Raw genomic sequence first — 72,089 nt, forward strand, 5'->3', positions numbered from 1 at the left:
TGTTATAATTACAAAAGTTAAGATAGAATAATTCTTTACCTTACACACATCTTCACACGAACCTATAAACAACTTTTGTTTAGATTGTAGAGTTGTAAATTGAGTGTAATCTGTTTGAATTAATACAGCTATTCGTCAGCTTAAATGCGCAGTGAGAATATCTGTTCTGGTTGACTGCTCATGCCTACTTATTGAACTTTTTAGATTGCTCCTGGCTTATTTCTGACCGGTCAGATCATCTCTTCCCTGATTTTTTTGGGGAATCCATCTTGCCTGTCAATCCCATTGAATCCCATTGGTTTAGTCACAATATCGTACTCTCTTCTGTTTTTTCCTAATCAGTCTAATTCCAACCCTCAAACCATACCAACAGCAGCTTCTATAAAGATCTCAGATGGGACCTCCATACCTCTCTGATCTGCTCCTGTTCAAACTCGTGCCTCTTGACCACCGTGCGTCGCTTGATGGCCCGACAGCTCCGGTCGTAGACCATCCTCTGCTGGCCCAGCAGGTGGGACTCCTCCTCCGCCTGGGAGCGCTGCATCGTCTCTTTGTGCCGGGACAGATGCTCCAGCTTCTCCTCTTTGGGTATCCCAGAGTCTTGAGTCACCTCCTGAGGAAACAACAGACGCAATCCATATTTTAAGGAGACGTTTTTTTCATAAAACGGATCAACTCTCGAGATTTGTTTGCTGTTCTTTTGAAACCTATAGTATTACGGTGATATGTCACGCACGTCTTTGATCTTGTCTTTACAAAGCCTGTACTCCTTCTTCTGGCTCTCCAGGAAGGTGGTGAGCTCTTTCTTCTGCTGCGCGACGATCTGTTGCTGGATCCTCCTCTCCTCCGCGGCCGTCGCCTTCATCTAGGAGCGTTACACAACACCAAACACAGCGCCGTATGAACACCCTGCTCAGCCCCGGACACCACGAGCACCACTGTGGTGGTGGAACCTGCGCCCCCAACCACCCCAACCAAGCCCTGAGGTGTTCCCCCGCACCTCCTTGTCCGTCTGAGCCACGTGCCGCTTGGCCAGTCTCTCCAGCTCTATGTAAGTGTTGTTGGCGTGTGTCTCCAGCTCCTTCTGCAGCCGTAGCCGGTGCTCGTCCATCTCGGCCTTGAGCCGGTTCTCCAGGGCGATCAGCTGCTTTTGGTGCTGCCGCCGCATGCGCTTGTACCCAGACATCTGCTATCGCAGCTCAGAATCCTTCTCATGCTCCTGGATCGGCGGGATGACCTGGACACACACACGCAGTGACACAGAATGTTATGTAGGACACGGCCGTAGAAGTTTGGTACAAATGATACATTAAAAAGTGTGGTTCGGATGATCTAGACACACACAAGCATAGTGACAGAGGTGACTTATAAAGGATTGGTTCTAAGGATATGTACAAATGATGTAGTATACGTGTGGATCTGGTGACCCAGACACACACACATAGTGACAAGAGAATGTAGAATTTATAGACTACACTATAACTACTGTTTGATGAGTTGTTGTTTAGTATTTTGACAAATCAGAGGAGAGAGAGAAAGAGAGAGAGAGAGAGAGAGAGAGAGAGAGAGAGAGAGAGAGAGAGAGAGAGAGAGAGAGAGAGAGAGAGAGAGAGACATAATGACAGACATACAGACATACAGACATACAGACACACAGACATAAATACAGTGATGTTTTGTTGTCAATGAAAGACCATTTACCTGCTTAAGATATAAACCATCTTATTAATGGAGAAAATACAACATATTCGGTATGGTCTGGAGTCAATGTTTTTTTACAAATAGCGTGTTGGTTTTTTACAAATAGGTCATTATTGTCTTGTTCACACAAGGTATATCCACGGAACAGAAAGAGGTGACGTATGCGCCCCTTGGGATATTCAAGGACAGAAAATCTTATTGCAATCTCGGAAAAATTACACGGGAATAAAGAACAACTACAAATATATTTTGGATATAAAAACAAACAGTGTCAGCTGCAATGATCCATGTAAAACGCAACAGAATGCAGAGAAGGAGAAAAGAAACGGAGGTTGGCAGAAAAAAAAAATGACACCCATTAACAGGACCTGGTTGCCATGACTACAGATGTACAGCTGAAAACACAGAGCAGGAGCGTGAGAGAGGGAGAGAGCAGCCTCCGTCCCCCCACCCCCCAACCTCCTCCCCCCTTTCCTTCCCCCTCCATCCCCCCCCCCGCCCCCACACTCACACACACACTCCAACCCCCCACTTTTCTTTCTTGGTACCCATTCAAATAGCAGAAGCACGGAGGAGAACGAGCCCCCCCAGCCCCCCCTACCAAAGAAGATGCTGATGATGTGACGGTGGCAGCGTGTTCTCAACAGATCTGGTGGCGGCAGAGAGGCCGACTCTCAGGAGAAGAAGTAGGCCGCATCTCTGGCCTGGCGTCCCTGTGCACAGCCTCATCACTCACGCCAGCATGGTCCTGCAGGGGAGACGGAGAAAGAGGAGCGGAGAGGAGGAGGAGGAGAGGAGAGCGAGGGGCTGCGTGCCTCCCGGGGCGCTCCGCTGCTTCTGCCGCTACCGCCGCTGAATTAGCCTCCGTTGCGCGTCCCTTTAGCTGCCGCCGTCGCCGAATCTCCCCTGAATCCGGCATCCACTCGGCTGAAAATGCATCCTTATCCTCTCTCTCTCTCTCTGGCTCTCTCTCTCTCTCTCTCTCTCCCCCCCCCCCCCTCCCACCCCCCCCCCCCCCCCTCCCCTAGCTCCGCGGCCCCTTGCCTCGGTGCTCTCCGCTACCGCGTGCGGGTCTGCGCTGACTCGGCGCGGGGCATGGTAGACGGCTGGGTGGCGGGGGCGCTAGCGCCGGGGCAGGCAGTATATGGACGGTGAGAAACGTAGTCCCTTATTCTCCTGGCCGCTTCCACACAGCTGCTGCTCCCCCCTCCTCCTCCTCCTGCTCCTCCTCCTCCTCCTCCCTCCACTCCTCGCCTACTTCCCGAGGAGGAGGTACCAAATGTCTCCGGTGTAGTAAGACTGAATTATGCAATCCATGGAATCACAGGAGGGAGGGAAGGAAGGAAGGAAGGAAGGGAGGAAGGGAGGGAGGGAGGGAGGGAGGGATGGAGGGAGGGAGGGAGGGAGGGAGGGAGGGAGGGAGGGAGGGAGGAAGGAGGTAAAGAGTGAGGAAGGGACCTATTAGGCAGTAAAACCGCTGCTCTGCTTAGCCAGGTTGCAAGGGTGGACGGATTTGGAGGAGAAATCCTGTTCCTGTATTCCCATGATGTGTCATGTGATGCAATATTTCAAAAGAGAGCGAGCAGGAGAAAGGTACATCCACACGTCGTTCGCCGGGGAAGCCGCGTCGCGTGACAAGCCATTTACGTTCCAGTCGTATGTCGGTGGTGGATGTGGAGCTCACGGGTCCATGGTGGCGGTTTCTAGTGCCTTCTCTTCATCTCCTTCCTCTCTCCGGGCTCCACACTCCCCCTTCCTTTAAAGAGACACTACCGTGCTAAAGGAGCAGCATCAAACCACCAGTGAAGTTGTAGATGAAATACCAGGAGAGGATCAATAGAATTGAATGTATTTGGCATCACACGTCTGGCGGATGACAGACCAGCAAACAATCTTTGCAACAAAAACAGCGAAAAGGAAAGCTTTAGCAATTGCATGACCTATAGGGTCAGGTACCGGTAAAGGAATGACAAAGATGGCGTTAGATCTTTTAAATTGACAAAATTTGACACCTGAAGCTTTTGGTAACGACCAAAATATGAGTAATACTAACAAGAGGTATCTTCGGTAGGACAGGAAAGTGTCCTAGTTAACAGTGTATTGCTATTGAGAGAATGGAACTACATATTGTGCATGTGTTGTAGTTTATTCTATCTGTGGTTCTATATGTTCTATATGTCTAGGGTTGGCTTAGTTCAGGGGGTAGAGCAGGTTGACTTGTAACCGGAAGGCTTCTAGTTCAATCTCCGGCTCTTCCTATCTGAGCGTCAAGGTGGCCCTGAGCAAGAAACCTAACCCTAACCGCTTCCGGAGAGCTGGCTGTCGCCTTGCAGGGTTCACTCTGCCATCGGTGTGTGAATGTGTGCATGAAATGCCCTTATAAAAAATGTTGCATGCACCTTTTCCATACTCTACTTTATGTGACAACATAATTCTGTATAAGTAGTTATAAGCATGAGCATTGTTGATAGTACCATGCTCTATGAAACACAATGCTGGGAGATCGGTGAAAGGTTGTGTTCATTTAAAGACCTGCATGCATCAATTTACATACAATTGACCATGAAATAACAAGTATTAAGAATGGATAGTGGACCAAGGAGATATGAGGAACAGAAGGTGACCAGCTGCTGTCCTGGACTGGGTCGGACTGAAGAAGGTCCTGGTCCTGTCTTGCTGGGGGCCGGCCAGGGTTCAGATGGGGTGGCCAGGGAAGAGGTCGGAGGTCGATGTATTTTGGCCCCGGGCCCCTCATTGGTGGAGGCCTGATGTTGTGGTGGGTCTTGGTGTAATGGAGGTGTTGAGGTTGAGTGGTGTCACAGTGGGCGGTTGAGGAGCGTCTGAGGAGTGAGAGGTCTTCCTCTCTCCAGATGTGTACAGATGGCTCTGGGGATCCTGATGATGGGCGGATGGGCTTTACATTTTGCGTCCCGGTGGTCGCTCCATCCTGTGGTGTGGAGTGCTGATAGGTTCTGTGGTGGAGTGCTGATAGGTCCTGTGGTGTGATGACGCTGGTTCTGATAGCAGTGGTTCTGATGGCGGTGGTTCTGATAGCAGTGGTTCTGATGGCGGTGGTTCTGATAGCAGTGGTTCTGATTGCGGTGGTTCTGATAGCGATGGTTCTGATGGCGATGGTTCTGATGGTGGTGGTTTTGATGGCGATGGTTCTGATAGCGATGTTTCTGATAGTGATGGTTCTGATGGTGGTGGTTCTGATGGCAGTTGTTCTGATGGCGATGTGTAACAGGTGATTGGTGGCACGTCCTGATATTCTGGCTGACTTGCTGCTGCTTCTACACCATTTTGCATCTGGATGATAGGTGGGTTTCTGGTGGGTCTCTGCACGTGTCCGGGCGGGTGGTAGTGAGTTAAGGTGTCCTTTGAGGGGTCTCCATTCCTTATGGTTGGACTGAGACAAAGACTAGGATGGGAGAGGGGATTTGAGGGTCTGGGATTCTGGGGTTACAGGAAGCTTCGGGAGGAGGGTGACGCCAAGCTGGGTGGGTATGAGGGCGGGGGTTGTGCAGCCAGAATGAGGTTAGACCAACTTCTCACGCACATGCGGTTAGGGCCCGCTGAGGACGTATCAGAGGTGCAGGATTTGGGTTAAGGATTCCTACACACCTAAGGACTGTTTGCCAGGGTGTTATTTAGTTTAGTTTATTGATATAGGTAATTTTATTTTAAGGATTCCTACAAACCTCAGGATTATTTGGCAGGGAGCGATTTATTTTTATTTTACTGTTATTTATTTTTGTATTATTTCTTCTTCTATTTTCTCTTAAATAATTGTACCGTCCAAACCTCTGGGTGGCAGCGGTGTTCTGCTTAGGCTAGACTAGAGTGTCTTATCAGGAAAGCTTTTGCAGAGTGTTGCTGTGTTGTTAAACATTGATTTTGTTTAGTTCATTGTAAGACATTCTTTTATTTGAAGGATTCCTACAAACCTCAGTACTATTTGCCAGGGAGTGATTTCTTTGTATTTTATTTTAAGTACTTTTTAAAATTAATACTGCTCGTATTTTCGCTTAAATAATTGTACCGTCCAAACCTCTGGGTGGCAGCAGTGTTCCACTGAGGTTAGAGTGTCTTATCGGGAAAGCTTTTGCAGAAGGTTGCTGTGTTGTTTAACATTGAAAAGGCCCCTGACAGCTGAAGGAGGGTGGGGTTAATATAGGCCTGAGTTTAAGCGAGGCCGAATTAAGAGACATATGCTGGATTACATTAGAAGTTATTATACAGTACGATACATTGGAGTTGGAAGTGCTTGGTCAGTGTCGGTGAGGTTAGATTATGACGCGCCACAGTTTGTGTGATAAATCCAGTAGGCCTACTGTTTAACATATGATAAATTGTACATCTCATTCAGTAGGACAGGGATTGGGCAAATCCCTGTTTGCTTAGGACTGGACAATTTGGGAAAGAGGGAACACCTAGATTATATTTTAAAACAGCTACAGGGAGCATTACAATGAGGGGAGGTGGTTGGATGAACAGGATTTCATGATGACTTCATGAGATAAAATGTGTTGTGTTTGCAAGGGCAAGAATAGGGAGGAGGTTGTTCTTATATAGATGTCAACCAAAAAGAGTGGCAGTGTATATGTTCCTGGTGGTTAGAGGAGATAATGAGTTTGATTGGCATGGCACACTACGTTAAATTAGTAGAAAAGTGTGCTATAGTCATTAACCTCATGAGATGTTGAACGGGGGGGGGGGGGGGGGGGACGCTCCCTGCAGATGATTTATCAGAGCATGATCAAATCAATCATTGATTAAGCACGTCTGGGCCTACGTAGCGGCAGCCAGTACGAATCTGAAAAGGTTAAATGGTGTTCATGAAGCTGCATTAAGGGTGTGTGGCGGAGTTTTCAGAACAAGCCCAATAGCCTACCCCAGTGGCGTAACTATCAGTAAGCAGGGTATGCGGGTGCGTACGGGCCCGGGGCCAATCAGGGGCCCCAAAAAAAAAAAAAAAAAAAAAAAATAAAATCGCCCCCCCCCGCTGAACACAACATTTTTTGTGTTGGCTTTTAGCTGTTGTGTTCTTTTTATTGTGTCTTATACAAGCTAAGTGAGATTCATATTTTCTTGTTCAACAATAGGTGGCAACAATGCACGTCTAGTGTTCCGAGAAAAAAAGGAATACATAACTATTCAAAATGTCGTAAGTGGCGACAATATGACGTGCACTATTCGAGAGGGTGTGCTATTATGTGCGATTACGTCCTTATTGGCACGACAGTGTTGCAAGTGATCCCATAAACAACTGTTCATGTCTCTGGAAGTGAGCCAATAAAACGGGTTCTGCCAGCTTTATGGTCTAGGTTTTGTCCTGCCACTAGAGGGCATTGTTTCGGTAGTTTGGGGTTAGTCATTTTCTTAATGCACCTTTGTTTATTGGCTCATTCTCCTGTGTAGTTTGAATAACAGTTCTCAGTTTGGCTTGTTTTCCCACTGATTCTTCCCCATGTATTTGCTACCGGTTTTCCTGAAGTTACTGTTTAATGTTTGGGCAAGAAGTGAAGTTTATTTAGTTTTAATCAAAGGCCTGTTTTGTGTCTTTGAGTACTTATTTCTGATTTGGGTCTTAGTACAGTGTGATACTATAAATCTTTTTGTATAATGACATTTATTATTACTTTATAAGTTGTGCTCTCTCTTCCCCACAGTGCGGCTGCCACTAATCTTTGGTTATATCTCTTTAGGTATCCACATAATAATCCTCTTTTTTTGAAGAACACTTTTGTTTCAATAAAATCCTTTGATTTTCAATTGTAAGCATGCAGGGTCTGCTCTTTTAATTGAAGGCCGCGGTCCTGGACCTAACAATAAAAACATTTTATTTTGAATAACATTCAATACATATAATGTTTGCATAAAATAAAATAAAAATGAATAATAATACATTAATCCCCTTGAATGTTAAAGCGCAATGTCTACCCCTGAATGATAATGGATAGCCTAGATGTTTGGCAATGGATCCAATGAATACAAGTTCAACCGTCCCGTAGGGAGTGCTCAGTGTTAAAATCTGAAGGCATGAAGTGAATCAGACCTTCAAAGCCCTGGGAGAGGGGTTATATTGGATACATGGCTGATTAAACATTGATGTTAATTAATCAGTTATCAACGTTAACTCATAGATTTTTTTCTGCAGTTTTCTCCGCAAAAGAGTCTCTGTCTTATCTGTATTGTGTTAACTCGATCAGGGTTTTTCAAACTGTGGGGCGTGCCTCCCCTAGGGGACGCCAGAGTTCATCAGGGGGGGCGCGACGTGAAAAAAAAGAGCCAAAAAGGAGGCTAAACTTTTAATAGGTCCATGGGCTAATCAGGCAGTTTACAGAAAGATTTTTACACACATAAAGATGTTAGAATGATCGATGGATTGATAGACAGATGGATAGATGCTATAGGCCTACACGATAAATTGATAGATAGAACACACACAAACACGCACACACGCACACACACACACACACACACACACACACACACACACACACACACACACACACACACACACACACACACACACACACACACACACACACACACACACACACACACACCATTAAACAGATGCCAATAAGGGAGCAACCGCCGTGACTTCAGGAATGCAGGGCCATGAAATATTACCAGCCTCGGCGTCAGACGGCTATGGGAACTCCGTAGCCACGACCTCCCAGCCAATCAGAACGCAGATTCGGCACCGCCCACAACCAACTGGCCATCGTCCATTCCCGACCATGGTATTAACGGAGACATGTGTGCGTGTCAGGCACTCCCTAGTCGTGTCGGAAAATGTGTCTCTGAATAGGCAGCTAAATTAACATCCAGTAGGCCTATATCGTTTCAATATTTATTTAAACAAAATAAAGATATAAATTAAGTATTTTTTAAATACTATGAAATAACCTTTTCCATAATAGTATTAAAAATAGTATCATTGTTTTTTCTATAAAAAATTTGCTGATTCAGTTTCCCACAGTTTTTGCCCCTTATGTGTGCTTCTTTTAATTAATCATCGCTCAGTCGCGTTATATCGTTGAATTGCCTATCATGTTGTACACATTTCGACCAGCAGGCGTCAGTAGAGACGAGACCACAGCGTTGACACGGTTCTGAATAGCAAGCGTTTTCTAATCCCCCACCTGCTTTCCTGGCAGCCATAAAATCCGACCGTCTCAACTTCCCAAAAACACTTGCTCTGCGTCATAGCGGCAGCTGTCGGACCGGTGGATTTTTCATACGTTATTAATTCAACCAAGCAAGTTCTTTCATACAAATGTGTTACAATTGTGATTTGCAAAGTAGCGATAATAGGCCTAATGTCCAACTACGATTGAATGAAAAGTAAAAATGCAAATTAGTATTTCTAAGAAGCAACCGGAGATGTCACTTCAGCTGACGTGTTGGTGGAAGGAGGAATCTATTTGAAGAGGAACGGGATCCTCGACACGAATTCCAATTCCAGGAAGACAAATTGTTACATGTCTCTTGATTAAACTTAGAGTTGCTGAATTAATCATTACTCCCAACTAAATATTGATTCAAATGCAAGCTTTCAAAAAAGGCCTAGATAATTGCCTCACTTGACTAATTAATAACAGTGTCTTTGTAAAGGCCTACAAATGTATCAATCTTTAAAAGCTTTTGAATCAATCTAATATAATTATTCAATTCAATACAGAGCATTTGATCAACTATTACACTTAAAAGTGTTTTATGTCCAGGACTTTAGGAGTTCATACAACATTAAACAAAAATCATATACATATATAAACTTGACATGGTGAGGCGACAATGTCAAAAAATAAACGTGGCTATCACGTCTTTGAACACGTAAGTGTCATATTCAAGGCGTGTGAATATGAAACCTGACCTTATGCCTTTGGATACACCTGCTCCTACTGTGGTCTTTTATGGTAGTGTTTATCAATAGTTCAATGGGAACCAGTTGGACATAAACCCTTTGGTCGACAGTCCCCGATCGGTCATATCTATGCCATTGGCATTCCCATCCATCACACAACATTAACACATTTTACAAGTTACTTTTTTTCATTTTATTTCATTTTAATAGTACATTTCACTTTTGAATGCAAATGAATATTGGGTTCAACAGCATAAACCAAAAACCACAGTAATGAAGGCTTGCTGTGTAGGTCTTGCAGGTCAGATCTAAACTTGACTGAAGCTAATCTTGGGGCTATGTTAGCTCACTTTAATGGGAACCTTTTACGCTCCACATTTGATCCATAAGAATAATGATAGGCCTATGTGTGTGCGATGTAATATGTGTTTTAGTTATATTCAACTTCATGCAGTTCTTATGCAGTTATTTGAATCAATGAAGAACCACAGTGCAGAGGGTTTGTTTTTTATTCTTCAGGAACTTCTGGTGCACTTGGCTTCTTTGCTGTTCTCTTTTGTTTCTCATTTAGATTAAATTTGTACAAGAAACACATACGCACAAATAACCGTTTACAAAATATATAAAAAGAGCAAATTACATTGATGTTGTTTATCAACTGTTTGGATGAGCTTATCAAATAAGTGCTGTGTAGACGGATAGCATGTTCCACATCACAAACCATGTGTTCTATAATCGTATAACACTAATTGTGTAGCAGTGGCTCATATCGTTGGAGGGAATTGTACTTATGTGTCAAAGTGGTACATGATGGTAACAAAACTCAATTAGGTTGTACTGTGATTTAAGTGCTGAGATTGCATAACTCTTTAGTGTGGTATGATCGTACGGGCTCTAAATGAAGTGCTGACAGAAGCTTCAAACATATCCAATAAACACTTGGCAATATCACATGAGACAAATGCTTGTTGTAAACAGATGTAATCAGACGCCGCCCTTGAGACCATTCTATTCATGTAAATGAACATCCCTTTATCCCCCGTGGCATGTGGAGTCAGCGCTGACTGTCTGTAATGAAAAACATGTAAGCCCAAGTAATGCAAAACATTAATGACTTGATGTTCCTATAAGCTTATAGTGCGCGTGCCAAAATAAGTAAATAGCCTGCCATAGGCCTACTGCAGTGTCTTCAGTAACAATTTTGAATGGATGTGTAGACCTATACGGTGAACAGAGTAAACTGTTAAAACCAGATCATCTTTTTAAATTTACTTTTATTCATTTACTTTATCTTAAAATTGCCTAGGCCTAGATTCACATATATATTTTTTTCAGAAATACAACATACATCAAGAACATCCTAGTAATGGCAAATTAATAATGGCAAACATCTATAAATATGATTAATTTATCATCCGATCATTAAACAGGAAGTGAGAGGTACCGTTACTGATCATCTGCAGTAGAGAGTTAGCAGCCAAGTGTAGCTGCAGAGTTTGGGCCAGGATCGCAAACTCAAGGCTCCGCCCGCTCCAACTTGATTGGCTCACTTAAGCCCTTGCAAAACCTTCTTCTACCACAGTCACCAAAATGCGCCTAGCAGATCACTTCGCCTTTGCCGGTCTTCAAGTATCAGTTAACATTGCATTCCCATATAAACATAAATACAGTTATGAAGACAGCTTCAAATCTTGGTCTAAATCATCAAACCCAGCCCAAAGTGCACACTGATGAATGTGCTTTGCACAATCTGTGTTTGTATTACATGTATATAATGTATTACACCAAGCCATAGGGAGAGGTAATAAGTCTGTGATCTTCTTCAGATCTGAAAGAAGCAGCCAGTGTATCACTTAGTCAGAAGTTATTTGAATGGGGATGTGGGTTCATCCCCACACTTCAAAATCATCAGAAGACCAGGACAATAGCCTCTGCTTTATGTACGCATGACTCGAGAGCCAGAGTTCTTTATTGTTCCCTTTATTTTTGTGTACCAATTAAGCATTTTTATTTGTTTGTAGCCTAGTGTTGTTTGTTGTGTTGTTTGTACTCATAAGGCCTTACGCACACTATTTCAGGCAATAGCACATGTTAGTGATCCAACCTGGCACTAACTTCACACTTAATTCTTTCATTTACATTTAGATTGCAGCTGTTAGGTACGAACCAAATAAGGAAATATCTTCCACTTGACGTATCAGGTGACAGACTATCAGTTACTTTTTATCCGGCAACCCTCATGCTTAAAATCTGACCCTGAGTTTTGTTTTCTGCTGCGACAGCCATGTGTATTTCTGACTCTCATGCTCTGACCTAAAACAAGTTCGGAACTAGTTTGGGCTTTTTAATAAGGATGGCTAATAAGTTAATGCCAACATAAGCTTCAACATAAATGGCAATCTATCTTTTGAAGTTTATATATATATATATAAATATCCCTTCTTTTGTCCTTTTGATGTAATCAAAATAATTACATTTATACTAGCCCTGCTCAGCATCTTATCAATATAGACATGCATTTAATACACCTAGCTTAGAGAGAGAACATCTTGTACCGTCTTGATGTCCTCTGAATGCGTCAGTTCATCAGACGTCCTTTAATGGATATTCACCTTAGCAGCTGAGCATTTTTTGAATCTCTGCCACCAACACAGAACATATAGGCCTATTTCGTTTCGTGTCCGGAATTAGATTAAGGCACATTGCAAGAGTGGATTACTGAGTAATGCAGTATCAGCAGATATTATATAATATATAATTATTGAGATAAACTCCTAGCACTTTCATATAACAAAGAAATGTTTTTACTGAAACAATTATGACATATTCAGAAAAATATATATTATATTAAATAGTAATATAACACTATGGAACACTAGCAATATCCTTATCAACATGCAAAACATAAATAAGTCACTGATAAATAATGCAACACAAATGTTGGACTCATCTCGCTGAAATATAAAAAAGATTGCCTGCCAACAGTACAGTAATGGCTTCAATCAAGTATTGCACTATTATGAGTAAATAATAATGCATGGTTGTATAATTCTAAAGTAAAAAATGAACATTCTGCTAAGAATAATAATACTTTTTAAGCAATACATCTAAGGATAATAACTGAAAAATAAGCATTTGTTAACTCTCATATGGACCATTTTTATGTGTTTCCAAAACCTAAAATCCAAAATAACATTCAATGGCCAGATCTTAAGCAGGTTGAAGAAAACAGCTTTAGAGTTCAACCTCAAGTTTAAGCTCAAGTTCAACCTCAACCTCAAGGTTCTTTCCCTGTCTTGACTGAGCTTGTTATTCAACAGAATGCAGACCGGCCAGTGTCTGTTTTAACCCTGATCATGAGGAGGTTTGCAGTTGGAAAATGTAGGGAATGAACAATCACACGACTGGATGTGGAGCATTATTGTTTGTGGGCCCTCACCGGAGTCAAGGTTTACAGATCAGCCTTTACAGCATTAATAAATGCTCAGAAAGGATAGTCCTCACTTTTGAGCTAACACAAGACCTGATTAGGTGCTTTCTAACTACCGTGACTAATCATGAATTGCATTGTTTGTAAGGGTTTATTACGCATAATTACATATTGTAAACAGTTTGTGAATAAATAAATAATCGCATTAGGGGTGACTATTTGAAGGTTCAACCATTCGAATCTTGCATAGAAAGACATGACTCTATCTTTGATAGCGGAACGGTCGGGGACATGGCGCGTGTCTGACAGCGGGACATCTCATTGGGAGGAGCGGGGGGGGGGGGGGGGGGGGGGGGCTTAATGAGTGATACCACAGCTTTTCTCGGCTAGGTGAAGGAAAAGCCGATTGCAAAACCAATGTTCTTTTGTGGGCGTGGGGGATTGACTCCGTCTTCTTCATTTCTAAACTAATTTGACATTATGAATTAGTAACTGTGCCAAAAGCAGCTGCCATATCATACCACTCATGCTTGTGGAAATGCTTCACACCTGGTGGTGCATTTCCGCGGTTCTGATCTATAGAATGGTAGCCTACATTCCATCTTTAATTAGTAATCGGTTTACCGCTTCTACATTGTCTTTATCTATGTTTTTCTGCATGATTGGAGGCGAATACAGTGCGTATTCAGAGATAATGGGTCTGGGGTTTAGGTCTGACAGCAAGTTACGATTGGCGGAGGTGGGGGACGGCTTGTGCGGCTTGCTGCGCCACTAATGCCTGCTTTATTTTTTCTTCAAATGATTTTCGGCCCTTGCTATACATGAAATTTTCCTGTCCATGGCATTCGTTGATTAGTTGGCTGAGAGCAACATTTGCATGAGTAGAACGTTAACGCACATTAGTTTTGATTGGCCAGTGAGCCAAACACGCAGGATTATCTCATGCGCACCCCGAATGATAGAGGGAGAGCTGGCAAGAGACAGACAGGGACAGTCCTTTTTTTGGATGCCACCACTGCGGTAGCCCACCGGGAATGCTCGATGACCATTACACCACTGGTCGACGAGGGGGCTGGCCTAATGCATTGGAATAGACAACAAGACAAAATCTTACTTGAGGAAATCAGTGTCTCATTATCTTATTTATAATTTATTAATTATTATGCATTGGGATTCATAATAGGTTGCATAAAGGAACATCATGACAACTTGATAAATTATGAATTCACTATTTATTACTACTTTATTGAATGCTTCAAATTTGCAGATATTCCAAAGTGCTGCCTAAAAACACACTACAAAACATTGCCCGTATACATACAGGATTTCAGTATGTTCTCGAATGGCAGTCAATAGATTATCAATGCCAGATGCCAAGCCATTCCAGTAGAGGCAAATATTTAAGTAGTAATTTGCTTAAGTTGGTAATGGATGAGATAACCTTATCTGACATAATAATTAAATAGTTGCTGCTTTGCTAATCCTTTGTATAAGTTAAACACTGCTGAACTTTGGGGTGCCCCGGTCGAGCGTGTACCATAACTGCAGCGACCGGGGTTCCATTCCTCCCCATGCCCTTTGCTGTCCTTTGCTGCTTGTCCTCCGCTCTATCTCCCATACCTTCCTTTCTTAATAACTGCAATAAAAAAAATCTTTAAACTCTGCTGAACTTCTTTTAGTTTGATAACAGCTGGACTGATCATTCTTGGTCACTTCTAGTGACTTCTCTACCAAATGGCCCCCAAACGAACCAAGAGACTGCTCAGTAGAAGATCTAACATTGTGTTGCATGCACGTCTCTGAGGCAATTGTATTACCCCTTTCCTTTCCACCGTTGTAGAGGGGCAGCTTGCCCTGTCTGCCTTGGTCGGTTGCATTTGTGCAGTGGGGGAGCAAATCATGAACAGGCTCAGACAGCCTCACACGCTACCAGTGTTAGGAACGTTACTTTAAAAAAGTAATTAGTTATAGTTATAGTGACTCATTACTTGTTCCAAAAAGTAACTGAGTTAGTAACTGAATTACTCTATAGTAAATGTAACTAGTTACCATGGAAAGTAGAGATGTCCGATATTATCGGCCCACCGATATTATCGGCCCGATATTAGCATAAAAATGTAATATCGGTCAATATCGGTATCGGATTTTTTTTGCCTTAAAACCGTTTTTTTTTTTTTTATTATTTTTTTTTATAGCTCAAATAAATGTTTTCAAAATTGTGCAGTACAGTGCACATTGTAATTGACTCATATTTGTGCATTTATTCAATTAAGGTTATTGAGTTTTAGTTAAAGAAACATACTGCTATGTTGCACATAGTTGTTCAGGTACAATGTTTTATCATTTGTGAAGTCAAGTTTGCCCTATTTGTTGTGGGCATTGTCAAGATTATCTCAGGGAGAGTGTAATCCAAACTGTTGTCTGAGACCATTAAAAAAATAAAAATAAACATGGCACTTTTCCCTTAAATTAAGTTGAAGTATTTTTCTTATTTTGCACAGACAATGTTAACATTTGGAAAGCCTTGTTACATTCAAGAATGCATCCAGTGGGGCATCACAATAACATTAAGCATGTTGTGTTAATTCCACAACAAGAGATATGTAATGTTACCTAAATTAGGTTTGAGGAAAAATAAATAACCCAAATATCGACATCGGTATCGGCTGATATCGGAATCGGAAATTTAGAGTTGGACAATATCGCATATCGGATATCGGCAAAAAAGCCAATATCGGACATCCCTAATGGAAAGTAATTATTTGCATTTCTATGTGTCAAAGAATTGGGATTTTTCTGAGCAGTTTTCCCTTGGCCTTAATCTGTTAAATAGTTGAACTGCCCATTCAAGGCCCTGATATACTTCCAACAGAATTTTAATTAGCTTGGTTGCGAAAGCTGTGGAACATCTGCCGAATACTACAGAAAATGCCAACTTTTCATCGGATTGCTCCGGACTTGCCACTTCTGCTGCTTTTCGAATCTGTTTGGTGTGCGCGTGTGTGTGTGTGTGTGTGTGTGTGTGTGTGTGTGTGTGTGTGTGTGTGTGTGTGTGTGTGTGTGTGCGTGTGTGTGTGTGTGTGTGTGTGTGGCGCGCGTGTCCTGATAAAAACACTGGCTCCGATTGGCTACCATGAAACATGACTCTGCCTTAGCCAATCATAATCGCTTATCTCGTTTTTAACCCACCCGGTCTCCTCAGTAGCAGTTTATGTTAGGAGCCAGGGGTGCGTTCGGATTACGCAGTTTATTCAATCAATTCATGGTAACGCACCGCATTTAACGTACAGTAACGGTAACGGCGTTGTAACGGCGGAAACAGTAATTAGTTAGAGTACACCGTTACTGAAAAAATAACGGCGTTACCTAACGCCGTTCTTTTAAACGGCGTTATTACAAACACTGCACGCTACAAAAGTATCACATTTATCCTAGCCCTGCTCAACTCTTCTGTTGCTGGCCAAAGCTGGAAATGAATGATACCCTGTTTCCTTGTGGATAATCGCTCAACAGCTGTTGGAGCGTACTGCTTCTTGGTGGATTTGAATTAAACGACAAAAGCCACAGAGGAAGGGTCGAGTATATTGAGCACAGAGAGTGGAAGTACAAACCTGTCTTACACACTTTTACTCTGTACACTCCTTTATTAATCAGGCAGATGTTTGCTTTCCATCTGAGGTTTAAGCACTGAAATAGTCATCAACAGACATTCACTGAAAACTGGTTATCTTATGATGCCTTGTAAGGTAACCGTAGGGGGCCGGAATGACAGAAGAATATATGGGTTTTCATTACACAAATTGATAGATATCAATGGATAAAAGTGTCAAAACAAGAGGGCCTATGCTGACCAGTTGTTACCAAATGCCATGCTAGTGTCTGAAGGATCTAAGGCCTGCAGTACTTATCTCCCACAGAACTTTCATAATCTTCGCTCGGTGAATGTGAAGGATGTTTGGTCGGATAGTTATGACGAAGAATCATAATGTGAATCGGAATATTCTATTCTCACGAACATATGTCTTGATATCATCTTTCGTCTCAACACTTCTGCTGCAGCCGCTTAAAGTCTCACTCCGAGAACCTTAAAATATGAATCAATCCATTAGAAGTATGAAAATATCTTCCCGGTGGCGTAACGGGGCAAACAAGGTGTCCTTTGTCATCTACGTTTCGAGGCGATTGCAACAGTGCCACACATGATCATATTTGAATATGTTTCGGGGTAGTATTTAGCTGTCGATTTTGGAGACCTTTATCAATAATGACCAGCTATAGATTTGCTTCCCGATGGAGATTTTTGACAAATTACATGTTATTTAGCATCTTCACGTTAAGCTGAGTCCAATGAGATCAAGCTCGCCCTCTTGCCACACCGAGATCATGTCCTAGACCATATGTACCATGTCAAATACATGTTACCATTTTCTAGAGTGTCATGCTTGGTGTCATTGGACTCAGCTCAACGTGTAGATTCTAAATAACATGTCATTTGTCACAAATTTCTATCGGGAAGCAAATCAATAGCTGCTCATTATTGATTAAGGCCTCCAATTTCGACAGCTAATTACTACCATTAAACATGTTCGAATATGCTCATGTGTGGCACCGTTGCAATCGCCTGGAAGCGTAGATGTTGAAGGACACCTTGTTCGCCCTCTTACGCCACCGGGACGATATTTACATACTTCTGATTGACTAATGAATTGATTCAGCTATTCCCTCAGAAGTCTGGGGTCAAAAGGTCAAAAGGAGCCGGCACCACGCCGCTTATGAGACAACAAAAGTTTATGTGTATTTCTCTCATAACTTTTTGTCATTATTAAAGAGAGGGCTGATTCTCAGATATGCAGGTTGGATGGCTACGGTGTAGGTCTGGGAAGAACTTCAGGCCAAAATCTTGCAAGCGAGCCGCTGGGTGAGGTGCAACGAGATGGAGCACTTGCCGAGTCATTTCCTGTATGGCTGGAGCCACAGGTTGAAGCGTATATGCGTCCTTTGAGACCCCCTTTGATATATAAGAGACCCCAAGGCTTACTTAAATGTTGTCGACTCAGTCACCTATTGCATCACTTCCTTTAGGGCTTCGGCCTCCTAATTGATCACTGTAGTATAATTGAATGCCCTCTTTCATTTATATGATACCTCCACCACTGGGACATGGCAGCAATTCTCCAAATCCATATGGGGAGGGGGGGGGGGGGGGGGATGCTTGTGGACAGTAGGGTTGTACACTAGACATAAATAGGAAGCAAACTCAGGAGAAGGAATGACCTCTCATAAATATTTATTTAATAAATTGTTTCAAATAACCCCGTTAAATCAATGAGCTTGGTGTTTTGCTTTCAAAAATAGGTTATAGAAGAAGTCTAAACTGCAGAAAATAAAAACATCCAAGCTGCCTTTTAAGGATACCACCTAGTTTACGACAAAAACAACACAATTGAGGGCAGCTCCTTTGCCGCGTGGTTTTTAGAACCAAAGGATTAGAGGGGGCGGTCGATAGCAACCACCATAGCAACCATGACGGTCAAGTGACTGGATGCAGCCCTGTTGAAAAAAATAGAATACCACTCTACACACTCAGGAGATTAATGATATTTAAATTATTATGAACATGAAGTCTTTATTTGCATGGGTTTACATTTCGTTCTCTGTAGCATGGAAAAATAGGAGAAACACTCCCATTCAGAATGCATTGGTTTACATTTCGTTCTTAGGAGCACAGATATTTTTATTTATTTATTTATTTTCAGTTTTTGAGGAGGTGCTTCAAAGATGCTAATTTTTCTGCAATAATCCAAAATCCAATGGAAAAACCTGTTGGCTTTTTGTCAAGGGAAACCAGGGCGACGCTCACTTCCGGGTTGGCCCACATACGTCACCCCTCCACCACGCTATACTGTAAAAACACATGTTCAAGTGGAATGATAATGCATGAATTTATTCTTTATTCTGCCAAAGTATTTATTTAAGGTGGTGGTGGGGGGGGGGGGGGGGCATACAAGTCTTTTGGCCATAGTGGATCCAGATCTGTTCCGGAGCATTTCAGCACCTCGGGCAACAGCGCAGGGTTGCCAGGTCCTGCAAAAATCGTCCTGCCCACATACCGTTCAAAATCCACCCAAAATGTCCTAGAAGCATCCCAAATAAAAAAGATATTCCACCTTGGCCAACGTTTTGAAAGTAATAATAATTTAGGGAATATCTGTTGTTGTTGTTTTAGCAGCGAAATGCAGTGTGTGTGTGTGTGTGTGTGTGTGTGTGTGTGTGTGTGTGTGTGTGTGTGTGTGTGTGTGTGTGTGTGTGTGTGTGTGTGTGTGTGTCACGCTATTTTATGTTGAAATGCGACGTAATCCAGTGTTCACGAAAACGTACACTGTCAACGTATGCTTTTGCCGACTGGGTTGGCTCTCAGAAATACGTGTTTCTAACAAGATGATATCATTAAAAGTTAGGCTACATAAAGTAACGGTTTAATAACACAAACGCAGGAAACACGTGAGCTGCTAGTTAAGCGAAAGCAGCGTCCCTAGCAACCTGACGTCGTTGAAACATGCGAGCGAGCCGATAAAATCTTCCTAATAACTATAAAACTAAAGATCAGACGTATTACACGGCTACTGCTAAAACGAAAAAATAACTTCACATGCTGTGTCTTTTTTTAACAATTTATTCGTTACCAGCATTCGTAGTGTTGATCAGCAGAGGGGTTGACAAGTCACCGGACCCATGCAAGTGAATTGGGCATTGAGAAGACCCGTGTAATAAAGACCCATAATATTTCTGTTTATGGCATAGATTTCTCCTCAGATTAGGCCAATAAACCAATGATAAAATAAAATAAAAACGCTCGATCAAAGGCCCGGCCCGAGGATAGTGGTGGGAAATATCGGCCCGACCCGGCCCGCGGGTCGGGTCGGGTCGGGCTCGGGCTCGGGCAGAGAATCTAAACACTGACTGGAACTACTTAGCAGGTGTCTGTAGGCCTGGTGAAATTGAAATATCAGGAGATAATACACACCCTGCAGCCAATCAGAATATGAGTATTCCCTCAGACTGTGGTATAAACAATATTATTCACGAGTTATAATCAACCCCTACACATCAATATTAATGATAACCCATTATTATACGGTATGATTTCTGGATGTCACGTCCGCTCGCGACACTGGACTTGCGAGGCATCGACGCGGACTTCCATTCACATAGCCAAAAACAAGACAATAGATCTATGGCTAGATCAAAACATCAAGACATACAATTCTAAAAAGAACAGATGAAGCAGCTACCCTTTTTTCCTTCGCGGTTTGCCTACAGAGCAGCGCACCTGCATTTAATATATCCGTGAATTGTCACAATTTCTCTGAATCAAAGGTGAAAGTAGAAACGGGTGGCCTAAAGCTGTCATATTGTTCACAGACAAGTTTAGGTAGAAACGGGTGGCCAAAAGCTGTCATATTGTAAGTTATCACAGACAATTTTTAACAATAAATGTTCTGTACGGAGCTCCTTAAGGGACATTAGGGAGAACGCTCCCGGACAGAACCTTAGTTTGGAAGTCGTGCTTAGTGACACGACAAATACTTCCAATTGAAATAGATGGGTTTGAAATTTGTGCTTTTTGACACGAACAATTTGAAAATACGTGATATCGGGTTGGTCCACGGGTTGGTCCACCTACCTACCTACCCAGAGACCTGTACGAACTCTGCCTGTGAAATCATTGTGCGAGACCAAAATCTTCAACAAGGCTAGACAGACATATTGCTAAAGTTTGCAAGCTATTCATATGTTTTGGGGGAGTAGCTTTGGAGGGAGGTTTGAAGGGAGATGTGGGATGCTTTTTGCTGGATACGTTCAAAATTAATTCGTTTTGAATGTGATTTTTGCCTTTTGTAAATCAATAGTAATGGCGTTGCGCTTGAACTGTGCCTATATATATATATATATATATATATATATATATATATATATATATATATAAACTCAGTTTGGATTAATGATCACATAATTTACATGTGAGCCTCATACTCCAGAACCCCTCATACTTGTGTGGGCAGAGAAGTGCTGGCACATTTCAGGCATGTGGGAGCTATACTCTGGGCCAGGGCTGTGACTCATGGGTAGTTTTTGGTACACAAGATAACTGTTGGCTTTTGAAGGACTCTTACGGACATACATGAATGATTTATTATCATAGATGAGGTCATATTGAAAATATGATAAAACAGAATTTAGCTTAGTTTAATCAAATGTGGGAACTATGTCTGGACAGGAAAGCACTAAAGCTAATGTTCCATACCTACACTGAAAAAAATGATCTTTTGGCTCAGTAAATATTACTTTTATCATATTTTTATATTCTACAAGAAATTATTATACAGGTGCTTTTACTCAAACTACCACCTAATATTTAACTGTTAAGTAGAGTTTGTATGTAACCTCTGAGTCAAAATGTTATAGATAAAAAAGTTAGTCAACTCTTTTTTTTCATACCGGTTAGCTTGTCAGCAGTCAGATGAAGTTAGTGTTATTGAAAATTTAACATTAGTTGTGAAGCTTAGCTGGCTAACGTTAGCTTATTTTCAGTGGCTTAAGCTTCAAATTTACGATGGGCACCACAAACCATAAGCATCAAGCGAAAGTTCAAACATTTCAACTCATATGGAGTCAGTTTCCTGCCATAATTCAAACCTGAAAAAAAAAGTTTCAAAGGCTTGTAAGTCTGGGTTTGAAAACTCAACACCTTGTAAAAAAGGTTTTGCAACACTGAAAAAAGAGATTATAACCTGAAAAAAAATAAAACTAAAATTCAAACATCTGTAAACATGATTTTGTGTTCTATTTTATCTTCTTCATCATTTTCAAAGTTCACACAATTTCACCAGCGCATTTGCAGAGTTTCATATCTGGCACTGTTCTAACGGTGTATTTCATTGTTGCCCGGTTTTGAAACCTTGTAAATGGGATTCTGAAAACAGGTGTTCATACATTGAGAAATACGTTTTGAAAGGTTGAATATTTAGTTTTAAAAACTTGTAAAGGTGTACATTTACGGCATTGCAACGTATTTTTTCAGAACTGACTTTTCAGCACTGACTTTTCAGAGATTTGAGCTCAAGCTTTGAGTCACGTGAATATTGGCAGTGTTCTGACGCCACTCGTTTTGAAACTCCTGACAGTCGAATCTGAAAACGTTCCTGGGGGCGGGACCATTTAGCTCTAAACCTATTGGTTGCTCTCGGCTGACGTACATTCCAATCACATGTGCCGTTCACCTGGCTGTTTGTGATTGACAGTGCTCTGCCGATGACACGAATAACAACGGGTTGATTTTGCGGTTGATTTTGATTTCCATTTTCTGGAACCAGAGTCTCATCTCCATAGGACGCGACTAGCAAGGACGCCTCCTAGCAAGGCTGCAGCCTTCACTTTGGGAAACAGCCATGGTTCCAGAAAATGGAAATCAAAATCAACCGCGAAAGCCGCTTGTTTTTTGTGTCATCGGCAGAGCACTGTCAATCACGCACAGCCCGGTGAACGGCACATGTGATTGGAATGTACGTCAGCCGAGAGCAACCAATAGGTTTAGAGCTAAATGGTCCGGCCCCCAGGAACGTTTTCAGATTCGACTGTCAGGAGTTTCAAAACGAGTGGCGTCAGAACACTGCCAATATTCACGTGACTCAAAGCTTGCGCCTGTGTGGTCAAATCTCTGAAAAGTCGGTGCTGAAAAGTCAGTTCTGAAAAAATACGTTGTAATGTCGTTAACGTACACCTTTACAAGTTTTTAAAACTAAATATTCAACCTTTCAAAACGTATTTCTCAATGTATGAACACCTGTTTGCAGAATCCCATTTACAAGGTTTCAAAACCGGGCAACAATGAAATACACTGTAAGAACAGTGCCAGATTTGAAACTCTGCAAATGCGCTGGTGAAATTGTTTGAACTTTGAAAATGTGTTGGTGAAAATGATGAAGAAGATAAAATAGAACACAAAATCATGTTTACAGATGTTTGAATTTTAGTTTTAGTTTTTTTCAGGTTATAATCTCTTTTTTCAGTGTTGCAAAACCTTTATTACAAGGTGTTGAGTTTTCAAACCCAGACTTACAAGCCTTTGAAACTTCTTTTTTCAGGTTTGAATTATGGCAGGAAACTGACTCCATAAACTCGGGAGAATTGTTGGCGCCAGTAGAAACACAGATATTCGCGCGGAACCATTCATCAATTCACGCTGCAGGTTTTTCGGGCAGAAAATTAGCCTAATGCATCTTTGCATTGACTTTGTTTGGATTTATGCCACGCCTTATTCAAGTCAACCCTAACCCGCTCTACCTCCTCACCCTAGCATCTCACTCCAGAGAAGTATCTCATGCCAGTTTGTTGGAAAAAAATCCAACAAACCCAATACTTCCATAATTTCTTTCCTAATTTCTCTTCACATTAAAGTTGATATACTGTCCAGGGATGCACTGGCCACCAGCAGCGGCGATGGGCAGCCAGCACCAGCCCTTTTGTCCAAAAACACACTGGAGCCCAGTGGACGATTGGGGAGGGAGCCCAGCAACCACCACATGCAACTGTCTGCAGGTAGCCCACCCCTGCACTGTTTGGGGGTTGTTTTATTTTAGGTATGCTAACCCAGGTCAGACAGCAGTTTATGTATTTTCCTTTTTGGATAGGGGGGAGGGGAGTAGGCTTTGGCTGGGGGTTCTCCCCAGCCTCAGGCCCCGTTTAAACGAAGGGAAAACGCAGATATTTCCACGCGGTTTGGCCTCTCATTTACACGAAAACGCTGTTTTTGTCACAGAAAACGATCATTTCTAAAAACTTTGGCCAAAGTGGAGATTTCTGAAAACGCCGGTTATGCGTTGTCGTGTCAACAGGGAGAAACAGGGTTTTAGGTTCTGAAGCGTCACATTATGCGCCAGGAAATGCTTAACGTCAAATGTCATATATACAAGAAGACGCTTGTGTTATTCGTTGCTGTTGATTCCGAGGATTCTGATTGGCTTGCATGGCTTTATCCTTCTCCCTACTAGAGGGAAGTAGTCCAGTGACTTGTCAAGCCCAGCGACTTCCGTTACTAAGCGACGTCACCGTCTTTGCGGACAAATTATTTCTCTGCTGATCAACACTAAGAATGCTGGTAACGAATAAATTGTAAAAAGACACACCATGTGAAGTTATTTTTTCGTTTTGGCAAGTAGCCGTGTAATAAGCGGGATAATGTATAGAACGTCACCGTTCATTGTCGAAAATAAGCCCCTTCAGGGCGAAGCAAGCACCTTCGCTGCGCGTCGGTCGGTGTACTGTTCGCCCTGTCCGGGCTTATTTTCCCGATAATGACCGGCGTTCTATACATTATCCCTCACATATATATTTAGCAGAGTAGGCCTAGTAACAAATGTGTACAAAGTTACATTTAGAAATGATCGTTTTCTGTGACAAAAACAGCGTTTTCGTGTAAATGAGAGGCCAAACCGTGTGAAAATATCTGCGTTTTCCCTTTGTGTAAACGGGGCCTTACTGTCAACATCACTCTCTATATCTCTAAGGCCCAATCCCATTTCTACCCCTTACCCCTTACCCCTCCCCCTTGTTTTGAAGGGGTAATATATCAAATCAAATGCACCCCTTCACCTTACACCTTCAAAACAAGGGGGAGGGGTAAGGGAAGGGGTAAGGGGTAGAAATGGGATTGGGCCTAAAGGTGATAAAAAGGAGTGGTGACATCAAAGGGTCCACTTCCAGCTGGGTCGCAGTGGCTCAGGGGGTAAAGCAGGTTGAACGGCAACCGGAGGGTTGCTGGTTCGCCCCCCGGTTCGTGGGAAAGTGAGTTATCCCTGGGCAAGGCTCATCTGAACTACTTCCGATGTATTGGCTGTTGCTCTAGAGATGGTTGTTCCCGTCTGTGTGTGTGTGTGTGTGTGTGTGTGTGTGTGTGTGTGTGTGTGTGTGTGTGTGTGTGTGTGTGTGTGTGTGGCAACAATTGTTAAATCCTTTGGGTGGACACAGTCTGAAAAGCACTACACATAAATGTGGTCCACTTACCATTTCACTCTACATACACAACACCATAGCAATGTTTTACTCAATGCACCACCCTTAAAATCAATTGACATTTGTTCACATACATAATGAATTACCTTGAGTTCCTAGAACAAAGATTGCTCTCTGTTCAATAAATAATAAACACACACACGCGCAAGCGCCATTTTACATCATTTGATCCCTTTATGGCTTGCAAGAAAGATGCTGTGTAGAGCCATGAAGCCTTTCAACCTTATGAGTAAATCAATATTGTCATATCCTTTTTTCTAATGTAAGAAATATTAATTACATATAGAAAGTTGATGAAATAAATAAGCAGCAAAGGTAGTAGTGATGGGGGCGCACTCAAACATGTATGTATAAATAAATGCAACACTATCCCCTCTAGTATCAGAACGCTATTTAATCGTATTCCCTTACATGATGTCATAAAAACTCATTAACCATCCAAAGGATTGCTGGATCCCAAATTTGAATCAGATTAAAGCTTTGTTTGACATTCTAAAACCAATGGAATCTTAACGCAAGCAAATACGGCTTTAGGTTAAGGTTTATCATTTTTAAACCTAAATGTTTCTAAAGAGCGAAAAGTGCTGGGCACTGATGGCCATGATGACACTCATCATGTGGTGACCACTCAACTCATAAAAAGCTTAACCTGTTGAATTATTGGGATGTATTTTATTTTTAACACCGCTAGAGTCTGAGCGATTTACCTTGATCCATGTAGCCTCAAAGTTAGCACCTACATTAATGAAGGATCTTTGTCGCACATTTTAAGCAAAATAAATTGCATATTGTACCTTTAAGCCACAAAAGTAAATTTTATAAAACTATGACTTAGCCAACAGATTCAGTGCTACAGATCACGTGCATTCACTCATAAACATGAGACTTAAACTAAATAATAAGAAAGTGATAATATATTCTAATTTTTTGGACCAAGTAAACATGATGATCATTCACTTGATTATCCATGTAACACTAATATGATGTACTATTTATTACTTTCGTTGTAACATAAATATTATATGATCTAGCTTGCAAGACTGATGTAGAAGGAAAAATGAAATATAGAAAAATAGATGCTGTTTAGAGCAACAAAGAGCAATCAAAATAATAGATTAAAAGTTAGAGTAATGAGTGCACTCTAAACATGTATTAATAAATACAACACTATACACACCCATATCAGGCCGCTATAAAATCATATTCCCTGGCATTATGACATAAATGATTTTAAAGTCTTGCCCTGCCAAAAATGATTTCTGGCTCACAGTTCAAATTTTGCAAGCACTTGTAATGAACTTTAATGTGATTTATTTATAGAATCATCATTTTATTTATTTAGAGTGTGTGTGAGGATATTGCATTCAATTTGAACATCTTCGAGAACCATTATTATGTGGATTCCAGCAGAGACGGTTGGAAGTGTGTTGATGTAGCAGTTAAACTATTGCAATATACTATATAAATATTTATTTATACTATATAAATATAATGCAAATCTTAATGAATGTACTGGATAAATCCAATGCAACGCTTACTGAAAAAGCCTTTGGAAGATCTGCCCTTATATAGTTTCTGCCTGGACTCCAGATCCACCACTATAAAAGAGGCCAGAAGATGAGATGGATACACTGCAGGGGATTTCAGTTTATTACAACTGGTGGTAAGTATGACTGATGCTTCAGCTGCTGTCTTGGAGGGACCATTGCATGAGAGTAGAGATTTTACCATCTTGTCTTCATGGAGCTTTTCATTTATTAAAATGACTATTTCCTTATTTAAGCTACCCTCCTCCGATGACCTTTTTTATTTAATTGAGATAATTTAATTAGAGATATTATATATTTTTTGAGAAACCATGCATCAGAGTATAGTTAATTCAGGATTTATTAATGTATTTATTTGTATAGAATATGAATTTGTAATTCATATTTTTCATTATTTATTTTGGGAACCATTATGATGTATATTTGTATGTTGTTGGTATATTTTAGGTCAGGCTTTTTTATCATTAGCATAATTTACTTGTTTTCTGATAATGTTATGTGGATAAAAGAGAAAATGTGCGTGTGTTTGATTTGATACTCGTTTTTCCATTTTATTCAAGGGTCAGTAAAATATGTCCATAAGACTCTTACTTGTAACCGTTTAGACTGATTAAAATGAATAACTTGATTTTTTAGGTATCATTTCATCTGCGGCTGAAGGGAAGTAAACGGTAAAAAGGATTTAATGTTCTCATCACCGAACATCTCCAAACCTTCTTGAAGCTGTGTACAGGTTAAAAAAATAATTAATTTGCTTGTTTTCATGAAATAAGCCTCCATCATGAGTACGGACGCAGAGATGGCCGTTTACGGCAAGGCGGCCATTTACCTCCGGAAGCCAGAGAAGGAGAGGCTTGAGGCCCAGAGCACGCCATTCGATGCAAAGGTTGCTGCATATGTCACTGATGTGAAGGAACTTTACCTAAAGTGTACCATCATTAAGAGGGACGGTGGCAAAGTCACTGTGAAACTTTTGTCTTCATCAGAGGTACGCAGAGATTGATTGTTGCAGAGGCTAACTTGTTGGTATCAACAGAAAGTGAAAGTTGCAATAGCTGCACTGGTAAGGAAACTAAAAATGGGTTTCCATATCTCAGGAGAGGACAGTCAAGGAGGACGATGTCACACCAATGAATCCTCCCAAGTATGACAAAATTGAGGACATGGCCATGATGACCCATCTCAATGAAGCTGCTGTGCTGTATAACCTTGCAGAGCGTTATTCAGCATGGATGATCTACGTAAGATATTTTGCCTCAATGAAAATATATGATACATAAGTAATATGCATCTTTAATAGGTAACATTAATGTGAATCTCTGTGACCTCCTTCAGACCTACTCTGGGCTGTTCTGTGCCACTGTAAACCCCTACAAGTGGCTCCCAGTGTACGACCAGACGGTTGTCAATGCCTACAGAGGCAAGAAGCGTATGGAGGCTCCACCCCACATCTTCTCTGTCTCTGACAACGCCTTTCAGAACATGCTCACTGGTTTGTGAATCCAAAGTTTCAAATCTCTAAGCTTATCTTGTTTTTACTAATAAATGGCATAATCATGCAAATGTGAATGATTTTTTTTACAGATAGAGAGAACCAGTCTGTCCTGATCACGTACGTTTGATTCTGTTAATATAATATGAATTTAATAGAATGATACATACATTGGAAAACATGTCAAATTGACTTTATTCACCTTTTCATACCCAGTGGAGAATCCGGTGCTGGAAAGACTGTGAATACCAAGCGTGTCATCCAGTACTTTGCTACCATCTCAGTTGGTGGAGCAGAAAAGAAGAAGGATGAAGGCGCTGGAAAGATACAGGAATGTTTAAAAATAAACATTAAATCAATGTATCAATAAATAAAGATATCACATGATAAGAACATGACAATTTAATTGTGATTCAATAAAAATGTATTCACATTTTTACGTTTGATTATAGGGGTCACTGGAGGACCAGATTATTGCAGCCAATCCCCTGCTGGAGGCCTATGGTAATGCCAAGACTGTGAGAAATGACAACTCCTCCCGTTTTGTAAGTATGAAATGAATTCCTCCCTGAAGATACTTAGTTTTTGAGTCTTTTTTTGAGGATTATAAACACATTTTTTGCAAACAGGGTAAATTCATCAGAATTCATTTCCACGCAAACGGTAAACTGTCCAGTGCTGACATTGAGACATGTAAGTATCTTGTTCTACATGAGGATTAATCAACCAAGAGTATTAGTGGCATAGGTTTTGATTAATGAATGGGCCTTATAGATCTGCTTGAGAAGTCAAGAGTGACCTTCCAGCTTCCCGATGAGAGAGGCTATCACATCTTCTACCAGATGATGACCAATCACAAACCTGAGATCATTGGTGAGATTTTATAATAGTAAGAGAGTGAAGAATATACTTAATATCAAGATGTGTTTTCGAGAATTGCCTTCATCTGTTCTAATATGACATATGACTTCTGAAGTTGCAACTATTTGAAGGACTAGTTAGGGCTAGGTCTCTAGAATAAATATTTTTTGGTAAAGATTATATCTTCCATTGCATAATTTGGAAATGCAATTACATACATTACATTGCAAGCAAGTGCAAAGCAAGATTAATTATTTTTTAATCAGAAGTTATTGGTTAGGTAGCAGCATATCGAGTAGAAAAATTACATTTGTTTAATTCCTCAGAAATGACCCTCATCACCACCAACCCCTACGACTTCCCCATGTGCAGTCAGGGTCAGATCACTGTGGCCAGCATTGATGACAAAGAGGAGCTGGATGCTACTGATGTCAGTGGTTGATTGGAAAACACTTTATATATTTTCCTCATGGCATATACATTACAAAATGTTTTCTAAATGTTATTTGTTTTCAACACAGGCTGCTATTGATATTTTGGGCTTCACCAGTGAGGACAAGGTTGGCATCTTTAAGTTCACTGGTGCTGTGCTTCACCACGGTAACATGAAGTTCAAGCAGAAGCAGCGTGAGGAGCAGGCTGAGCCAGATGGCAATGAAGGTAATCATTAACATGTATTCATCAGTGCACTAGAAGGTATATTGGTGCATATTTGATTGTATTACATTTGGAGTCATTATTATAGAGAATAATAATGCATTCATTTTTCATGTTAACTTTGTAGAGGCCGACAAGATTTCCTATCTACTGGGTCTGAACTCTGCTGATATGCTCAAGGCTCTTTGCTACCCAAGAGTGAAGGTCGGAAATGAGTATGTCACCAAGGGACAGACTGTACCTCAGGTAAGAAAAATGCATTGTGTTTGCGTTGCAATTTCTGTGAACATGATGCATTGTCTATTGTGAGCCTAAAATGTTGTTGATTTTATATGAAAATAAATTTCAGGTCAAAAACTCAGTCAGTGCCCTGGCCAAGTCTATCTATGAGAGGATGTTCTTGTGGATGGTCATCCGTATCAACACGATGCTGGACACAAAGCAAGCAAGACAATTCTACATTGGTGTGCTGGACATTGCTGGTTTTGAGATTTTTGATGTAAGTTGTTAAATAAGTGGCAGCTTTTTTCATTGCATTTCCTTCATTTGGACACAATAGTCATTATTAATAAATTGTTGAAACCTCGTAAAAGTCGGTTAATTAAATGTCCCCTACTAGTACAACAGCATGGAGCAGCTGTGCATCAACTTCACCAATGAGAAACTGCAACAGTTCTTCAACCACCACATGTTCGTCCTGGAGCAAGAGGAGTACAAGAAGGAGGGTATCATCTGGGAGTTCATTGACTTCGGCATGGACTTGGCTGCCTGCATTGAGCTTATTGAGAAGGTACACCTGAATACTATAACTATATATCATTATTCTTTGTGTGTCTTACAAATACTTTTGATAATGTTTCATTAATCATTTTTTCTCTTAAGCCAATGGGGATCTTCTCCATCCTTGAAGAGGAGTGTATGTTCCCCAAGGCCTCAGACGTTACCTTCAAGAACAAGCTGTATGACCAGCATCTTGGCAAGACCAAAGCATTTGAGAAGCCCAAGCCTGCAAAGGGCAAGGCTGAGGCCCACTTCTCCCTGATGCACTATGCTGGTATTGTGGACTACAACATCACTGGCTGGCTGGACAAGAACAAGGATCCCCTGAATGACTCTGTTGTGCAGCTGTACCAGAAGTCCTCAAACAAACTGCTGCCTGTCCTGTACCCACCTGTAGTTGAAGGTACACATTCATAGAATATAAGCATAGTTTATAATTGTTAATCCAGTCTGTTATTATACCCATAGATTTTCAAGCCATTGATTGGCTCTGTTTTACAAATATAAACGTGAACAATTAACTGTGACTTATTACCTATAACTAATAACAGAGGTTGGGGGTTCAAGGAAGGGTGGCAAGAAGAAGGGTGGCTCGATGCAGACCGTGTCTTCACAGTTCAGGGTAAGGGTTAACACAAAAATGAAGCCTTATTTAATTTTTTTCTGAATGTGTTCCTTATAAGTAAATTGCTTTGTATTTAATGTTTAATACTGTGATGTGTCTTTAGGAGAACTTGGGCAAACTGATGACCAACTTGAGGAGCACCCATCCTCACTTTGTGCGTTGCCTGATTCCCAATGAGTCAAAGACTCCAGGTACAGTGAGCACTAACAAATGTGTGTAGTGTCTGGGTTAGGATATGAATTGTTACACCAAACTAATTATATTGACGATGTATTTATCACCCATGTCACAGGACTCATGGAGAACTTCCTGGTTATCCACCAGCTGAGGTGTAACGGTGTACTGGAGGGCATCAGAATCTGCAGAAAGGGCTTCCCCAGCAGAATCCTCTATGCTGACTTCAAGCAGAGGTATTAACTAATTGCTTTTTCAAGGACAACTTTACAAATGCCTTTGGACATTTAATGAATGTTAAAAACATTATAATGGTCTTCTTCAGGTACAAAGTACTGAACGCCAGTGTCATCCCTGACGGCCAGTTTATTGACAACAAGAAGGCTTCTGAGAAACTGCTTGGGTCCATTGACGTCCCTCACGATGAGTACAAATTTGGACACACCAAGGTCTGTTTATTGTTGTCAAAAACTATGTTTATACTTCATTGTAAGTCACTAGCTGACAAAAGTCTTTTCTTACATTAAGGTGTTCTTCAAAGCTGGTCTTCTGGGTACTCTTGAGGAGATGCGAGATGAGAAGCTGGCTGCTCTTGTCGGAATGATTCAGGCTGCATGCAGAGGTTATGTCATGAGAAAGGAGTATGTGAAGATGACAGAGAGGAGGTATGTTTTTAGACATAGGGCTCAAAACTCATAAAGCTTTTTAGCTGCCAAGTACAAGCCCAAAATAATGGTTTATTTCATTCTATAGGGAAGCCATCTACACTATTCAGTACAACATCCGCTCATTCATGAATGTCAAACACTGGCCATGGATGAAGGTGTACTACAAGATCAAGCCGCTTCTGAAGAGTGCTGAAACTGAGAAGGAGCTTGCCAATATGAAGGATAACTATGAAAAGATGAAGACTGACCTGGCAGCTGCCCTGGCCAAGAAGAAGGAACTTGAGCAGAAGATGGTTTCTCTCCTGCAGGAGAAGAATGATCTTTCACTGCAAGTGGCTTCTGTAAGTAAAGATTCTTTTTGTATCCCTGTCTGTACACAGTGAGATAAATTTGATGTAACATGTTCTACATCTCTAACTATCACACAGGAAGGAGATAATCTGAATGATGCTGAAGAAAGGTGTGAAGGACTCATCAAGAGTAAGATCCAGCTGGAGGCCAAAGTCAAAGAGACAACTGAGAGACTGGAGGATGAGGAGGAAATCAATGCTGAGCTGACTGCCAAGAAGAGGAAACTGGAAGATGAATGCTCTGAGCTCAAGAAGGACATTGATGACCTAGAGCTTACCTTGGCCAAAGTGGAGAAGGAGAAACATGCCACTGAGAACAAGGTTTATAAAGATGCTTTGAAAGAAGATTAAAAAATAATAATACTTATTAGCTTGTATTACATTTCCTTTTGTTTTCTTTAGGTGAAGAACCTGACTGAGGAGATGGCCTCTCAGGATGAGAGCGTTGCCAAGCTGACAAAGGAGAAGAAAGCCCTCCAAGAGTCACATCAGCAGACTCTTGATGACCTGCAGGCAGAGGAAGACAAAGTCAACACTCTGACCAAGGCCAAGACAAAGCTTGAACAGCAAGTGGATGATGTAAGTATATAAGAGCTCATGGGAACTTGTAATTCATATTGGTAATGGAGTTTAGTAAATATTAACCAATATTATTGTTCTTAATCATATTCAATTATTGACATCCAGCTTGAGGGTTCACTGGAACAAGAGAAGAAGCTCCGTATGGACCTTGAGAGATCCAAGAGAAAGCTTGAGGGTGATCTGAAACTGGCTCAGGAAACTGTGATGGATCTTGAGAACGACAAACAGCAGTCTGATGAGAAAATCAAGAAGTAATACATTTGTATTTTCTGAACCACAATAGGATGAACTCCATATTCCTTCTGATTCAATTTAGTTGATAAATGTTTTAATTAATTATTCACAGGAAGGACTTTGAGACCAGCCAGCTTTTGAGCAAAGTTGAGGATGAGCAGTCCCTGGGTGCACAGCTTCAGAAGAAGATCAAGGAGCTTCAGGTGGGATAATTATACAAAAGGAATATACGTTTTCTAAAATGACATACTTGGATACTTGACTCAATATTTTCATCTTTTAGGCCCGTATCGAAGAGCTGGAGGAAGAGATTGAGGCTGAGCGTGCTGCTCGTGCCAAGGTTGAGAAGCAGAGAGCTGATCTCTCCAGAGAACTTGAAGAGATCAGTGAGAGGCTTGAGGAGGCTGGTGGAGCCACTTCTGCTCAGATTGAGATGAACAAGAAGCGTGAGGCTGAGTTCCAGAAGCTGCGTCGTGACCTTGAGGAGTCCACCCTGCAGCATGAAGCCACTGCTGCTGCTCTGCGTAAGAAGCAGGCCGACAGTGTAGCAGAGCTGGGAGAGCAGATTGACAACCTCCAGCGTGTCAAGCAGAAGCTTGAGAAGGAGAAGAGCGAGTACAAGATGGAGATTGATGACCTCTCCAGCAACATGGAAGCTGTTTCGAAGGCCAAGGTAAGTTATTCTTCAATGCCTTCATTGTGTTAAGAAATAATGCAAAATAATAAGTACATCAATGACTAAAAATCAACATTGATTTCAAATTGATTAACTTTTAATCATCAGGGAAATCTGGAAAAGATTTGCCGTACCCTTGAGGACCAACTCAGTGAAATCAAGGCCAAGAGTGATGAGAATGCTCGCCAGGTCAATGACATCAGTGCCCAGAGAGCAAGACTGCTGACAGAAAATGGTTGATACTTTTTTATTCAGTCATTTGTATCATTGGAAATTCTTGGGGTACCATTTTGGGAATATAATTGAGAATACATGTTCTCTCAAATTCAACATGCATTACTTATTTGATGTACCTCCTCCGACTAGGTGAGTTTGGTCGACAGCTTGAGGAGAAGGAAGCTCTTGTCTCCCAGCTGACCAGAGGCAAGCAGGCCTATACTCAGCAGATTGAGGAGCTGAAGAGGCAAAATGAGGAGGAAGTAAAAGTAAGTATAATTTATCCATAAAGACGGTAGTGTTCAAAGATCAAGAAATGTATTGAATTTACGAAATCTGTTTCACCTTATATAGGCAAAGAATTCCCTTGCTCATGGTGTGCAATCAGCCCGCCATGACTGTGACCTTCTGAGGGAGCAGTTTGAGGAGGAGCAGGAGGCCAAGGCTGAGCTGCAGCGTGGAATGTCCAAGGCCAACGGTGAGGTGGCTCAGTGGAGGAGCAAGTATGAAACTGATGCTATCCAGCGCACTGAGGAGCTTGAGGAGTCCAAGTGAGTCAAACATTTAATACTTTCGCTAAAGAGCACATTATCTTTGATGAATGTCTACAAATGAAAACATGTGATACTTTAACAGGAAAAAGCTTGCCCAGCGCCTTCAAGATGCTGAGGAACAGATTGAGGCTGTGAACTCCAAGTGTGCCTCTCTGGAAAAGACCAAACAGAGACTCCAGGGTGAGGTGGAGGACCTCATGGTTGATGTGGAGAGGGCCAATGGACTGGCTGCCAACCTAGACAAGAAGCAGAGGAACTTTGACAAGGTGTGTTGTAATTCATTGAGATGACATTTTAAATGTTTGTATCCTACGATTCTTCTTCAACTGCTAAGCATGTCCTACTTTATTAACACTATTGTGCAGGTTTTGGCTGACTGGAAGCAGAAATATGAGGAGGGCCAGGCAGAGCTTGAAGGAAGTCTTAAAGAGGCTCGTTCTCTCAGCACTGAGCTGTTCAAGATGAAGAACTCCTATGAAGAGACTCTGGATCATCTGGAGACCATGAAGCGTGAAAACAAAAACCTCCAACGTGAGTTTTTGTTAAATAATGTTAAACGTGCTATGTTGTGGTAAAATATGTATCAAACTTATAGAAAATGTAAAATTGCTCGGCAGAGGAGATTTCTGATTTGACTGAACAAATTGGTGAGACCGGAAAGAGCATCCATGAGCTGGAGAAATCCAAGAAGCAGGTGGAGACAGAGAAGACTGAGATCCAGTCAGCCCTTGAGGAAGCTGAGGTGAGGAGGATTCATTCTGCAAAACAACATAATAAATAAAATATTAAGTGTCCACAAATTTGTCAATTTTTATTTGATACATTAGGGAACTCTGGAGCATGAGGAATCAAAGATTCTGCGTGTCCAACTGGAGCTGAACCAGATTAAGGGTGAGGTTGACAGGAAGCTGGCTGAGAAGGATGAGGAGATGGAGCAGATCAAGAGGAACAGCCAGAGGGTCATTGACTCCATGCAAGCCAATCTTGACTCTGAGGTCAGGAGCAGGAATGATGCCCTGAGAATCAAGAAGAAGATGGAAGGAGACCTGAATGAGATGGAGATCCAGCTGAGTCATGCCAACCGCCAGGCTGCTGAGGCCCAGAAGCAGCTGAGGAATGTTCAAGGACAACTGAAGGTAAAACACAGATGTAATGTACTGCACATATAGAATATAGTTGCATTTATATCTTGTTGTGAACTATTCAGTTCTGTTTTCATGTGAATATTAGGATGCCCAACTGCATCTTGATGATGCTGTCAGAGCTGCGGAAGACCTGAAGGAGCAGGCTGCCCTGGTGGAACGTAGGAACGGTCTCATGATGGCTGAAATTGAGGAGCTGAGGGCAGCTCTGGAACAGACAGAGAGAGGCCGCAAAGTGGCTGAGCAAGAGCTGGTGGATGCCAGCGAGCGTGTTGGACTGCTGCACTCTCAGGTAAACAAACATTTGAATCCTGTCATACGATATCAAGAACAAGTGCATGTTTTAACAGTAATTGAGTAATAATCTGTTTCAGAACACAAGCCTGTTGAACTCAAAGAAGAAGCTGGAAAGTGACCTGGTCCAAGTCCAGGGTGAGGTTGACGACAGTGTCCAGGAAGCCAGAAATGCTGAAGAGAAGGCCAAGAAAGCCATCACTGATGTAGGCCTATATTTGTTTGTTAATTGATGTTTTGAGAACTTAATGGAACTCTTGATGAATATATTACTTGTTCTTGTAGGCTGCCATGATGGCTGAGGAGCTGAAAAAAGAGCAGGATACTAGTTCTCACCTTGAGAGGATGAAGAAGAACCTGGAGATCACAGTGAAAGACCTGCAGCATCGCCTGGATGAAGCTGAGAACCTGGCCATGAAGGGTGGCAAGAAGCAGCTGCAGAAACTGGAGGCCAGAGTAAGACAATAATCAGCCAGCATTTAAAAATGTATTACTGAAGTGTAAGGACAAGATTGAGTCATTCACTTTTACTCTCAAGGTTCGCGATCTGGAGTCAGAGGTTGATAATGAACAGAGACGTGGAGCAGAAGCTATAAAAGGTGTTCGCAAATATGAGAGGAGAGTCAAGGAACTCACCTACCAGGTATGTCCAATTTACATCTCCAAATATGTTTCTACCGTTATAGCATTTTGATCATATCTAAAGGCCACATGATGTGGATTTTTTCACTTTCAAATGTGCATCAGACTGAGGAGGATAAGAAGAATGGCTGCAGACTTCAGGATCTTGTTGATAAGCTGCAACTGAAGGTGAAGGCTTACAAGAGACAGTCTGAGGAAGCGGTAAGTTACAAGGAAAAACAAGGGATACACAGTTCAACTTTGTTACATTATATTCAAACTGACAAATTATGAATGTTTCTACAGGAGGAGCAGGCCAACTCGTACCTGTCCAAGTGCAGGAAGGTTCAACATGAGCTGGAGGAGGCTGAGGAACGTGCTGATATCGCTGAGTCTCAGGTCAACAAGCTGAGGGCCAAGAGCCGTGACTCTGGAAAGGTAATTGGACCGTTAAAGTACAGTTCAGGTTTTTCCACTATTTAATAATTTCCTAGAATTCTTTACTTTAAAAATGACTTTTACACATTTAAACCCTACACTTCTTTTGATTTTCTCTTTAGGGAAAAGAGACTGCTGAATAATTCCTCATGTTTGAAACATCATTCATACAAGTCATAAAATATGGCTAAATTGTGAAGAGAATTCAATAAACTATACAGCAACCTTCCATCTTGTATTTTGTATATATTTGGTTGGCCTTACTTTCTTTGCATTGTCCTGTAATCATAGTACATTTTCACCAGAGCTGGATCCTTATCAAGAGCTAATTGGATTTGGTCGACAATTAGGTTGAACAGTCAGACACAAGCATATGGTCATTCGGCCTTTGGGAAAGAGATTTGTTGCCAACATTTCTTTTTTATCAATTTGATGATTAATAGCTTCAGTCACTGCGACTTATTGCTTTGTGATTTTATTGAAAATTAGTTGTAGATTAAAGGGAATGACTGGTCTTCCATTTCCTAGGGTCCAGTGGTCACCAACTGGTTGGCAGAGACTGGCAGAAACATACGATTGTATGATAGTTTTTTCCTGAATTTGAGTTACTAAGACAAAATCAGTTGTTTTAAACCAACATGATTCTGGCTTTCGTGCAAGATTAATGCCATACCTCATTTAATACCATATATTACATGATAAACTTTATTTTTTTCCTCTAGAACCCACCTTACAGTGAAAGTTAAGAAAACATAAAATATTGTGATCTTAATAACCGCAGGCTGCAAATTACACCAAATTTGGTCTACATGCTCTTTGGAAAATTATGATTGCATAAAAGATGGCTGACATTTGTTTTTTCAATATTCAATCAATCACAAATCCACAATTTTAGTTTTAACTTTAAAAGTTAAAATTGTGACCGATATTTTGAGTTAGACGCAAAATTGTCAGTAGCTCAAAAAATCTGTCACACTGTCAATTTCATGCTCAATAATGCTCAAAATCCCGTATAAACGGCATTTGCTCATGACCCCTAACTCTAAAAGGGCACACACTGGGGTTGGCAGGACGTGTGGGCTGTGCATTCCTATTGAGTCTGCTTGCAGATTTAATTATCATTAGGGTGCCAAGCACAAAGTGCGAAGGCAACCTATTGTAATTGTTAGTGTTTTTATTATTATTATTCCACCACGTTTGACTTACGCAGCCTAAACCGCTCGCATGCTTTTTTGTTAAACTTACTACAGCTGTAGCGGCTGACTCAGGATTAACAGACAGCAAATATTGCACTGATTGGCCCAAATGTGGCGCTATAGCAACAGTCCAAAAATGCAAAATTTGAACAAACGTATCTCATAACCACTTTGATGTAGAGTCATGGAACTTTGTTCACACATGCATATCCTCATGTTGAACAAATATGCCCGAGGAACCTAGGACTTTATTTGGATAGATTTACGACATTGAACTTTGGAAAAAACACTAAATTCCCTAAAGAATTTCAGGTATTTTCACTTAGACAAAAATCCCTTAACAAATAACAGCTTAGGACCAATGTCTTCAATCTTACAGAAAAAGAAGTCTGTACAATAAAGATTAAAGCACCCAGGAGCCATTGACTTCTAAAAAGGGTGTGGTTTAAAACACGTAAATACTTAAATGCTTATATCAACATTAAAATGGACTACTATGATCTTGACTCTGATACAAAAGTTGTTCAGAATCAAATTTTGAACAAGATAGACTCAACATATTTCCAAATAGGGCGTGGCATTGAAATGGGCGTGGCCTGTGACTAAAATCACCACAGTTCATAGACGGAATATTTGATTTGAGCGGGACAAAATTAGTGGATGTTGGGGACTAAAGGTCCAACTGCTCGAATAAAATAAAGTTGATTGACAAAACAACATGGCCCCCAGAGGCTCAAAATTAACTTAATGCCAAAAGACAAGGTTAACTTAAACTAATCATCATCAAATTGATGTAGTCAAAGGCACATGGGTCAAGATGAACCCCTCCAAATCGTATCCATATCGGGCTATAGGGAGTGGTAAAATAATAAACTGAATATGCAACCTCTCCAAATTGTACCCAGATCGGGCGATAGGGGGAGCTATATCAATTAACTGAAAACGCAGACTTTGGACAAACATATTTTCTGACCTTTTTATTTTAAAGAAATGAAATCCTGTAGACATTTGTATCTCCTCATGTTGAGCAAATGTGCCTAGGTAACCCAGAACCTGTAACAAAATGGCGGCTGGACGTCCAAAGTAGCCCAATCAATGATAGGTGTCACGGTTAGCGGGTGGCAGGCAGAGAGTTCAGGTAAAGAGAACACAGGTGAACACAGGTGACACCGAGAACACAGGTGACACCGAGAACACAGGTGACACAGGTAACACAGGTAACACCGGTAGCACACAGGACACAACTCACCACAAACCACAATGATCTGACAAGGCACAAGGAAAAGAGAAGGGCTTAAATACCAAACACAGGGTACGCAACGAGGAACAGCTGAAACACATCAGGGGAGGGAGCAGTTATCACACAGGAGGGAAACTTGACAGGTCATGGGGAGAAACAAGACAGAGATACCAAAGTAAAACAGGATACACAGGGAAACCAAAACAAGACAAGGAAACAGACAGACCATGACAGTACTGTCAGGGTTCTGGGTTTGTGTTTCATGTGTTGGACTTTTATTTTTGTTTTTCAGTGGTATCTCCTGAGGGCTATTCTACAAAGCCGGTTTTATCACATAACCGGGTAAGTTAACCTACAGTTTGCGGTAACCCTAGGTTTTCCGTTCCAAAATGAACACGGTATGTTAGTTACTATAGAATCAAATGCTATGAATCAAACCTGGTCGGAGCAGTTTTTGCGCAGGTTAAGTTTGGAACATAACCCGGTTTTGGGTATTTAAAGACGCGTTCACCGCAGATTTCATGTGTTCACAATGGCATGCCCTTTTGATGAGAGGCCTGTTGATATCGGAGCGCAAATTATTCGTGCAATCCACCGGGAGCGATTAATAAGACCACGGCTCGACATCTTGGCATATCCGGATGGCTTTTTGCTGGAGAGTTATAGATTCTCGCTTAAATCTTTAATATATTTAAATAGCCTTCTCCAGCCTTACAAAGCCAACACTACCAATTGAGGACCTAGCCTCAGTTCACTCCAGACTATTTGCGTAGCCCTCCGTTTTTTGCAAATGTAGTTTCATCTATTATGTTGGAGATGCTGAGCACATCTCAGTCCTTTCAGATGACTCATCCACGTCCGGACCAAGATTTTCATCGGCCTCCTATCATACAAAGAGCAATATTGGCTGAGTACAATGCCGAGAGGCGCTTACGAAAAAAAGTATAAAATAGTCCTAACGGACCTACATCCACTGGAGAATGTTCGATCGTAGCCGGCGGCTCCATTACAAGCAGTAATCCATCTTGACCTGTGAAGTTGATGAATTGTAATTCTTAGGTTTTCTACCCAGTTAACAAAACCACATTTGTAACACATTTGTAAAATCTCTCAATAATAATAATAATAATAATAATAAGAAGAAGAAAATAAACAAAAGTCTTTTTTGTTGCAACAAGTGGTCCCCTGTGGCACGCACCCGGTTTGCATGTGTTACTTCGAAGACAAACAACATCTAAAATACAAGAAAAACAGAAAAACCTACATTCAACCAGTGGGGTACCCTCACATGAACCCTGACTCTCTGAGGAGGTACCTCCAGGTACCCCCTCCATGCGAGGGCGCCCTGAATTTATCTCTATTGCCAGCTCCTTCACCGGGGTCAAGACAATTTGAAGGCCAGATCCAGTCTGCCGACTGGAAAAAAATATACCAATACGATGGTGGGAAAAGCTTACCAGTTTGTTTGTTTTTACACTTAAATTTTACTTGATCCGCTGACCGCTTGGGAGCCATCGGAGTAGATATTTTTTAGAAGAAAAGGGTTATGTGGTAGGAACGTTAAGAATGCTTAACTGGGATATTAATAGATTCATGGCTAAAACATTAAGGACCACGCTTTTGACATGTAACTAACGCATTTACGCGGTCAGCGATCCGCTGCCAGACTTCGGTTCTCTGGGTTGCAGAGGCTTTAGAGTTCCCTTTTCTTGTGATAATATTCTTCTCCTCGTCATGGCTCTCCAGGAGAACCTGGAGTTCCATTTCATTGAAATAAGCCGCCCGTTTCGCCATTTCGATCAGGGTTTCCATGATCGATACATTATGTCTTTATAGGTTTGGCGTGGACGCGCATAAGCCTGTGTTAACCATCCCCTTGTTGATTGAACTAATGCATAACCCGTGCGGTGGAATCGACAGCTCTGGTTAAGTTGGCACAGTGTCAATCAACCTAGATTTCAGCGTTAACTCTGTGTTTGTTAAACCTCTGTTCGTGGAATACCACTCTGGGCATGAACTTCCTGGGGCAATTGCTCTGTCGCTAGCTTAGCCACTTTTTAGAGTTTAACACGGTTTTAAACTCAAGAAGTCACGTGACGTCTTAAGCTCCATTGCTGTGTACTTGTGGTTTAACCTGCAGCCACGTTTTACCTTGATCTCAATTGCTGTTTCTTCAGAGAAATTCACATCAGACACTAGAGGGCGTATTTTGTGCACGTTAGTCTAATCTCGAAACAGACGTGGTTTTAGAGGAGACTAAACCAGTTTGCAGGATGAAACAAGACTCCGTCATAACCGACACACACACAGAATTAGTTTATGTATTATTACTAATAGGTATGATACATTTACACGTGTTACACCAGATAGGCCTTCAGTACAATACAGGCTACAATATAGGAGTTGCTTAAAGTGCCGAACTAAAACTATACAAAGAACAGATGATTTGTATGTAAAAAAATCAATGAACGCACAGAGGATCGTACCATTCAACGAATCATAAAAAGGTCAATGCTTAACTAAATTGGTTAGCAACAATGGCCTGGCGAAAAACACTTCCTGCTAGATCAGCAGTATCGGGCCCAGCAGAGGTATTAAAGTCTGCAAGTTCAAGGCCTGTTGGTTGAGGGAAACGGGGCTCATCCCAGTCGACTGCCAAGTTGTGGAGGACTGCACAGGCGACTATTATGTTGGCTATATGCAGATTATCCCAAACAGCCTTTCTTCGGAGCGTGGTGGTGGTGTCTTTCCTTGGATTTTCCACCCTGTCCACAACACCTCGAATGCAGTGCAGCAAATATAATATTTACTCCACGTTGTAGTTCTCTATCCGAGACATGTTCATCGACATGATCCTAACTCTCCTTCTCCGAGAATTGAAAGTCGTGACATTACCATAATTACTCGCATAGGCCTATTAGTTCGTCTTCAATTAATTAAGTAATCACGTTTCCATACACACAACAAGAGAAAACAATGACAAGTAATTGATTGACGTAGGTGAGGGCAGATTCCAGACTCAGATTTCCACAAAAAGTAGCCTAGACTATTTCATAATATATGTCAACATTATTAGCTTTTTTATTTATTATAGTTTTATTATATTAAAGTTCACTTTACATTCCCATTAAGTTTTTGTTGGTAATTATAGCACAAAATGCATCCATTAAGTTAAGACTGCATCTGCTGGGGTATACTAGAAATCAGAGTACTTTGGAAAACTACCGGTTTCCAAAAAGTTTAAACCGAGTCAGCTGCTGGGAATCAGCTGACCCTGTACAAGTCGTTACACAGCAATCACGTTCACCCTCGTGCGCAGCTGCGTGTTAAACTCCAAAACCTCAGTTTTAAGGAGTAGGGTTTTAAAGCGCAGCAATGCTAACTGACGGAACAATTGGCCCCCTCTGTTTGTTTGTAGTCTTCAGTTGCTATGTGTTTATGTTTACTGTCCCGTAATAGCCCTTATGTATTTCCTGGTTTGTTCTTTATTGTCCTATCCATGTGCTTCAGTTTGGTTTCCCTTGTCTTCTGATTCTGTGTCTCCGCCCCTCACTTGAGTCCTGCCTACTATCCTCATCATTACCTTGTTCCCTGCCCACCTGAGTCTGGTTATTAGTTTGAGGTTGATTGTTGTCTTGTCCAATGTTCTACCTTGTTCCCTGCCCACCTGTGTCTTGTTAGTCATGTGTATTTAAGACTACGTTTACACGATGATGGTCTGAACAGAAGACGCAAAAGTGGCTTTGCGTCTTCACTTTTTAATTCCGCGTTTAGACAAGCGTTTTCGGGAGGAAATCTGCGTGCATACGGTGACGCAAAAATGTGTGGAATTCGATTGGGTATGCATGCCAGGCTGCTAGGTGGTGCTGTGATAGACTATCACACAACACCGCCATGTCTGAGCGCATGCGTAGAATCTTCCTTCTCTTATCCGTGCCGCAAAAACCAAAAAGATCCTTCTCTGTTCAGTAATACTATCTGTAAATATCCTGTACATTTCGTGGAAATACTCCTGTATGCTTGTTAGAGCTGCCAGAGCAGCTTGAAGGTCCAACGCATGGAAATAATCTGACATGTTTGTTTATTTCATTGTACTGGCACATGTATGTGACGTAAACGCGTACGCAACGTGAGCAGATCTGAGCAGTGTTTTGCGTCTTGGCAGTTTAGAAGGAAACGCTACGGCGGAGCGTATTCAACTTTTCCACCCTGGAGGGTGGTTTCAGATTTATGCGTTTTCATGCCCCAAAAACGCTGTCACCGTCGAAACGAAAGGCACTTCCGATAAAATATTTTGTCGTTTTCACCCGCAAGCGTCCTCGTGTAAACGGGGCCATAGTCCTTGCTTTGGTTTAGTTCCGTGCACCTTGTCCCTCGTGTTTCATGTATCCTGTGGGGTAGTCCACGAACGGAGGTTTAACAAACAGAGTTAACACTGAACTCTAGGTTTATTGACCCTGTGACAACTAAACCAGAGCTGTCGGTTCCACTGCATGGGTTATGCATTAGTTCAATAAACACAGGGTTGGTTAACACAGGGTTATGCGCGTCCATGCCAAACCTATAAAGACGTGATGTATGGATCATGGAAACCCTGATCGAAATGGCGAACCGGGCCGCACCATGAATCTATAAAAATCCCAGTTAAGCATTTTTAACGTTCCTACCACATAACCCTTTTCTTCTAAAAAAAAATATGTACTCCGATGGCTCCCAAGCGGTCAGCGGATAAAGTAAAAATGTATGTGGGTAAGCTTTCCCCACAATCGTATTGGTATACATTTAAATAAGCCCTTTTTTTTTAAGCCAATCGTGAAAGGCCGACAGTCGGCAGACTGGATCTGGCCGTGGACTTGGATGGGTCATCTGAAAGGACTGAGATGTGCTCAGCATCTCCAACATTATATATAAAACTACAATTTGCAAAAAACGGAGGGCTACGCAAATAGTCTGGAGTGAACTGAGGCCAGGTCCTCGATTGGTAGTGTTGGCTATGTAAGGCTGGAGAAGGCTATTTAAATATATTAAAGATTTGCGCGAAAATCTTTATCTGTCCAGCAAGAAGTCTTCAGATATGCCAAGATGTCGAGCCGTGGTCTTATTAATCGCTCATGGTGGATTGCACGAATAATTTGCGCTCCGATATCAACAGGCCTCTCATCAAAGGGCATGGCATTGTGAACACATGAAATCTGCGGTGAACTTGGGTTTAAATACCAAAAACCTGGTAATGTTCCAAACTTAACCTGCGCAGAACCTGCACCGACCAGGTTTGATTCAGAGCATATGTTTCTATAGTAACTAACATACCGTGTTCATTTGGAACGGAAAACCTAGGGTTACCGCAAACCCTGGGTTAACTTACACGGTTATGTGATAAAACCGGCTTTGTGGTAACCCCACAGAGCTTTGTGTGACTAAAAAACCTAATCGTTGTCGTCCATTTTGGGTCATCATCCTTAGCAGCAGGCGTGACAATAGGTGACTAAAGGCGGGGTTAACTTGAGTCTATCATCACCAAACTTGCTGTATTTAAAGAAGCATATGTCAAGGATAACCAGGCTAAAGCTCATCAAAATAGGAACATAGGAGGCGCTAAAGCGATCAATTTAAATAACTCCCTAGCCTTTTGACGTACAGTCATGACATTTTGTTCGCCCATCAACAGAACCAAGCTGATGCTATTCCAGCGTTGTCAACCATGGTGGTCTCATAGGGTCTTCCTGGTCTGCGTCAGGGTTTTAATGGTCTGTCAGGGTCTTAATGGTCTGACAGGGTCTTATTGGTTGGCTTTAGGCTTGGCACCCGTAAAATGCTGCTTGCAGCTTTAATCATTACTATTTTTCTTATTCGTGGGTTTAAACTAATCAAATAAATGGGAAGTAATGATTATATTTACATACCACACATTGCAATTAAGTAATGTGTAACAAGACATAAACCATAAAGGAGACATATTATACCACCAGGTGTGAGTGTGATTAGCCTTACAAACCATTTTGAAAATCGGCCCCATCTGACATCACTTGTTGGCGTGTCCACCTAGATCTGTGCTGGATAGATCAGTCTACAAGCCTACTCAGTGGACTGAAGTAAACGTTGCTCATCTATCCAGCACAGATCTAATGTGGCCGATTGTCGAAAAAAGGGATCTTATATTAGAATATATAGATCATTCTTTATTATTTTAATTTATTTTTTTATTTATAAAACGAAAAATGCCTTAGTAAACAAAAATGATATGATCCTAAATTGAATGTGTGTAATTCTGTTTAAAAGCCCACATTTCCACACAATATTTAACTGGTATAATTAAACTCATGGATCAAATAAAAATGCTACATAAACGAAGACACTACTCTGGTCAAGTGAATTTAAAAAAAGGATCAATAATAAGTCTGAACATTGAACAAAAATATAGCAAAAAAAAATGTAATGTGCTGATCACACCCATTAACCATCATTCCATATGCATTGTATTAATCACAATTCCACAATTTTATTTTAATTTGAAAAGATAAAAATTGTGACTGATTTTTGGAGTTACTGACACAAATTGTCAGTAGCTCCAAAAATCAGTCACTATGTTTCATGCTCAATTATGCTCAAAATCCCGTATAAACGGCCTTTGCACACGATCCCTAACTTGGATTCACTCTGAATAATCTAAGCACACATGTCTTATTGCCCCGAGTGACGTGCCCCATATGAATCGCTGAAAAAGGGCACACACTGGGGTTGGCAGGGCGTGTGGGCTGTGCAGTCCTATCGAGTCTCCTTGCAGATTTAATAAGCATTATGATTCCTATTTTTCTTATTATTATTCTTGGGTTTAGACTAATCAAATTTATCGGAAGCAATAATTATATTTACATGTCCCACATTGCAATAAAGTAATGTGTAACGAGACATCAATGTGTCCTTTGCCAACCAAAAATTATGCAATGTGCCATTGGTGCCTTTTAATGAGGTCAAGCACTCGGACATCAAGCTAACAGATTCAGTGCTACAAAAACAAATTCAGACATATAAAGCCTACTTTATATGTCTTTATAGCCTGACTGCTATGTTCAAATGACATTTGTTCAAAGCAGTCGTTTAATTGCACTATAGGCTCTTTTTTTGATTCAGCTGATTCCTAACTTGTTAAAATAAGTAAATGTTCTAAACTTTCAGGGGAAAAAATGCAAACATGAAATATCCCCAGACATTAGGAAATGATTCCCAGCATAAAAACTGTTGAAATGTGTTGATGTGGCAGTTAAGATATTGAGAAACAAATACATAAACTACTCTAAAAACTACTGTTTTTAGTGATGTTTTGAGTGTTTTCAGGCCAAGTCAGACCGCTGTCAAGGAGAGCTACTTTCTAGGAAAGACTATTGCTTTAGAATAGGGAATCTTGCGTCCTTGTTTTCATTAAGGTTATTAGAATTAGTCTTACCTCGCAGATTATTTTTTATATTCTACTTTGAATGATACTTAGTTCAATTCTGTTGTTATTGAAACCATAAGAGAATGTGTAGGATTGTTATACGTTATGTCTGGAACTTCTGTGTAATGTATTATTTACTTACCGCTTATCTACTTTTACATAATGCTATGAAGATGATTTTTTTATAATTTGATCAATTACTTTGTTGGTTTCAGATACTAAATGTTGACAGAAGAGAGATATTTGTGAGATAATATAGTACGAAACATCAAGTGCCTCTGCGCTGACACACATTTTAGGTTTAATTTCCATTTTATTAAAAAACGAGCCAGTAAAATGTGTACATTAGACTCTGACTTGTAACCATCATGACTCTTTGACATTGCTAACTTCATGAATACATTTTCTTGTTAAGGTATCATTTCTTCTGCGGTTGAAGGGAAGTAAACAAATGGCAAGGCTGCCATTTACCTCCGGAAGCCAGAGAAGGAGAAGATTGCGGCCCAGAGCGCGCCATTCGATGCAAAGGCTGCTGCATATGTGACTGATGTTAAGGAACTGTACGTCAAGTGTAACATCACTAAGAGGGAGGGTGGCAAAGTCACCGTCACAGTTTTGGCTACAAAAGAGGTAGGCAGAGATTGATCATCAACTGGTATCATTAAGAAAGTTTAAGTCTCAATAGCAATTTTTAGGAGAAGACAGTCAAGGAGGACGATGTCACACCCATGAACCCTCCCAAGTATGACAAAATTGAGGACATGGCCATGATGACCCATCTCAATGAAGCCTCTGTGTTGTATAACCTTGCAGAGCGTTATTCAGCATGGATGATCTACGTAAGATATTTTGCCTCAATGAAAATATAAGAAACGTAAGTAAAATGCATCGTTAATAAATAAAATGTATGTGAATCTCTGTGACCTCCTTCAGACCTACTCTGGGCTGTTCTGTGCCACTGTAAACCCCTACAAGTGGCTCCCAGTGTACGACCAGTCGGTTGTCAATGCCTACAGAGGCAAGAAGCGTATGGAGGCTCCACCCCACATGTTCTCTGTCTCTGACAACGCCTTCCAGAACATGCTCACTGGTTTGTAAATTCAAATGTTCAAATCCCTAATCTTATCTAGTTTTTATCAATTAGAGGCATACTAATGCAATGTTTTATACATTTGTTTTACAGATAGAGAGAACCAGTCAGTCCTGATCACGTAAGTTTGATGCTGGAAACATGATATAAATATATTACAATGATTCCTGCATTGGAAAACATGTCAAAATGAACTAACTTTATTCTTCTTTTCATACCCAGTGGAGAATCCGGTGCTGGAAAGACTGTGAACACCAAGCGTGTCATCCAGTACTTTGCTACCATCTCAGTGGGTGGAGCAGGAGATAAGAAGAAGGAGGAAGCAGGTGCTGGAAAGATAAAAGTACGTAAAAAATTGAATAAAAAATGTAATCATTGAATCAATACATGAAAATAAATAACGTAAGAAATTTTTGAACATAAACATGATTATATAAAACGGTATTAACAATTTATGTTTGTTTAAAGGGGAGGACCAGATTATTGCAGCCAATCCCTTGCTGGAGGCCTATGGTAATGCCAAGACTGTGAGAAATGACAACTCCTCCCGTTTTGTAAGTATGAAATGAATTCCTCGCTGAAGATGCTACTTAGTTTTGTAGTATTTTTTTGAGCATAATAAACACATTTTTTGCATGCAGGGTAAATTCATCAGAATTCATTTCCACGCAAATGGTAAACTATCCAGTGCTGACATTGAGACGTGTAAGTATCTAATTCTACATGTGGATCAATTTTCAAGATTATTAGTGGCATAGGTTTTGATTAATGAATGGGCCCTATAGATCTGCTGGAAAAGTCAAGAGTGACCTTCCAGCTTCCCGATGAGAGAGGCTATCACATCTTCTACCAGATGATGACCAACCACAAACCTGAGATCATTGGTGAGATTTTGTAATAGTAAGAGTGTGAAGAATGTACTTAATATTAAGATGAAGTGTTTTCCAGAAATGCCTTTATCTGTTCTAATATGACTAATATCGTTCTAATATCGTTTTTTGGTAGGGTTAGGAAATGAACTTTAGTGACATGTATTGCATATAGATGACAAATGATATTGACGAAAAAACAAGCTGAAAAATGAGATTTGTTTAATTCCTCAGAAATTACCCTCATCACCAGCAACCCCTACGACTTCCCCATGTGCAGTCAGGGTCAGATTACTGTGGCCAGCATTGATGACAAAGAGGAGCTGGATGCTACTGATGTCAGTGGTTGATTGAAAAAGGTGTCATATATTTTCCACATGGCATATATGTTACAAAATGTTTTCTAAATGTTCTTTGTTTTCAACACAGGCTGCTATTGATATTTTGGGCTTCACTAATGAGGACAAGGTGGGCATCTTTAAGTTTACTGGTGCTGTGGGCATCTTTAAGTTTACTGGTGCTGCTTCACCACGGAAGATCCCTGAAGTTCAAGCAGAAGCAGCGTGAGGAGCAGGCTGAGCCAGATGGCAATGAAGGTAACCATTCACATGCATTCATCAGTGCACTAGCAGGTATATTGTTGCATATTTGCTTGCATTACATTTGGAGTCATTATTATAAAGAATAATAACACATTCATTTTTCATGTTAACTTTGTAGAGGCTGACAAGAATTCCTATCTACTGGGTCTGAACTCTGCTGATATGCTCAAGGCTCTTTGCTACCCAAGAGTGAAGGTCGGAAATGAGTATGTCACCAAGGGACAGACTGTACCTCAGGTAAGAAAAAGGCAATTTGTTGACGAAATATGGTAAGAAATTCTGTAAACATGATGCATTGTAATTGTGAGACAATATTTTGATAATTGTATGTGAAAAACCATTTCAGGTCAACAACTCAGTGAGTGCCCTGGCCAAGTCTATCTATGAGAGGATGTTCTTGTGGATGGTCATCCGTATCAACACGATGCTGGACACAAAGCAAGCAAGACAATTCTACATTGGTGTGCTGGACATTGCTGGTTTTGAGATTTTTGACGTAAGTTGATAAATAAGTGGCATCATTTCTGATAGCAATAACTTCATTCAGTCATTACCATTCAATTGTTGAAAACTAGTAACAGTCGGTTAATTAAATGTCCCCTACTAGTACAACAGCATGGAGCAGCTGTGCATCAACTTTACCAATGAGAAACTGCAACAGTTCTTCAACCACCACATGTTCGTCCTGGAGCAAGAGGAGGACAAGAAGGAGGGTATCATCTGGGAGTTCATTGACTTCGGCATGGACTTGGCCGCCTGCATTGAGCTTATTGAGAAGGTACACCTGAGTATTATAACTATATATCATTATACATTGCGTGACTTACGAATTACTTTTGATAATGTTTCATCCATCCATTTTTCTCTTAAGCCAATGGGCATCTTCTCCATCCCTGAAGAGGAGTGCATGTTCCCCAAGGCCTCAGACGTTACCTTCAAGAACAAGCTGTATGACCAGCATCATGGCAAGACCAAAGCATTTGAGAAGCCCAAGCCTGCAAAGGGCAAGGCTGAGGCCCACTTCTCCCTGGTGCACTATGCTGGTACCGTGGACTACAACGTCACTGGCGGGCTGGACAAGAACAAGGATCCCCTGAATGACTCTGTTATTCAGCTGTACCAGAAGTCCTCAAACAAACTGCTGCCTGTCCTGTACCCACCTGTAGTTGAAGGTACATATTTATAGAATTTAACCATAGTTTATAACTGTTAATCCATTCTATTATAATACCCATTGATTTTCAAGCCATTTATTGCCTCTGTTTTAAATATAAATGTGAAAATTGAACTCTGACTCATGACCAATAATTAATAACAGAGGTCGGGGGTGCAAAGAAGGGAGGCAAGAAGAAGGGTGGCTCCATGCAGACCGTGTCTTCACAGTTCAGGGTAAGGGTTAACACACAAACAAATGTAAAAATGAGACCTTATTTCATTTTTCAGAATGTGTTCTTCATAAGTAAATTGGTATATATTTCATGTTATGCGGGGATATGTCTTTAGGAGAACTTGGGCAAACTGATGACCAACTTGAGGAGCACCCATCCTCACTTTGTGTGTTGCCTGATTCCCAATGAGTCAAAGACTCCAGGTACAGTTAAAAACATTATAATGGTCTTCTTCAGGTACAAAGTACTGAACACCAGTGTCATCCCTGACGGCCAGTTTATTGACAACAAGAAGGCTTCTGAGAAACTGCTTGGGTCCATTGATGTGCCTCACGATGAGTACAAATTTGGACACACCAAGGTCTGTTTATTGTTGTCAAAAACTATGTTTATACTTCATTGTAAGTCACTAGCTGACAAAAGTATTTTCTTACATTAAGGTGTTCTTCAAAGCTGGTCTTCTGGGTACTCTTGAGGAGATGCGAGATGAGAAGCTGGCTGCTCTTGTCGGAATGATTCAGGCTGCATGCAGAGGTTATGTCATGAGAAAGGAGTATGTGAAGATGACAGAGAGGAGGTAGACATAGGGCTCAAAACTCATAAAGCTTTTTAGCTGCCAAGTACAAGCCCAAAATAATGGTTTATTTTACTCTATAGGGAAGCCATCTACACTATTCAGTACAACATCCGCTCATTCATGAATGTCAAACACTGGCCATGGATGAAGGTGTACTACAAGATCAAGCCGCTTCTGAAGAGTGCTGAAACTGAGAAGGAGCTTGCCAATATGAAGGATAACTATGAAAAGATGAAGACTGACCTGGCTACTGCCCTGGCAAAGAAGAAAGAACTTGAGCAGAAGATGGTTTCTCTCCTGCCGGAGAAGAATGATCTTTCACTGCAAGTGGCTTCTGTAAGTAAAGATTCTTTTTGCATCCCTGTCTGTACACAGTGAGATAAATGTTCTACATCTCTAAATATCACACAGGAAGGAGAGAATCTGAATGATGCTGAAGAAAGGTGTGAAGGACTCATCAAGAGTAAGATCCAGCTGGAGGCCAAAGTCAAAGAGATAACTGAGAGGCTGGAGGATGAGGAGGAAATCAATGCTGAGCTGACTGCCAAGAAGAGGGAACTGGAGGATGAGTGCTCTGAGCTCAAGAAGGACATTGATGACCTAGAGCTTACCTTGGCCAAAGTGGAGAAGGAGAAACATGCCACTGAGAACAAGGTTTATAAATATTCTTTGACAGAGGATTACAAATAATAATACAAATTAGCATGTAATACACATCATTTTATGTTTTCTTTAGGTAAAGAACCTCACTGAGGAGATGGCCTCTCAGGATGAGAGTGTTGCTAAGCTGACAAAGGAGAAGAAAGCCCTCCAAGAGTCACATCAGCAGACTCTTGATGACCTGCAGGCAGAGGAAGACAAAGTCAACACTCTGTCCAAGGCCAAGACCAAGCTTGAACAGCAAGTGGATGATGTAAGTATCTTAAAGCTCATGGGAACTTGTAATTCATATTGGTAATGGAGTTTAGGAAATATTTTATATATATTATTATATACAATATTATTGTTCTTAATCATATTCAATTATTGACATCCAGCTTGAAGGTTCACTGGAGCAAGAAAAGAAGCTCCGTATGTACCTTGAGAGATCCAAGAGAAAGCTTAAGGGTGATCTGAAACTGGCTCAGGAAACTGTGATGGATCTTGAGAACGACTAACAGCAGTCTGATGAGAAAATCAAGAAGTAATTAATTTGTTTTTTAATAATAACACGGGTTTAGTGCATGTGCATAAGATATTTGTATTTTCTGAACCACAGTAGGATGAACTCCATATTCCTTCTGATTCAATTTATTTGACAATTGTTTTAATTATTTATTCACAGGAAGGACTTTGAGACCAGCCAACTTTTGAGCAAAATTGAGGATGAGCAGTCCCTGGGTGCACAGCTTCAGAAGAAGATCACAGAGCTTCAGGTGGAATAATTACACAAAATAATTATCCCACCTGAAATTTTCTGCAATTACATACTTTGATACTTGAAATGACTCAATATTTTCATCATTTCGGCCCGTATTGAGGAACTGGAGGAAGAGATTGAGGCTGAGCGTGCTGCTCGTGCCAAGTTTGATAAGCAGAGAGCTGGTCTCTCCAGAGAACTTGAAGAGATCAGTGAGAGGCTTGAGGAGGCTGGTGGAGCCACTTCTGCTCAGATTGAGATGAACAAGAAGCGGGAGGCTGAGTTCCAGAAGCTGCGTCGTGACCTTGAGGAGTCCACCCTGCAGCATGTAGCCACTGCTGCTGCTCTGCGTAAGAAGCAGGCTGACAGTGTAGCAGAGCTGGGAGAGCAGATTGACAACCTCCAGCGTGTCAAGCAGAAGCTTGAGAAGGAGAAGAGCGAGTACAAGATGGAGATTGACGACCTATCCAGCAACATGGAAGCTGTTTCTAAGGCCAAGGTAAATTAATCTTCAAAGCCTTAATTGTGTTAAGAAATAATAAGTACATAAATAACTATTAATCAACATTGATTTCAAATTGATAATCTTTTAATCATCAGGGAAATCTGGAAAAAATGTGCCGTACCCTTGAGGACCAACTCAGTGAAATCAAGGCTAAGAGTGATGAGAATGCTCGCCAGGTCAATTACATCAGTGCCCAGAGAGCAAGATTGCTGACAGAAAATGGTTGGTACTTATTTTATTCAGGCATTTGAATCATTTGAAATTCTGGGGGTACCATTTGGGGAATATAATTGAATATACATTTTCTCACAAATTCAATATGTATTACTAATTTGATATACCTCCTCCGACTAGGTGAGTTTGGTCGACAGCTTCGAGGAAAAGGAAGCTCTCGTCTCCCAGCTGACCAGAGGCAAGCAGGCCTATACTCAGCAGGTTGAGGGGCTGAAGAGGCAAAATGAGGAGGAAGTAAAAGTAAGGATCATTTCTTTATAAAGACGGTAGGGTTCAAAGATCAAGAAATGCATTGAATTTACGAGATCTCTATTTCGCCTTTGGTAGGCAAAGAATTCTCTTGCTCATGGTGTGCAATCAGCCCGCCATGACTGTGACCTTCTGAGGGAGCAGTTTGAGGAGGAGCAGGAGGCCAAGGCTGAGCTGCAGCGTGGAATGTCCAAGGCCAACAGTGGAGGAGCAAGTATGAAACTGATGCTATCCAGCGCACTGAGGAGCTGGAGGAGTCCAAGTGAGTCAAACATTTTAATCTTTACCTATATTGAACATTATAATTGTTAAACGTACACAAATTAAGCCACGTTATTCTTTAACAGGAAAAAGCTTGTCCAGCGCCTTCAAGAGGCTGAGGAACAGATTGAGGCTCTGAACTCCAAGTGTGCCTCTCTGGAGAAGACCAAACAGAGACTCCAGGAGGACCTGATGGTTGATGTGGAGAGGGCCAATGGACTGGCTGCCAACCTAGACAAGAAGCAGAGGAACTTTGATAAGGTGTGTTTTAATTCATTGAGATGACATTTTAAATATTTGTATACAATGATTATTCTTCAAGTGCTAAACATGTCCTACTTCATTAACAATATTGTGCAGGTTTTGCCTGACTGGAAGCAGAAATATGAGGAGGGCCAGGCAGAGCTTGAAGGAAGTCTTAAAGAGGCTTGTTCTCTCAGCACTGAGCTTTTCAAGATGAAGAACTCCTATGAAGAAACTCTGGAATCATCTGGAGACCATGAAGCGTGAAAACAAAAACCTCCAACGTGAGTGTTTGTTAAATAATATTAAAGTGCTAGGTTGTGGTAAAATATGTATTAGACTTATGACGAATGCAAAATTGCTCTGCAGAGGAGATTTCTGATTTGACTGAACAAATTGGTGAGACCGGAAAGAGCATCCATGAGCTGGAGAAATCCAAGAAGCAGGTGGAGACAGAGAAGACTGAGATCCAGTCAGCCCTTGAGGAAGCTGAGGTGAGGATTCAATCTGCAAAACAACATAAATCAAATAATTAGGGTCTGCAATTTTGTCAATTTTTATTTTATACATTAGGGAACTCTGGAGCATGAGGAATCCAAGATTATGTGTGTCCAACTGGAGCTGAACCAGATTAAGGGTGAGGTTGACAGGAAGCTGGCTGAGAAGGATGAGGAGATGGAGCAGATGAAGAGGAACAGCCTGAGGATCACTGACTCCATGCAGGCCACTCTTGACTCTGAGGTTAGGAGCAGGAATGATGCCCTGAGAATCAAGAAGAAGATGGAGGGAGACCTGAATGAGATGGAGATCCAGCTGAGTCATGCTAACCGCCAGGCTGCTGAGGCCCAGAAGCAGCTGAGAAATGTTCAAGCACAACTGAAGGTAAAACACAGAAGTAATGTACTGCACATGTAGAATATAGTTGCATTTATATCTTGTTGTGAACTATTCAGTTCTGTTTTCATGTGAATGTTAGGATGCCCAACTGCATCTTGATGATGCTGTCGGATCTGCGGAAGACCTCAAGGAGCAGGCTGCCATGGTGGAACGTAGGAACGTTCTCATGGTGGCTGAAATTGAGGAGCTGAGGGCAGCTCTGGAACAGACAGAGAGAGGCCGCAAAGTGGCTGACCAAGAGCTGGTGGATGCCAGCGAGCGTGTTGGACTGCTGCACTCTCAAGTAAACAAACATTTGAATCCTGTCATACGATTACAAGAACACGTTCATGTTTTAACAGTAATTGAGTAATAATATGTTTCAGAACACAAGCCTGTTGAACTCAAAGAAGAAGCTGGAAAGTGACCTGGTCCAAGTCCAGGGTGAGGTGGACAACAGTATCCAGGAAGCTAGAAATGCTGAAGAGAAGGCCAAGAAAGCCATCACTGATGTAGGCCTATAATTGTTTGTTAATTATGAGTTATGAGAACTTAATGGAACTTTTGATGAATATATTACTTGTGCTTGTAGGCTGCCATGATGGCTGAGGAGCTGAAGAAAGAGCAGGATACTAGTTCTCACCTTGAGAGGATGAAGAAGAACCTGGAGATCACAGTGAAAGACCTGCAGCATTGCCTGGATGAGGCTGAGAACCTGGCCATGAAGGGTGGCAAGAAGCAGCTGCAGAAACTGGAGGCCAGAGTAAGACAATAATCAGCCAACATTTAAAAATGTATAAGTCCAGTGTAAGGACAAGATTCTGTCATTCACTTTTACTCTCAAGGTTCGTGATCTGGAGTCAGAGGTTGATAACGAACAGAGACGTGGAGCAGAAGCTATCAAAGGTGTCCGCAAATATGAGAGGAGAGTCAAGGAACTCACCTACCAGGTGTGTCCAATTTACATCTCCAAATATGTTTCTACTGTTATAGCATTTTGATCATATCTAAAGGCCACATGATGTGGATTTTTTCACTTTCAAATGTGCATCAGAATGAGGAGGATAAGAAGAATGGCTGCAGACTTCAGGATCTTGTTGATAAGCTGCAACTGAAGGTGAAGGCTTACAAGAGACAGTCTGAGGAAGCGGTAAATTACAAGGAATTACAAGGGATACTCAGGTCAACTTTGTGACAATATATTCAATCTGACGAAATATGAATGTATCTTCAGGAGGAGCAGGCCAACTCTTACCTGTCCAAGTGCAGGAAGGTTCAACATGAGCTGGAGGAGGCGGAGGAAAGAGCTGATATCGCTGAGACTCAGGTCAACAAGCTGAGGGACAAGACCTGTGACTCTGGAAAGGTAATTGGACACTAAATGTACAGTTCGGATTTTTCAACTATTTTCTATTTAATAATTTCCTAGAATTCTTTACTTTAAATATGCCTTTTAGTCATTTAAAACTTACTCTTTTGATTTTATTTTTAGGGAAAGGAGATTGCTGAATAATTCCTCATATTTGAAACAAAATTCCATACAAGTCATAAAATATGCCTAAATTGTGCAGAGAATCAATAAACTATTGAGCAATTTTCCATCTTGTATTTTGTATTCATTGGTTTGGAACCTTCTTTCCATAGTTCTGTAATCAGAGTATTTTTTCACTAGAGCTGGATCCTTATTAAGAGCTAATTGGATGTGGTTGACAATAAAATTGTCAGTCAGACACAAGCTATGGTCATTCGGCTGTTGGGAAGGAGATTTCATGCAAATTCTTACTTACTAATATAATGAGTATATGCTTAAGTCACTGCGTTTTATTGCTGGGATATTCTGTCTTTACACAGGCTTTGTGCTTTTATGGAAAATGAGTTGTAGATGAAAAGGAATGACTGGTCTTCTATTTCTTAGGGTCCAGCGATCACAAACTGGTTGACAGAGACTGGCAAAAATATACAATTGCATATTTATATTATTTTTTAATTATTTATTTTATTAAATACTTTAGCAAGTGAAAAAATGGTTTGGATTACTGGAAGACAAAATAAGTTGTTTTAAACCAAAGTAACATGATATTGGGTTCACTGGCACTAAACCAATGGCAACAGTACAAGTACTGGAGTTAATATTTAGGATTAATGCCATGTCATTTTTAATGCCATTCGTCAAGCTATTACCAAATTGAATGCACTGTAATGATATTATCACAATATCAAAAGCTATGGCTTATGGTTAGCGATGGTAGACAGGGAAACTGTTGACTTATTGAGGTACTCTAATGACTTACATGTACGATTTATCAAACTAAATGTGTAGAAATAAATGTATATTATAGAACAGAGTAGTCAATGGTTTATTGAAATGGTGGATGACACCTTGATGGTTATGCCCGAAACTGAACGGTACATACCCATCATGTAGATAGGAACACGATTGGTGCACCGATTCGATTTTTTCTCATATTCAAGATTTGTGAATATAAAATACAAAGACAGCTGCGATGAAGCCCCGCTGGCCTCATGGAGGAACATTTCTGATTCTTGGTATAGCATATTTTACATGAACTTTTTTTTTCTTCTAGAACCCACAATGTCCGTCGGTTCTTTTTCTTATTGTGAAAGTTTCAGGAAAACATAAAAAATCTAGATCTTAATAACCACAGGCTGCAAATTACACCAAATTTTGTCAACATGCTCTATAGAAAATTATGAGTCCCTAAAAGATGGCTGACATTTGTTTTTGCGATATTCCATAAATCAATTTCATGCTCAATAATGCTCAAAATCCTGTCTAAACAGTTTTTTTTGCTCATGACCCCTAACTCGGATTCACTCTGAATAACATAACCACACATCTCTTACTGCCCCAAGTGACGTGCCCCCTACGAATCGCTGGAAAAGGTTTGCGATCTGCAGGCAGAGGTTGCTAATGAACAGAGATGTGGAGCAGATGCTGTAAAAGGTGTCCGCAAATATGAGAGGAGAGTCAAAGAACTCACCTACCAGGTGAGTTCACACACACACAGATCCCCGTCTCAACGACGAGTCAACCTGGTCCTCACAGGGATCCGTGAAATGACCATAGCCTATATATATGTATGAATGAAAGTCATATTGACAGTATGGCACTATATCCCTGTTCTCCCCCATGCACCCATCTTGAATTCAATAGACTTTTGAACTCAAATCCCTTCACTTGATTTAAGCCATTTAATGTTTCTTTATGTCTTAATCTATGTGGCTTTATTAAAACATATTTTCGACCTCACTTTGTAGGCCTACTGTCATGGTCTGTGTCGTGTTTTGGTGTGTTTCCCTGTGTTTCCCTCCTGTGTTGATTACTGCTCCCTCCCCTAATGTGTCTCAGCTGTTCCTCTTTGCGTGTCTTGTGTTTGTTACTTAAGCCCTTGTCTTTCCTTTGTTCTTCGTGCTGTCATTGTGGTTAGTTCGTCCTGCGTGTTCTCAGTTGTCACCTGTGTTCCCTTGCTCCTTGCTCCTTGCCCCTTGCCTTAGCCTTTTGGCAGAAATAAAGTGCAGTTTTCTTTACCCATCTGCATCTGGGTCCTACCTGCCTGCCTGCACCGGCAACCCTAACAGAATGACAGCACCTCGTTTGGACCCAGCGGACGCTCTGTTTTTCCGTGAGTTGGAGGATTTGTTGGTGACGATAATCCTAGCTATGGATGGCTGGGAGAACATTCCCAGCAGGAAGGAGCAGGAGGCTGTGTTGGGGCGTATGTGCAGGGCTGTTGCGTCAAGCACAGAGTTGGAGGACGCCTTACCCGAGTGGGCAGTCGAGCTGCTCAACCCCACAACCTTTTGGCCGGAGAGCTACATGCCACTGCCACCGGACTTTGGTGACCGGCCTAAGCCTCCATGCTCCTGCTCTCAGCCTCTGATCCCCAGCTACCTGCCTCTGCCCCCGGTTCCCAGCTACCTGCCTCTGCCCCCGGTTCCCAGCTACCAGCCTCTGCCCCCGGTTCCCAGCTACCAGCCTCTGCCCCCGGTTCCCAGCTACCAGCCTCTGCCCCCGGTTCCCAGCTACCAGCCTCCTCCCTTACGGACAATCAGAGTGGGGGTGGTGAGTTTGGGGTACCACCCGGTTCCTCCTGGCACTCCAGCTCCCGCACTGACTCTGGTCCCTGAACCCTGTCCGGTTCCTGAGCCCACTCCTCTCCTGCCGGAGGGGGCCCGCCCTCCGCTCCTGCCTGTGGGGTCCCGCCTTCCAGAGGGGGTCCGCCCTCTACCTCGCCTTCCTCCAGAGGGGACCAGCCCTCTACCTTGCCTTCCTGAGGGGTCCCGTGTTCCAGAGGGGGTCCGCCCTCTACCTGGCCTTCCTCCAGAGGGGACCCGCCCTCTACCTGGCCTTCCTCCAGAGGGGACCCGCCCTCTACCTGGCCTTCCTCCAGAGGGGACCCGCCCTCTACCTGGCCTTCCTCCAGAGGGGACCCGCCCTCTACCTGGCCTTCCTCCAGAGGGGATCCGCCCTCTACCTCTCCTTCCTCCTCTGGGGACCCGCCCTCTACCTCGCCTTCGCCGGCCTCCTGAAGGGTTCCGCCTTCGCCGCTGCCGGTCTTCAGAGGGGTTTCTTTGCCGGTGCAGGCCTCATGAGGGACTGAGCCCTCATTGTCCTTGCTGCCGGCCTCCTGAAGGGTTCCGCCTTCACTCTGCCTCTGCTTGCCCCCCAGGCCGTCCGCCTGAGGCTCCCTGCCATGCCCTGGGGCAGTTTTCTGGCCGCCCGCCAGACACCCCTCCGCTCTGCCCCAGTCCATTATTATTTTTTTGGATTCCCTCTTCCTGGCTCCCCTCCACCCACCCTATTTGGGTTTGACTTTCTTCGTGTTTTGGTTTTGCTTGTTGTGGGTCACCTGGTAGTCGACCCTTAAGGGGGGGGGGGGGGGGGGGTACTGTCATGGTCTGTGTCGTGTTTTGGTATGTTTCCCTCCTGTGTTGATTACTGCTCCCTCCCCTAATGTGTCTCAGCTGTTCCTCGTTGCGTGTCTTGTGTTTGTTACTTAAGCCCTTGTCTTTCCTTTGTTCCTCGTGCTGTCATTGTGGTTAGTTCGTCCTGCGTGTTCTCAGTTGTCACATGTGTTCCCTTGCTCCTTTCCTTAGCCTTTTGGCAGAAATAAAGTGCCGTCTTCTTTACCCGTCTGCATCGGGGTCCTACCTACCTGCCTGCCTGCACCCGCAACCCTAACACCTAATACAGCACTCACTGCATTTTCACCAGGTAATGCATTTTCTAATTTAATTATATATTTATAAAAAGAAAAATGCCTTTTAGTACCCGTAAATGAAATGATAAGATCTAGATTTAATGTGTAATTCTGTTTAAAAGCCCAATAATTGTAGGTAAAGTAAAGTATATTCGTATTAAACTAGGTTAATGAAATACTTACTAAATGAGATGCAATAAAAAGATTCCATGGCATAATGTCATTAAAGTTTATATCCAATAACAAGAACCATGCCAAATAAAGGTATGTGGTCACAGTTTGAAACAGTTCCTGAAACTCAATGGAAAAAAGACAGAGGCCCTGCTCATCGGATCCAAATCCACCCTCACTAAATCACAACACACCCTAGCTCCACTCATAATTATCGATGGATTCCCAGTACCCTTCTCCTCCAAAGTCAAGAGCATCGGCGTCATCCTGGACAACACCCTCTCATTCGCACCCCATATTCACAACATCACCCGGACTGCATTCTTCCACCTCCGTAACATCGCCAGACTCCGCCCATCACTGACCCAATCCAGCACTGAAATCCTAGTTCACTCATTTGTCACATCACGCATAGACTACTGCAACGCCCTCCTCACCGGACTCCCCACCAAACTCATCAACAGACTGCAGATCATTCAGAACTCAGCCGCCCGGATCATCACCCGCACCAAATCATCTGACCACATCACCCCTGTCCTCATTCAACTTCACTGGCTCCCAGTACACTACCGTATCCAATCAGAAACCCTACTCCTCACCTAGCTCTCCACAACCTAGCCCCCAGTTATCTCTGCGACCTCCTCCAAGAATACACTCCCTCCCGCTCCCTCCGCTCAACCTCTGCTGGACTACTATGTATCCCCACATCACGACTCACTACAATGGGTGCCCGGTCATTCAGCTGTTCAGCACCCAGGCTCTGGAACTCCCTCCCCCCACACATAAAACAATCAGACACCATTACAACCTTCAAGTCACAACTCAAAACTCACCTGTTCAAACTCGCACACAACGTCTAACTGATCACTGTTTTGATTGTTTTTTTGTTTTGTCTTGTTTTTGTTTTATTTATTTCTTATTGCTTATGTTTATTTATTTTTACACAATGTCTTTTTTTTTAAAAAATGTATGATGACTATATGCTCTGTAAGGTGACCTTGGGTGTCTTGAAAGGCGCCTCTAAATTAAATTTATTATTATTATTAGTTGCAATGTCAACCTAATTATTTATAGATAGATGCCCCAGCATCTTTCAGTCTGTGAAAAAGAAGATACATTTCAATGCAGCAGGTTTTTAGCATATATAAATAGTATATTAAAATTGTAAAATGGTAAGTGGACAGGAATGATGCCCTTGTGTATCAGTGTGTGTGTGCAGACTGCAGTTAAGATGATAACAAAAGGGGAGATATGAAAAGTATCACTTTCAGCCCACATTTCCAACACAATATTTAACTGGTATAAATACTATCATGGAAATGGTGTTTTTTAGGAAAGATTATTGCTTTAGAAGGGGAATCTTGCGTCCTTGTTTTCATTAAGGTTATTAGAATTAAGAGTGAGGTTGACAGGAAGATAGCTGAGAAGGATGAAGAGATGGAGCAGATTAAGAGGAACCGCCAGAGGGTCATTGACTCCATGCAGACCATTCTTGACTCTGAGGTCAGGATAGGAATGATGCCCTGAAAATCAAGAAGAAGATGGAAGGAGGCCTGAATGAGAAAGGTAAATAGACAGTAAATGTACAGTGTAGAATGTTCCACAAAAATGCGTCCTTATCATTTCCTTATATTATTTTATCCAAATGTTTTTTTTTGCTTTTCTCTTTAGGTGAAGGACGGTGCTGAATAATTCCGTTCCATGTGAAACATTGCACATACAAGTCATATAATATGACTCAATTGGGAATATAATTCAATAAACTATACAGCAACTATTCATCTTGTCTTTTGTATTAATTTGTTTGCCCTAACTTTCTTTCCTCACTCCTGTAATCAGAGTATCTCTTCATTAGAGCTGGATCCTTCTATTTAGGTCATTGGATGTGGTAATCAATAAAGTCAAACTGCCAGAGTTGCAATCCTTCTGCTGGGCTTTTCTTAGTTTTTTCATAGGCTTTAGTAGTAAGTTAATTTATTAGTTTAATTATTCTAGGGAAAAGGGGTTGCAAGAGAAAGGGAATGACTTATCTCAGAAAAGGCTTGTACCAATCAAACCTTGTTCTCCATTAAGTGTATAGTCATGTATAGCTCAATAGCAGGCTGAGCCCCAGAGCAAGTCTTCAACACAGTCAATTTCAGTAAATGTAAACAAACATAATTCAAGAAGCTCATGTGTCCTCACTCCACACATTGCTTAGTTTTGTTTAACTCAATGATTTCCATTGACAATTTCAAACTTGAACCTAAAAATATATTTTTAACCCTTTCACTTAATAGTGAAGTCAAAAGTAATGGAATGCCTTTGAATTTGAATGAAGTTTTAAATTTACAATATGTACATTCAAGTAAAATATATTAAAAGTTTGGACAGCACTTGACTTCATCCCTTGTGGTAAGCAAAATACATATTAGGGCTCAAATTCCTAGAAGCAATCTTACAAAAGTATTCATTAGCTTGTAAATATGTGGATGATAACTCTAAAAACATACCAACCAGCATAATTTCCCAATGTACGTTGTGGTACAGCCCCAGGGTTAGCAATGGTACCGCCCCAGGCTAAATCGTGGTATGGCCCCAGGCTTAGTTATGGTATGGCCCAAGGCTTAGTTGTGGTATGGTCCCAAGCTTGGCCCCAACCCCACTTCTGCCAAATGGGAAGGCTGAGCTAAAGAGGCCGCAAAACAGCAACAAATACCCAATTCATATACATTGTTATTAAAACTGCTGAACTATATTGCTATAAAGCTTCTCTCTCTCCCCTCAAAGAGAGAGAGAGAGTCATGAATCAGGCTGTATGTATTTACAACTGGTGTGTAGCAGGGCAGGGGGCAAGTGCCTGGAGTTCATTGGCTGCTCACCATGGATTCTGGCCTGCTTTAGAGGGGCAGATAAGCCAAGCTGACCCATGTTCAGGCATGAGGTGGATGTGCACTGGGCCAGGGCCCCGTTTCCCGATATCGATGGATCTTCGCTCGTAAGATCATTCTCTCGATGGATCTTTCGAACCATCGATAATTTCTTTGGAGGGTAGTTCGGAATTTTGGACATCGGGCCTGATTCCGAAGTGAGCATTGGTATTCTATATCACTGGAGACAGTTTTCAACACATTTCATTCAGTCCTTCTAGTTGCAGAGTTCGCTCGTGCTAGGCTAGCGCACGGCAACGGGCAATGCTAGCCTGCTATTAAAAACAGTCTTACCCACTCCAGTACACCCGAGGTAAATCAATTATAACGCCAGACTATAGATTTAAATGTCTGTGTTGATAGAATAATGTTAGAAATAAAACTAACCTTGCATCGCATGAATCATCGAGGGACTACTTTCTCAGCAGAAGCGGAATTCTACTATGCGGTGGTTAGGTTTGTAACCGAATCACGACAGAAGAACGTAAACAGAGAAGCGTGGGACAGAAGCGCAATTGAACGACTAGGCAACATGATGGTTCAGTGTGCTTTTAGAAATTGTAGAAATAAACGGTACAGATGGGCACCACAAAGTTTCCACCAATTTCCAGTGCGAGATCCAGAAAGGACTCAACTGTGGCTTGTTGCTGCTGGCTTTGACATCAAAACACCGGCTCGTACATGTACGGTTCGTTGGATACAACAAATTCCTCATAATCGTCTTCAAAAGCAGATGCATCGCTAACTCCTCCAAACGTGGCCATATCTTGTTAATTGAATACGCTTGTAGAATTCCTTCGTTCACTGTACTCTGCGTTTGTAGCAATGACAGCGGCAGGTAACCTAGGTATCAGTCCGCCGCTGCCGTAGCCTACGTACAGGAATATAAACACTGCTGCTGAGACCCCGCAATTCCCTCAAAATGAAATGCAGTGCAAGGTTGGTTTTATTTCTAACATTATTCTATAAACAGACATTTAGATTTATAGTCTGTCGTTATAATTGATTTACCTCGGGTGTACTGTGGACTGGGTAAGACTGTTTTTAATAGCAGGCTAGCATTGCCCGTTGACGTGCGCTAGCCTAGCACGAGCGAACTCTGCAACTAGAAGGACTGAATGAAATGTGTTGAAAACTGTCTCCAGTGATATAGAATACCAATGCTCACTTCGGAATCAGGCCCCATGTCCAAAATTCCGAACTACCCCTTTAAGGTGAATAGCAATTATATAAAAAAGGTTAATATAATTTGTATATAATTGCACATTATGATTGATAATTCCATGACATCATGTCAAATGAAAGAAAAGTTAAATATGATTATTGCATCCCATGTATTTTAAACACAGTAATAATTATAATAATAAGAATAGATAAACAAACTAAAAATAATAATAATTAAGCTAAGCGAAAATATGATGCAAACAATTTAACTTTACAGCATTTAAGTATTAAGAGTCTCATGCAGTTTTTTGTGGTATTGAAGAGGACCTCCTCAACCCCTTTCATATTGTTGTGGACAACATTGTTTAGGACTTCAGAGCATTAAATTAGATAAAATAATGACAATTACAGGATTTTAAAGAAAATACTTGACTGTCAAGGCCTTACCCCTCATTTGAACAAACTATGGTCTATTCTGTATTTTGTTAATATTTTCTAAAAAATGAACCAATGAACACCAGACACTCGCCCCCTGTCCTGCAACACACATTGTAGAACCATGTGGTCTGATTAATGACTTTTAGAGGAGAGTAGGGAAGCTTTATAGTAGAGGGAATACTATGTAGCTGCTTAAATAAAGATGCATACTAATTGGGTATTTGTTGTATTTTTGCAGACCCTTTAGTGGGTTGCCAATTTGTCCAGAGGCTGTTTTAAGATGTATGTTATGCTATCTTGACTCACTTTCTCTGTGCTTCAAGAGCCCTCAATATCCTTGTGGTTAGATAAATTATTTAATAATAAATTAATGTAAGGTGTGGATGGCAAGGCTACAAAAGGCTTTGTAGCCAAGCAAGTCAGGCCATACCATAATTAAACCTGGGGCTGCACCATAACTTAGCCCCGGTCCGTACCATATTTAAGCCTCGGGCCATAAAATGTTTTAACCTGGGGCTGACAATACCTTAGCCTCTGGCCATACCTTACCTAAGCCTGTGACTGTACCATTAGTTTGCCTGGGACCGGACCGTAACTAATCTTTGGGCTGTACCATAACTAAGCCTTGGGCCGTACCATAACTAAACCTGGGGCTGTACCATAACTAAACATGGTGCCGTACCATAACTAGGCTGAGGGTCGTTCCATAACTAAGCCTGCAGCATTCTGCTGGTTGGTATGTTCTTATAGTGGTAAACCACATATGTGCAAGCTAATGCACACAATGTTAAAATTGCCAATAGTGATATTCATGAGCTCACATCGAACCCCTATGCAATTCACAGGGTATTGTAATATTATACAGTCTATCTATGGTATCAATAGCTAATCAGTGGAAGAAAGGAAAGTCTGCGTCGATGCCTCGCAAGTCCAGCGCCGCGAGCGGACGTTGCCATGACATCTAGAAATCATACCGTACCCCTACTAATCAATAGCATTGGTTATAATATTGATTTGTAGGGGTTGATTGTAACTCGTGTACAATATTGTATGAATCATTCTAATCATAATCATTTCTGCAATTCATATAGGCCTATTATAATTATGCACGTCTTGAGCCATTTGTCGGAACGTGTCCGTGCCGCTTCCAGTGGGGATTGCAGTACGGAACACAGCCGCTTTGCTGCCGTGCCGCTTCCGTGCCGGTTCCGGTGGAAATTGGCCTTTAGCTTCCCAAGTAGTTTGTAACGAATAACAAGGACTAAAAACATGTATACATTTATGCATAAATATATTTGTGTGTATGCAAGGACCTCTGAAACTAGGCCCTTAATTAATCATGCAAGGGATAATGCATAGAACGCCGGTCAATATCGAGAAAATAAAAGTCTCGATATTGACTTTTATTTCTCGATATTGACTTTTATTTTCTATTTAGTCTCGAAAAGTCTTGCTTCGCCCTGAAGGGGCTTATTTTCCCGATACTCGATGTGCTATACATTATCCCGCTTATTACACGGCTACTTGCCAAAACAAAAAAATACTTTTTACAATTACCACTTGTAGTGTTGATCAGCAGAGAAATAGTGCGCCAAAGACGTTGCTGCGCTTAGCAACCGAATACGCTGGGGTTGATCAATTACGGGACTACTTTGATAGCCAAGACGGGAATCGGAGGCAAAAAATCCACTTTCCTTTACAGCGGTCATTATGTGCTTAGCAATGGTCAATTATCGAAAAATCCGGTAATTTATCAACCCTAGCGTATTCGGTTGCTAAGCAACGTCAATGTCTTTGGCGGACTATTTCTCTGCTGATCAACACTACGAATGCTTGTAACAAATAAATTGTAAAAAGACACACCGTGTGAAGTTGTTTCTTTCGTTTTGGCAAGTAGCCTTGTTATAAGCGGGTTAATGAAACTGAGAATACTCCATTTGTGACTTGCTCCCACAATACCTTGCGAGAAAACGGAAAATCAATAGAAATCCTATGCAAGATGGCTGGGGAAAAGATGCGACAGGATTGAAAACCACAAATGTAAGTGTTTTCTATGTTAATAATCATTGAATAAATGAAGATGAACCTCACATTATCATTATGCCGTTTGAATGTTATGTAGACATTTTCTTTATAACAAGCACAACCACCAAAACCCCGCTGTGAGCTGCCGGACTCACAGTGGGGGTTCCGCGGGCAGTCCGGCCGCGGGCTTCGAAGCCCGGCCGCAAACTCTGCAGCCCGGCCGCGGGCTTTGAAGCCCGGCAGCGGGCTCGTATGATATCCATATGTTCCATGATCTAGGGACTCCAGGTTGAAGATAAGCTATTGATAAAAGTTATTGATAAGTTATTGATAAAATGTGATTGTTGATGCCTTTTTCTAATGTGCAATATTAGTTCCACTAGCCTATATCACTGGTTCTTGTATGATATTTATTAGGGGTGTGCATTCCTAAGACATTCAAACTATACAGTAAAATTCCAGAAACAGATATTGTATCAAAAGATAAAAAATATATAATTAAAATAAAGATCAAAACCCCGTCAACAACTACTCATTGTCACGGTTAGAGTGTGTCAGGCAGGCAGGTAGGACCCAATAGCAGACAGTTCAGGTAAAGGGTAATTCATTAAAAGGCAAGTAACACCGAGAACACAGAGAATACAGGGGAAGCAGGTAACACGGGTAACACCGGGAACACAGGTAACACACAGGACACAACTCACCACAAACCACAATGATCCAACGGGGAACAAAGGAAAGACAAGGTCTTAAATACCGAACACAGGGCACGCAATGAGGAACAGCTGAAACACATGGGGGAGGGAGCAGTAATCACACAGGAGGGAAACTTGAACGGACATGGGGAGAAACAAGACAAAGATACCAAAGTAAAACAGGAAAACACGCCAAAATAAGACAAGGAAACAGACAGACCATAACAATTAATGACGTACTGTAACTGGGTCTTGAAGGGTTGTCCCATTTCGTATGGGTAGGGTTGAGGGGTAGAGTTTAGAGGTAGGGGTAAGGGGTACGGTTAAGGTGGAGATTTTTGTCGGGCAATAAATCCGGATTGGGCCTTATACTGACCCCCCCCCCACACACACACACACTCTATCGCCCTCTGTCATTTGGAGCTAACTGTTGCTGTCTGGCTCTGCTCTGAGGCTACGTTTACATGATGACGGTCTGAACAGAATATGCATAAGTGGCGTCGCGTCTTCACTTTTTTTCCGCGTTTAGACGAGCGTTTTCGGGAGGAAATCTGCGTGCATACGTTGACGCAAAAGTGTATTGAATTCGATTGGGTATGCATGTCAGGCGGCTAGATGGTGCTGTGATACACTTTCACACAACACCGCCATGTCTGAGCGCATGAGTAGAATCTACCTTCTTCTTTTATCTGCGCCGCGAAAACCTAAACATAATTACAGATCCTTCTCTGTTCATTAATAATATCTGTACATATCCTGTACATTTCGTGGAAAGACTCCTGTAAGTTTATTAGAGCTGTCAGAGCAGCTTGACGGTCCGACGCATGGAAATAATCCAACATGTTAGTTTATTTCCCTGTACTGGGGCATGTATGTGACGTAAACGCATAAGCGACGTGAGCAGATCTGAGCAGAGTTTTGCGTCTTGGCAGGGTAGACGGAAACGCTACGGCGGAGCGTATTCAAGTTTTCCACTCTGGAGGGTGATTTCAGATTTTTGCATTTGTAAGCCCCAAAAACCCTGTCACCGTCTAAACGAAAGGCACTTCCGATAACATATTTTGTCGTTTTTACCCGCAAGCGCCCTCGTGTAAACGCCTAAGTAAGAAGACATTCAATCACGGATGGACGTGATGACGATGTGATAGCACGCCGGCACGCTGCGCTTCGTTTCCCACAGGAGTATGTCTACCTGATCTTCTAAAGACTCATCAACCCCGACCAAACTTTTCCTAAAAAACTATCCGAAAAATATCCAAACAGGCTACTCAAGTTTTTTTTTCACCTCGCAGAACGATGAGTAAAGCCAAAGCCAAAGCCACGCAAAATACGGAAACCGATGAAGCCCTGACCCTGGCGTCTTTTTCCAGCTTGCTGGAGACAAAGCTTGCCTCCCATAGACAAGGAATCTCTGATGACTTCAATAAAGCCCTCACTGCTCTCGAGGGAAAACTTGATGGGATCTCAACAACAGTGACTGCCAACTCGTTCAAACTCACGGCTCTCGAGACAAGTGTAAATGACTAGGACAGACGCCTGGCAGTGTTAGAAGAAAAAACCAGCACACTAACAACAAGCAACGCTAAGTTGGCCGCCAAGGTACTTGACCTCGAGTCACGTAGCCGACGAAACAATATAAGAGTTATTGGCTTACCTGAAACCATTGAAGGCACTCAACCCACCGCCTTTTTCTCTAACATGCTTGGGGAAGTCTTCGGTGATGTCCTGGGTTCACCGCCGGATGTGAAAGGGCCCACAGATCCCTGGCTCCTAAACCAGCTCCTCACCAGCGACCGAGGCCAGTCATAATACGGCTTCTTAAATTCCAACATAAAGACAGAATCATCCGCGAGGCCCGACTGAAGAGAGGACAGCTAAAGTTCCAAAACCATTCCATACTCATCTTCGAGGACTATCCCCCAGAGGTCGTGGAATTACGGAGGGAGTATCGTCAGGTCATGTCAGAGCTGTACAAGCTCAATCTTAAACCAGCCTTACTTTTCCCAGCCAGGCTCACCATCCACTGCCCGAAATCGGGAGGAAGGAAAAACGTTTCCTCAGTGACTGAAGCGAAAAATCTCATAGCGTCCCACAAACATGACTAACTGTTATTTAACTGTTTGCTTTCGCTTTCATGGACTCGGCCTACCCGCAAATTTCGTAAATGATTAGACCTGCAGACAGGACTAAAACGGATATGCCCCCCTCATAACGGGGGATCTGACGTTCTTCTTTTTTCCTTTTTGCTTATTCTTTTCATTTAGTACAACGTTCTTTAATTGCAGATGGAGGATGGGTAGGTGGGGGAGAGGGATGAGATCTATCTGTTTATGTTCTTCAAATCCAAACTCTCTGGCCGACATATGATATGGGTAAACGGAAGTGACAGCGATGCAAAATCATCTCGCAAGACATGGTACTGGTTTACTTCTGCATATATGTGTGTGTGAGCGAACACACCCGGTGCCTTTTTTGTTTAATTATCTGTATGTGTATGAGTATGTATGCCTGGTGCTTTTGTGTGTGTATGGTTGTATGGATGAGTGTTTTCCCAGTACACCAACTTGAAAATCCAACTATTATGAAATATGGGTTTTGTTGACTTCAATAATGATGGAGATACACAGCAATGTACTGATATTGGTAGCAATGTCACATGTAATGTCTATGACCCAGAGCAATTAAAACCTGTCTATGATCAGCATAACTACTCTCTGCTGCATCTTAATATCAGAAGCCTTAGTAAACACTATGATGATTTAACTTCATTACTCACCACCACAGGTTGTAGCTTCGATATTATTGGATGCAGTGAATCTTGGCTCAATGATTACTCATGTGTAGACTTATTTAACCTTGACGGGTATACCCTACATCTTAAGAACAGACCCAATAGAAGAGGTGGAGGTGTTTGCCTTTATGTAAAAAATAGTCTTTTTGTCAAAGTTTGTGATTTTGATATTGATGATGATCACTCTGAATCTTTATTTATTGAAATTAACACTAAGGATAAAAACCTAATTGTTGGTGTAATCTATCGTCCACCAGATTCCATCTTCTACACCTTTAGAGGTAAACTGGAAAACTTGTTACACAAACTGAACAAGTCAAACAAAGACTGTATCATTCTTGGTGACTTCAATCTTGACATATCCAAGAATGATGCAGCAAAACATGATTTCATTAATACTATGCACTCCTCTTCCTTCTTCCCCACTATCAACACATTCACCAGAGTCACACAGACCTCCAGCTCCATCATCGATAACTTCATTACCAACATTCGGAACACCAGGTTAGTGACAGGAGTGGTACGGTCTGACATCACTGACCACTTTCCCATAGCATTCTTTTATGGCTCAGCCAAAATGTACTCGATCCCACACCCTAAAACTAAAAAATTTAAAATTATAAATGAGATAACATTACAGCTGTTAAATGCTAACCTGCTAACCAAGCCATGGGAGACCATTTACAACTGTACCACTCCTGACGCTGCATATGACAATTTGATAAAATACATCAATGACTCAATCGAGGTTTCTATCCCTGTGAAATCGGTCAGATGCCGGACCACTGCCCAAAATCCCTGGATAACTAAGGGAATTGTAAAATCCATCAAACATAAGAATAAACTTTATAAGTGCTACCTCACAAATCCAAGTACTGAAACTAAAAAGAAATACTCTACTTATAGAAACAAGCTCACTCACATAATTAGAAAGAGTAAGAGTAACCATTACACTGAACTTCTCAATTCATCACGGGGTGACTGCAAGAGGATGTGGAAAGTCTTAAGTGGAGTCCTAAACAAGGGTTGTAAACCTATTGTTCTTCCAGTCACTGGAGACATCGAAGAAGACCTCCCTACAAATTTTAACAACTACTTTGTTTCTATTGGGGAAAATCTCGCTGCCACCATCAGACAACCCCAGGGGTACATTTTCAACAATACTTAACTGGCAATTACTTACACTCCTTTTTCTTGAAGCGAACAGACAGTACTGAACTTTTCGAGATAATTATGGGCTTAAAGACCTCAAATACAGCTGGTATTGATGGTATTAGTAGTAAAATTCTGAAAACTATTGTCGATGTGATCTTGGAGCCGCTCGCTCATTGCATTAACCTCTCTCTTACAACAGGGGTCGTGCCAAAAATGGCTAAAATTGCAAAGGTCATACCAATTTTTAAATCAGGAGACAAGAACATCATGAGCAATTATCGCCCCATATCACTATTACCAACTCTCTCTAAAGTATATGAAAAGGTTGTATATAACAGACTGAATGGCTATCTTGAAAAATTCAA

General features: G+C 41.6%; 2 protein-coding genes and 1 pseudogene across 2 annotated transcripts in view; 2 read left to right on the plus strand and 1 right to left on the minus strand.

Moving 5' to 3' along the window:
* taok3b (TAO kinase 3b) overlaps positions 1 to 2,689 on the minus strand; it is an 8,969-nt gene extending 6,280 nt beyond the window's left edge. Inside the window, exons 1-4 of the mRNA XM_030355206.1 lie at positions 2,303 to 2,689; positions 1,001 to 1,237; positions 737 to 865; positions 410 to 613 (exon numbers count right to left, since the gene is read on the minus strand). Of these exons, the coding sequence (XP_030211066.1) occupies positions 410 to 613; positions 737 to 865; positions 1,001 to 1,186 (519 nt within the window). The 5' untranslated portion in view covers positions 1,187 to 1,237; positions 2,303 to 2,689. The remainder of the gene's footprint in view (positions 1 to 409; positions 614 to 736; positions 866 to 1,000; positions 1,238 to 2,302) is intronic.
* Positions 2,690 to 27,407: 24,718 nt separating this feature from the next.
* Positions 27,408 to 37,187, plus strand: LOC115542558 (myosin heavy chain, fast skeletal muscle-like). Its single transcript, XM_030354849.1, has 39 exons — positions 27,408 to 27,614; positions 27,724 to 27,867; positions 27,962 to 28,118; positions 28,211 to 28,238; positions 28,335 to 28,447; positions 28,569 to 28,663; positions 28,748 to 28,811; positions 28,893 to 28,991; positions 29,306 to 29,409; positions 29,501 to 29,639; positions 29,764 to 29,882; positions 29,986 to 30,135; positions 30,256 to 30,426; positions 30,519 to 30,819; positions 30,968 to 31,038; positions 31,145 to 31,232; positions 31,334 to 31,451; positions 31,541 to 31,664; positions 31,744 to 31,880; positions 31,969 to 32,224; positions 32,312 to 32,554; positions 32,636 to 32,812; positions 32,921 to 33,066; positions 33,162 to 33,252; positions 33,333 to 33,722; positions 33,834 to 33,960; positions 34,092 to 34,210; positions 34,296 to 34,492; positions 34,578 to 34,761; positions 34,861 to 35,026; positions 35,113 to 35,237; positions 35,323 to 35,631; positions 35,726 to 35,929; positions 36,012 to 36,137; positions 36,217 to 36,387; positions 36,470 to 36,574; positions 36,679 to 36,774; positions 36,859 to 36,990; positions 37,113 to 37,187. Exons 1-39 carry the CDS (start codon positions 27,408 to 27,410, stop codon positions 37,131 to 37,133), a joined length of 5,814 nt encoding a protein of 1,937 aa, XP_030210709.1. The 3' UTR covers positions 37,134 to 37,187.
* A 10,402-nt stretch (positions 37,188 to 47,589) lies between these two features.
* On the plus strand, positions 47,590 to 56,682 carry LOC115542560 (myosin heavy chain, fast skeletal muscle-like; annotated as a pseudogene).
* The last annotated feature ends 15,407 nt before the right edge of the window (positions 56,683 to 72,089 follow it).

This window comes from Gadus morhua, chromosome 4 (genome assembly GCF_902167405.1).
Source record: "Gadus morhua chromosome 4, gadMor3.0, whole genome shotgun sequence".
Classification (NCBI taxonomy): domain Eukaryota; kingdom Metazoa; phylum Chordata; class Actinopteri; order Gadiformes; family Gadidae; genus Gadus; species Gadus morhua.

Excerpts from the sequence above, each read along its gene's own strand:
- LOC115542558 (XM_030354849.1), top strand. The coding sequence starts at position 27,408 with ATGAGTACGGACGCAGAGATGGCCGTTTACGGCAAGGCGGCCATTTAC. Across the intron at positions 27,868-27,961 it reads ATTCAGCATGGATGATCTAC|ACCTACTCTGGGCTGTTCTG; the intron begins GTAAGATATTTT and ends GACCTCCTTCAG. Across the intron at positions 36,575-36,678 it reads TCAAGGAACTCACCTACCAG|ACTGAGGAGGATAAGAAGAA; the intron begins GTATGTCCAATT and ends AATGTGCATCAG.